General features: G+C 37.3%; 6 protein-coding genes across 8 annotated transcripts; 2 read left to right on the plus strand and 4 right to left on the minus strand.

Moving 5' to 3' along the window:
- Positions 1-11,682: 11,682 nt before the first annotated feature.
- On the minus strand, positions 11,683-12,722 carry LOC126798720 (chlorophyll a-b binding protein of LHCII type 1-like). Its single transcript, XM_050525761.1, has one exon. The coding sequence runs from the start codon at positions 12,665-12,667 to the stop codon at positions 11,864-11,866; it is 804 nt and encodes a 267-aa protein (XP_050381718.1). The 5' UTR covers positions 12,668-12,722; the 3' UTR covers positions 11,683-11,863.
- An 873-nt stretch (positions 12,723-13,595) lies between these two features.
- On the minus strand, positions 13,596-15,764 carry LOC126799689 (uncharacterized). 2 transcript variants are annotated; one of them, XM_050526936.1, is made up of 3 exons: positions 15,675-15,752; positions 15,530-15,601; positions 13,596-14,503 (listed from the first exon to the last, which is right to left on the minus strand). In XM_050526936.1, the coding sequence occupies exon 3, from the start codon at positions 14,482-14,484 to the stop codon at positions 13,957-13,959; it is 528 nt and encodes a 175-aa protein (XP_050382893.1). In that variant the 5' UTR covers positions 14,485-14,503; positions 15,530-15,601; positions 15,675-15,752; the 3' UTR covers positions 13,596-13,956. The 2 variants fall into 2 exon arrangements, with proteins under 2 accessions (XP_050382893.1, XP_050382892.1); XM_050526935.1 differs by lacking the exon at positions 15,530-15,601 and having other exon boundaries at positions 13,597-14,503; positions 15,675-15,764.
- Positions 15,765-16,132: 368 nt separating this feature from the next.
- LOC126800412 (callose synthase 7) lies at positions 16,133-31,441 on the minus strand. Its single transcript, XM_050527780.1, has 42 exons — positions 30,871-31,441; positions 29,347-29,447; positions 28,520-28,632; positions 28,321-28,408; positions 28,117-28,227; positions 27,860-28,021; positions 27,048-27,140; positions 26,822-26,913; positions 26,579-26,702; positions 26,192-26,326; positions 26,020-26,096; positions 25,851-25,938; positions 25,529-25,651; positions 24,891-25,008; positions 24,402-24,733; positions 24,249-24,301; positions 23,947-24,007; positions 23,503-23,584; positions 23,368-23,417; positions 23,183-23,269; positions 22,953-23,063; positions 22,747-22,841; positions 22,581-22,662; positions 22,322-22,485; positions 22,063-22,186; positions 21,845-21,948; positions 21,632-21,734; positions 21,396-21,547; positions 21,049-21,158; positions 20,840-20,959; positions 20,686-20,754; positions 20,393-20,579; positions 20,189-20,303; positions 19,854-19,976; positions 19,628-19,746; positions 19,402-19,485; positions 19,002-19,114; positions 18,700-18,929; positions 17,321-18,118; positions 17,185-17,235; positions 16,809-16,994; positions 16,133-16,595 (listed from the first exon to the last, which is right to left on the minus strand). Exons 1-42 carry the CDS (start codon positions 31,082-31,084, stop codon positions 16,353-16,355), a joined length of 5,787 nt encoding a protein of 1,928 aa, XP_050383737.1. The 5' UTR covers positions 31,085-31,441; the 3' UTR covers positions 16,133-16,352.
- Positions 31,442-32,018: 577 nt separating this feature from the next.
- LOC126797871 (tobamovirus multiplication protein 1) lies at positions 32,019-37,026 on the minus strand. Of its 2 annotated transcripts, none has more exons than XR_007672476.1 (13): positions 36,692-37,026; positions 36,101-36,151; positions 35,875-35,908; positions 34,937-35,023; positions 34,777-34,828; positions 34,340-34,523; positions 34,142-34,237; positions 33,904-33,964; positions 33,493-33,557; positions 33,203-33,277; positions 33,023-33,094; positions 32,774-32,928; positions 32,019-32,654 (listed from the first exon to the last, which is right to left on the minus strand). XR_007672476.1 is itself a non-coding variant. In XM_050524613.1 (13 exons), exons 1-13 carry the CDS (start codon positions 36,812-36,814, stop codon positions 32,631-32,633), a joined length of 1,083 nt encoding a protein of 360 aa, XP_050380570.1. In that variant the 5' UTR covers positions 36,815-37,026; the 3' UTR covers positions 32,026-32,630. The 2 variants fall into 2 exon arrangements, 1 of the variants encoding a protein (XP_050380570.1); XM_050524613.1 differs by having other exon boundaries at positions 32,026-32,654; positions 33,019-33,094.
- Positions 37,027-56,348: 19,322 nt separating this feature from the next.
- Positions 56,349-57,429, plus strand: LOC126797240 (F-box protein At3g07870-like). Its single transcript, XM_050523900.1, has one exon. It carries the CDS (start codon positions 56,349-56,351, stop codon positions 57,342-57,344), a length of 996 nt encoding a protein of 331 aa, XP_050379857.1. The 3' UTR covers positions 57,345-57,429.
- A 1,897-nt stretch (positions 57,430-59,326) lies between these two features.
- LOC126800117 (uncharacterized) lies at positions 59,327-59,927 on the plus strand. Its single transcript, XM_050527407.1, has one exon. It carries the CDS (start codon positions 59,415-59,417, stop codon positions 59,703-59,705), a length of 291 nt encoding a protein of 96 aa, XP_050383364.1. The 5' UTR covers positions 59,327-59,414; the 3' UTR covers positions 59,706-59,927.
- The last annotated feature ends 1,021 nt before the right edge of the window (positions 59,928-60,948 follow it).

The following is a 60,948-nucleotide window of genomic DNA, read 5'->3' on the forward strand; positions in this document are numbered from 1 at the left end:
TTAATTCGTGACGTCAAAATGAAATTTCTCTAACACATTAGATTTCTTGCTCAGCCAAGAACAATGTGTAACTTCAATTGTCAATGTCCGAAACAAAACGAGTTGAAACACAACCACGACGTATGTGAATCTCAGTTTAATAATTGTATCACCACCTTAAGGATATATCACACACCTCATCAATCCTAGGTAAATGATACATAGTCTTGATGGTCACCTTAATCATTCCCCTATAATTCACACTCAACCGCATGAGACTTCTTTTTATTCACGAATAACACCGGCACCACTCAAGCTGAGACACTAGGTTTGATGCACCCTAGGTCTAATATGTCATCTATCTGCTCTTTCAATTCCTTAAACTCGTTCTTTCCCAATCCCATAAGGCGCCTTTGATACAGATGCTATACCAAGCACATCATCAATAAGGAAATCACCAACTCTCGAAGAAGGTAACTCAGCATCTCCTGAAACACCTCACTATACTCGAATAGTAGAACAATGTCTGTGATAGCCACTTCTAGATCCACAAACTCCACATTTTCCAAGACTCTAGCTATCATGGCATTATCCGACTCGAGGCACAGATACGAATCTCTGGTTTCCTGGGTCTATGAAAGAACTCATCATGTCCACACAATCAATCACCGCGTACTGCGGCCTCAACCAATCAATTCCTCAGATCACATCATAGTGTGGTCCGGAATCACTATCAAATAAGCAGAGAACTCTCTACTTCCCATCACAATAGGACAAGCCTTTCATTGTCTCCAATTTCGAGGAACACTCCAAAAGCGAAGTGACACATAAAGAGTTTCCCATAGGCGTAGGAATCAATCCTAACCCCTCCACTGCCAACTATCAATAAATGAATATGGCTATCATCCTCTTTTCTAACTCAGAGTACTCAATCATTACCAAGTAAGTCCCAATACTCTCGATCCAAGCGTCATGAAATGACAGCACTAGCAGCTCACTCATGTCTGTGATCAACCTCAACACACGACTATCGTCTCTAATGATAGCAACAAGATCAACTTGTCTTTCCAGTGGAGCAGCCTCCTAATAAAGGTTCTATACATTGCGGACTCGGCCTGCAGCCCTAATTCGGCCTCGACCTCTCGTCCATCCTCGGCCCTGTCCACGGCCATTTTCCAAATTCATCACCATTCAACACTTAACACTCAGTCATACATGTTAAGTCTCGAATTCAGCAAAATAGATCCAACCAATATCAATTATGAAATTTCAGAAGAAGGTGAATCATCGGAGTATCGTCACAATACTCTCTACAGGACCAAACCATAAGGTATGGCTCCTAACACTCTCGCGTACCCGACAACATATCTATACCGAGGAGCATGTGATGGGAGCCCGCCTGCAGTCGGATCATCGCTCCTGGATGGTATTGATAATCGCCAAATACGCACTTAGGCTCTGATACCAACTGTAACGACCCCAAAATTTCGAGCTTCAAAACTCAAAATCTTAAAATCGTTAAACACAAAAATAATCTCAATGAAATCGAAATCATTTTAATGTCGCAGCGGTTCACATCTGAGTTTAAAATATAACTCAGTCAAGCCGATTATTACAAACCCAAATGATAATTCAACATATAACCAATGGAATTGTATAATCCTCACAACAACCTCACAAATAAAATCACACCAACTCTCACACAAAATCCACGCTGGAACCTCACCACGACTGGATGCGATCGACTTCGAGTCTTCGGAGTCGTCACTCAATCACTACTACTCAGCACCTGCGGAAGTATCCCCTACACCATTGAAATTGGTGCACCGGGATTGCAACACAAACCCGGTAAGCTTTACAGCTCGTATGAGTAAAATATGAAAATAACTCTCGTCTCATAAAAGACACAACTCCACATCAACACAGTATAATGAAAATCATGAGAAAACGAGCAACCCATCTGGTTACTCTAATACTTTCACAAAATGGTAACTAATGAGCGCTGGTACACATCTGTTACCCCTCACTTAGTATACCGCTGATGTTGGGTAACCACCCGCCACCCAACATCCAAAACAAGCTGAGTACCCATGATCAGATAACCACCCGTTACCTCATGCAGTACTATGGCAGACAGACTAGAGCTCTAACTGTATCGTAACTTTCGCCCGGCCAAAGGCTAGGTTCCGACTTGCCTCACATGTACAATAATCTCACATCATATTGTACCACACATCACGTCCGAAGACAAATCACAATATTTCACATTTTCCGAGATAAAATCATGTACAATAATCACTCATCATATTGTACGTTTTAAAACTTTCACAATATATCATAATAAAAATCATAACAGTATATTATATAGCAAACTATATATATTTGTATTTATTTACCATTTATACAATATATACATAGTCCACTATATCATATACATGTCATATTTCATAAACACCTGAAAAATTACGTACGATAATCTCACATCATATCGTACCATTAAAATCACACATGCACAATTTTTCTGTCACCGAAATGACTATTTTTAATGAATTAATAACAGTATGTAATTTAATGAACTATATATATATATATATATGTTTATTACCATTATACTATATATATACGTAGTCCACTAAGTTATATACATGTTGTAATTCATTAAATAAACACACTTGCAAAAATGTTGAATCACCGCGAGGGTAGATTCGTAATTCAGTGAGATTTTACTCACCTTATTGACTTGAGCGTAATCCCACGATTCGCGATGCTAATTCCTTTCCTCGATTTAACGATCACCTTAAAAGAATAAGAAAAGAATTTAGAATCGTTTCGTAAACCTTTAAATGCCAAAACAGTAATATACGGTACTGTTCAGCAATTTTGGTTATACGAAGTTACTGTTCACTGTTCACTATTCACGGTTACTGTACAATAATCCATTAATACGTATTTCTGTACGTATAAATATTATATACGTATTTCTGTACGTATAAATATTAAATACGTATTTCCTGTACGTATAAATATTAAATACGTATTATCTGTACGTATAAATATTAATACGTATTTCTGTACGTATAATATTAATACGTATTTCTGTACGTATAAATATTAATACGTATTTCTGTACGTATAAATATTAAATACGTATTTCTGTACGTATAAATATTATATACGTATTTCTGTACGTATACGTACGATTTAATGTAAATACAAATTCAGTAAATAAAATTTACTAAATTACCCTTTTTACAATTTACTTTTTACATTTACTGAAAGTAAATTATAATTACATTTACCGAAGGTAAAAATTAATTACATTTACCGTAGTAATTAAAATTTACATTTACATTTACCATTACACAGTAAATTACCAAAATACCCTTTCAGTCAACACTATTTACACCGCCTCACACGGCGGCGCGTGTGGCACACGCGCCACCTCCGGCCGGCCGCGCGTGGGGCCCACGCGCCGAGGCTAACCACGGAGCGTGTGACGCCACCGCCGTGCCCAACCTCTCCCCCTCCTCCTCCTCTATCCTCCTACGGCCTCCGCCGACCCCTAGGCTATCCCTAGCCTCCTCACGCGCCGCCTCTAGGCGGCGGTATCTCCTCCTTCTTCTCCTCCGCTCCCCCTCTCCGATCTACTTCAAACTTCCCCAAAACAATCATATTTACCACAACAAGCAATCCCACAATCGATCTAACCACAACCCTTACCTAAATTCACGAATTGAAATCGTTGAAGTTCCTTGGTAGATTCGGACCGCCTGCGTTTGCGTCCGAGAGTCACGCCGAGCTTCGCTGCGTCGCCGTGATGCGTCGTGCTCGTGGGGTGGTCACGTCGTGGTGGTGAGGTCGTAGCTGCCGGCGGTGAGGAGCGACGCTCGGAGGAGATGGAAGAGACTCGGGGAAAAGAAGGGACCGAGAGAGAGAAAACTCGGGAAGAGATGAGAGGGAGAGGGTGGGTGAGAGTGTCTGATCGTGAAGGAGAGGAAGATGGGAGAGAGCTCGGGTTGTGAAGGAGAGGAAGATGGGTTTCGGGGGAGAGAGAGGGATCCGAGGGTGAGAGAGAGGAGAGTGCGGCGGGTTGAGAGAGAGAGAAGTGAATGAGGGTTTCTGAATAGGAAACCCTAATCCTATAATTATCTATTTATACTAGTTTCCAAATCGGAAACTAACTTCCGACGTTAATAACTTTTACCTCCGACGTCCGATTCGAACGCGTCACATATCCACGAACTCGTATCGACGAGCTCTACAACTTCCGTGAAGAAAATTCTCCCAACCGAGCGACGAAATAAAAGTCGATAAATTCGTTCGGAAACGTAACGTTTTCTTATTAAACGTTCTCGGAACGTTTCCGTTCCCGTTTCGTAACGTTTGCAAGTAAACATATTCGGTTTAAATCAAACTTCACAACCTAATAGAATTTAATTCAATCAATTATCGTTTAAAAACGAGGGTTATTACATATATACATGTTATAATTCGTTTAATAAACACACTTGCAAAATGTTGAATCACCACGAGGGTAGATTCGTAATTCAGTGAGATTTTACTCACCTTATCGACTCGGGCGTAATTCCACAATTCCTGATGATAATTCATTTCCTCGGTTTAACGATCACCTTGAAAAGATAAGAAAATAATTTAGATTCGTTTCGTAAACCTTTAAATGCCACAACAGTAATAATCGGTTACTGTTCAGCAAATTTTCGGTTTTACGAAGTTACTGTTCCGGGTTACTGTTCACTGTTACTGTACAAATATACCATTAATACGTATTTCTGTACGTATAAAAATTAAGTACGTATTTTTGTACGTATAAATATTATATACGTATTTCTGTACGTATAAATATTAATACGTATTTCTGTTCGTATATGTACGATTTAAATGTAAATACAAATTCAGTAAATAAAATTTACTAAATTACCCTTTTACAAATTACTTTTTACATTTACTGAAAGTAATTTATATTTACATTTACCGAAGGTAAAATTTAATTACATTTACCGTAGTAAATAAAAATTACATTTACATTTACCGTTACACAGTAAATTACCAAAATACCCTTCTTGTCGAAACTATTCACACCGCCGCAGGTGGCGGCGCGTGGGGCTCACTCGCCGACGCCACCACGGCGCGTGTTGCGCCACCGCCGTGCCCAACCTCTCCCCCTCCTCCTCCTCTACCTTCCTACGGCCTCCGACTGCCCCTAGGCCATCCCTAGCCTCCTCACGCGCCGCCTCTAGGCGGCGGTATCTCCCACCCTCCTTCACTCGATTTCTTCCCCAATCTCTCCAATTCGAATCCCTAATCTCCCAATCCATCCAAAAACACCACAAAACATCACAACCATGAATCAAGTGCTTCCTTACCTAGATCGGAGTCCAAAACCGTCAGGAACTCTTGGATCGGTGAAGAGCTTCGTGCTCCCTCTTCGTCGTGGCTCCTTGGAGGCGGACAGAGGCACGGCGTGCTTGAGGTGGTAGCAGGGGATGGCGGAGAGCACAGCTGCCGTCGGTGAGGAGAGGGAGGGTGCGAGGGAGAGAGAGAGAGAGTGAGTTCGAATCGAGAGGGAGTTGGAGTGAGCTCGGGTCGTGAAGGAGAGGGGGTTTCGGGGAGGGCGAGAGAGAACCGAGAGAGTGAGAGAGAAATGAGGGAGGCGGCGAAGGAGAGAGAAAAGGGTTTCCAATAATGGAAACCCTAATCTGAAAAATGTCTATTTATACTCGTTTCAAAAATCGGAAACTAACTTCCGACGTTAATAACTTTTACCTCCGACGTCCGATTTGAACGTGTCACATACTCACGAACTCATATCAACGAGCTCTACAACTTCCTAGAAGAAAGTTTTTGCAACCGAGCGATGGAAATAAAAGTCGATAAATTCGTTCGGAAACGTAACGTTTTCTTATTAAACGTTCTCGGAACGTTTCCGTTTCAGTTTTCGTAACATTCGCAAACAATCAATTTCCTTTAATTGAATTTCATAACTTTATAGAATTCAATTTAAATCAAATAATGGAATGGAAAATATAGGGTTATTACAAGAAATTAGAACCATGTGGGACTTAAAAGTTACTCTATAGAAAAAATGTTAATTGTGCGAGCAATGTATATGAGTATAATATACCACACAAAAAGTACATAATTATCTTAATGTATTGCAAAATATATTGATGCAAAGCTAAAGGTATATACAACAAAAGTACTATAAACAATAACCTATGGATAACATAGAAAGTCGATATCCTATTATTTCATAGAAATTTGACACCCAATTGAGGTAACTATAAACCATATTTTCTCCCCAGTTTCAATTTAACAATGATTGAACAAGCTTGAATACTTCAAATTGGTATAAAAGACAAATTGGTGAGAGAATGAGATTGGTTAATTAATCGTAAATCAGTATGTAAGCTAATATACACATGTAATTTGTTTTTTCCTAGATTTGGGTGGGACTTGAATCCCACTCTCCTTGGCTGTGGTTCCGCCCCTGGATACAACGCCTACTTATTACATGTTTCACTATATTTGATTTTAATTGATTATAAGTATCTACTCTAATTCTTATGAAAATTAAATTCTTATATGAGTTCTTATATATACATACATATTTTCAGCAAAACATCAAATTGTATAATACTGATTTTTTCTCCTCAATCTATTTACCTGCCAACTATTCCGAATAAGTTTCTTACTAATCATTCAAGGTCATCATTATACTTGATAGACAAATTAGGCATGACCACAATGGTACATGCGTAGCTAGCAAAATTATTATATGTACTCGGTACATAGTTTACTTGACGTATCTCTTTAATGTCCATTTTTATTCTGTTTATTTCTGATTGGTTACTCATATTTAAATAATATTTTTTCTTTTTCACCACGTTATATTTACCACACCATACGTAATAGAATTGGCTGAGTACATCACATGACAGTGTTACATAATATTCCGGGTATACAGAATAATTACTCACGTAGCTGTTAGTATGATACGCCTTCTTTGAGTTCTTTCTTTATTCGTCATGATGAATAGTTGAATACTACAAGTTTTGACTAAGCCAAAAAAAAAAGTCGTAAGAAGATCATTGCAACGGTTATGAAGGGTAGATTTGTCTACAGAATGTTATGGACTAGATCTAAATCTGGAAAACTATTAAAGTGACATTATTGTTTATCGTAAACAATTCTGGCTTTCTTGATCACCCTCATGTTTTAGGACTCGGGGGCCTAAAAAGTATATCATTCCCCAATTGGGAGAAAGAACAGAGTCTTTGATTTGAAGTATAACTTTTGATTAAAGTGCATCTCATATATATACTTTTACACCAAACATTGTTGATCGATCAAAAACTAAAACAAAAGAAACTTTAAGATTTTAATCATTCAATTGGGTTTACTCAATCACAATATCAAAAATGTGATTGGCCATGCCAATAAGGTTCATGTCAAAGACCCCAATGATGATACGAGATACCTGAAGTATTTAACCCAAATGTTTAGTTGTAGCAAAGAAGATATTATCGCCCGATTCTCTGTCTAATTAAAAAAAGAAAACGTTAATTTCGTGCTTTCGTTAGTTATGGTTCATGAATTCTCATGACAGTTTGTGTTGGACGTTTGATATTGAGAGAAGATATATAGATTGAGAAGGGCCTCGTGTCCCTTGTTAATGTACTCCCGAATCTAACCTCTCGTACTTCCTCTGTCGTCACACACTCGCACCTATCTTCCCCAGCTATAAGATCGCTATTAGATCATCTAAAAAAAATGTGGTTGATCGATCAGTAGTACTACTACTGAGGGAGGGAATATTGTCATATATTCTTGGTGACATAGGGAAGGACGTTCGAGACTTCGAGTGCATTATCATATATGCAACGACAAACAACTTCTGCTGCTGTGCTGCATATTCCATCTCGGACTTGTAAATCTGGATAACTCTGCACAGTATGAACAAGCACTAATATATTGAGCTGCTGAAAATGTACGTATAATACTACTCTTCCCGGTCCAGAGTGTGACTTGACTTAAAAGTAATACAGACGAAATATAGTTTATATACCAATTAAGAATGTGAAAATTTTAAGAATCATACCTCACAAATGTCTCACTCTAAATTAAAGGGTAATTTAGTTTCGCTAACTTCAAAACGGTATACGACGTATAGATTTCGACTCAATACTTGTACCTGCCATTAACCACTCTGAATATTATTTCATAATTTTCCGTCTATTTTGCAAGAGTAATTGTGTCCACCATCCTTTTCACCTCTCGTGTCCGTTATTTAGTTTCGCTAACTTCAAAACGGTATACGACGTATAGATTTCGACTCAATACTTGTACCTGCCATTAACCACTCTGAATATTATTTCATAATTTTCCGTCTATTTTGCAAGAGTAATTGTGTCCACCATCCTTTTCACCTCTCGTGTCCGTTTTTCTAACTTCATCCATCGCGACTAAACCCTCAACTATCGCATCACCATTCAAACCCTCGACCTCCCAAACAAAGTCGCCCCACCCGACACCTCCATGTGCCCCTCCCCCTTCACTGACGCCTCCGCCTTCCAACAACCCCTCTCAACACCCTCCCTACTTTATCGTCATCGACGTCTTCCACAGTTGGCATGGGCTTCTGACATCATTGACTCCCTCAGAATCTCAAGAATTTTCTTCAACATGAATAAGTTATTCTCCCGTTGTGTTATGCAGAACGTCAATCGATTTGGGCCGTATGAGAAAGCAGGTTCTGATTTGAAGCTATCCTTGTTCCCGGGTTTCTCATTCGGGTCGAACTGACGAGGTCCCAACTCCCCATTTTGCCAGAAATAATAGTAAATTGGAAAACAGGAGCTTCAGGGTTGTGGTGAACAACTTCTATGAGTTGGAGTCGAGGTGTGTTGATATTACTTGCGCAGTGCACACAATGAATTAGCCAAAAAAGGGGAAATACACTATTACCCTTACAAAATAGAGAGAAAACTCTGCAACAAACGGAGGGTTGACGACAAGTGCAAATATTGGGTAGAGTTATAAACCTCATGTACCGTTTTGAAGTTAACAAAACTAAATTACCCTTAATTTAGAGTGGGGCATTTATGAGGTATGGTTCTTAAAATTTTCACATTAAAAATTATCCTAGAAGAACATATGTTTTGAAGATAACCTTCATCGTCCAATTCGGTGTATTTACTGAGAGTCTGCTATGTGTCAATGTACGTGTGTCATCCTATATTGCATGAATGAAAAAAATGAAGCGTGCTTTCTGATTCTGCAAGAGATCTGATCCATTTTGTTTAACTAATTCTATTGCCACTTGAGAAATGAATAATACAAAAGCACACACATTCAGATATATAATTAAGAAAGATTTGTAACCATGGAGGATCAATCTAGCCAAGCTTAAAATACGTACGATTTGCCATACCGAGTACCGACGTACGTAGTAGAACCTTTCTTTACGAAAATAGGTGATTTTGATGGAGAATTATACTATACGCTGCTGCATGGTATGCAACAGCACTTTCCACCACAAATCCCACACCCACTGTGCATTTTATCAAACCCCTCATTCACCATACAAAAGTGTGTGTATAGCATACATGTCTATACAACAGACAAACCCGATTTTGATCAGATCGATAATCATCATTAGCAAACACTATTAGCAAACACTCCTCCCACTAGGGTTTCCCAAATAGTCTAGTCCGCCCTCGCTGAAGATTTGAGCACCGGCCTTGAACCAAACAGCTTCTCCGAACTAGACTCCATTACGAGAAAGGAGTTCAGGAAGGACACAACCTAGAGCACCGAGCATGGCCCATCTTGAGTGGATAACCTCGAGCTCACGGTTCTTGGCAAATGTCTCGGGATCGGCTGAGAGCCCAGCAGTATCCCAGCCATAGTCACCGGGAAACTCTCCAGGTAGGACGGGGCTTCGCCGGAAAATGGGCCCAAGTATTTGACACGCTCCGGACCACACCACGGGCTGGCGGATGACATAGGTTTGGACTTGGCTGCGGTTTTGCGCATGGTAACTCGGCCCTCACCGAGGTTGGTTGTAGAGGAACCGAGCTTTACAGCTTGCCCAGCTAGAGAAGGGGATGAGAAAGTCATTGTTGAGGAAGCCATTTGATGAGGAAAGTGATTGATGAGATTTCTGTGCTTTGTTTATGGGGGACGGTGAGAGCTGGGAGTTTGTGTTTTGAATAGCCATTGGTGGCTATTTGTACAGGGACTAGGGTTTTTAGTGTACTCAACACACTACGATGTGACACTGTCATGTGCTGTACCAAGTCAATCATATTACTTCGTGGTATAATTAACATGCACGCGGTGAAAATAATAAAATTTTATTTACATATAAGAACAAATCAGATACAATCACAGTAAAAAATAGACTAATAACATTAAGATAATACATCACGTGAGATGTGTGACATGTATTATAATAATTTCTCCTCTATTCTTATTGGGTGACAATGAAGCTTGAAAATTTTCCGTTACTGAATCTCTTCGCTTGCAATTGGCCTTGTATGCTATCCACTATGTTCATCAGTTCTAAAAAAGAAAAAAAATGCATAGACAAAAATGGAAATTTGCTGTTGATTGATATCCTATGCTATGATTTTCCGCCAATGAACCGTGACCGCGTCAGCTATGAGATGAGGGTTGTGGCTGAGCTAGGTCTCTGTGTTTCACCTCCATCACTCCATGTAATGTAGTCCACCAGAAGTTAATTAGCAAATAATAGTAGAATTACGTATGCACATCAAGGAGTAACCAAACCAACAACGTACTCAGGTGATCCCGTAATAGATCGAGTTCATTTTATAATTCGAGTCCATGTTTTTTTTAAGATTTAAATGATCAAGTTAACCATCTATATAATTATAATTCGATACAAACCAATCAAATTAAGAAAACGGATGACGGGATGTACATAGGTTATATATTGATCAATATGTTCTGAAATTGACTGTAAAACAATTTCGTACAAGCTTGATTTGCAACATCAATCAGAAGGGGCTGAGACAGGCCGTTCATACTATTAATTATTTAGATTTTGGTCCGAGCATGCCGTCTTAAAACTGCACTACATAAATGATTTGTTCCCATTCGATCAGTGTGATGCTGTTCATCTTCAGAATGGAAATCGATCCGAAGTGAAGCAAAATGTAGCTTATGAGAGCTCCAAGCGATTTATGCATCATGGCCTGAAATACGAAAACCGAATTAGAAGTCGTAGAAGTATGCATGAATCTAAAGTTCAGTGAAACTGTGAAGGAACATTCGAATTCTCATCATACCATATGTAAGTTGTTTTGGATGACCTATATATAAATTCAAGGCCATCAGCTAGCCAAAAGTACGTAGTACTGCATATAGGTTGTATGCCCAGCTTCCATTCCGTTAACATGTTTGTTATAATATCCTCGTATCAAATCAGCATTAGGCGTTGATAATTAAATTGCATACATAGCTTGTCAATATTTTCTTGATGCATCTAAGTGATCTAGCTTATCATAAGTTGAAGAAACCAAGATGCCAATACGTACGTGATTCTATTACCATCATTTTCTAAAAGCTGATTCATTAAGTTGTGAATACTAAGGGTGACTGAGTTCGTATATAGCCGGGTGAAGATTTCACAAGCATAGAAATTTTAGTACACATCAATGAAATTAAGCACACAGAAGTGTTGATATATCCTTTCCATCGACAAACAAGTTATATCAACACAAACACACTTGAATCTTTCAAAAAAAAAAACACAAACACACTTGAAAAAAAAAACCATTTACAACATTTGCGCGCACACATGACTAAACCGATCACTTCTCTCCCAAACTATCAAACCTCACTTTCCGGGAACAAAGTTTGTGGCGTATGACCAAGCGTTGTTGTTAACAGGGTCTGCCAAGTGGTCAGCTAGGTTCTCAATCGGTCCCTTTCCGGTGACAATAGCTTGTACGAAGAACCCGAACATGGAAAACATGGCTAGTCTTCCGTTCTTGAGCTCCTTCACCTTAAGCTCAGCAAAAGCCTCAGGATCGTCTGCAAGCCCTAAGGGGTCAAAGCTTCCTCCAGGGTACAATGGGTCTACTACCTCACCGAGAGGCCCTCCAGCAATTCTGTAGCCTTCAACTGCACCCATCAAGATTACCTGGGTTGCCCAGATTGCCAAAATGCTCTGAGCGTGGACTAAGCTAGGGTTTCCCAAGTAGTCTAGTCCACCCTCGCTGAAGATTTGAGCTCCGGCCTTGAACCAAACAGCTTCTCCGAACTTGACTCCATTACGAGAAAGGAGTTCAGGGAAGACACAACCTAGAGCACCGAGCATGGCCCATCTTGAGTGGATGACCTCGAGCTCACGGTTCTTGGCAAAGGTCTCGGGATCAGCTGAGAGCCCAGCAGTGTCCCAGCCGTAGTCACCGGGAAACTCTCCTGTGAGGTAAGATGGAGCCTCACCGGAGAATGGACCCAAATACTTGACACGGTCTGGTCCGTACCACGGGCTGCCGGATGACACAGGCTTGGACTTAGCTGCGGATTTGCGCATGGTGATTCTACCCTCACCGAGGAGGTTAGATGTAGAGGAACCAAGCTTCACAGCTTGGCCAGCTAGAGAAGGGGAGGACAGAGCCATGGTTGAAGAAGCCATTTGAGAGAAATGAAACTAGTCTTGTTAGACTTAGACAATGAGATATGAGATGACTGTTTGTGTTCTGATGGAAGAGGCCTTGGTGGGTGTATTTATAGATCTGGTGGTAGGGATTATGCATTATCTATGTGATATCTTCATCTCTTTTCTCATTGGTGAAAATGAAGTTCAAGATTTTCAATATATCTATCTCGTGATTCTTTCCAGTTGGCTTCATATGTTCCACCAGTTTGATTCAGAATATCTGGAAGAAGATATCTCTGTTTTTTTGGATTTCATATACTTTCATCTGTAGCCAGTAGAATTTCCAAGTAATAAAATTAATTCATTTCCAATTGGCTTCACATTTATATGGTGTTCAGAGCATGGTCGACAGATCAGTCAAGCAATTCTTGGTAGGCAATTGTTGAGCAATTAATGTCACCAAAAATTATTGGCTACACGGGGAAATATTTGCAGGTGAAAGTTAATAACAGGAACTCAGTATTTCAAGTTTACAGTTTGTGACACTGAAGTTACCGGAAAGAAAACGTTGAATCGTATTTCATTTTTGAGATAGATGGTGCAGAACATATACAAAATGTAAATGATTGTAGATTCATATTGTGTTCAATTTAAAAAAAATCATACTCTGCTTTTGAGATACAAATCCGAACTAGGAAATTTGATATGCAGGTAAGTAGGACTTTGAAGTTGAAAATGTATGTTCCTTGGCCGAAACAGAACTGAATTCCAAAGCGATGGATTCTCATCTGCCGAGTCCTATGAGTAAAGAGTACGTACTAATACTAAGTTCCTAACCTTGTTTGGCTTCAATAAATATAAACTAAATGACTTAACCTTGAGTTCCAGTACCAGAGCATGCAGTTAGCCAAAGCATCTCAGCATCATCAGTAGCTAAACAATCTGGCATTTTATGTAATTTACCAAGTGACCATTGCAACTCATGGTCATCACATATTTCTTGTAAATCAATTACATGAGATTAACAGGTAACTCAAACAATAAATTGAGTGATACCTTTATGATTTACAAGCAGTTCAAGCAACGCATGGCCATACAGTTAATCAACTACACAATAATCGTGGCAACTCATATAATGTCTCAGTACTACCAGATATGAATGCCCAAATCTACAGATATTCTAGCACAGCTGAGACATTTGTGAGACTGATAAAGTTACAAATCAAGAAAAGGGAACAATTCCAATCGAGGAATATACATACCTGTTAGAGTACATATAGATTATTACTAATGTCAACAATAGTTGACACCCGGGAGGCCAGGACTCAAGAGGAGTCATGTATCCAATCTTTTGGCAATGACGATTTGAATATTCGGAGAAGCAATGTCCTTTCCTTTCTCCCTAACTTCTTTGCACCATATCCACGGAAAGCACCAACCTTAAGTGCCTTTTTCCCATCTTCCACCGCTCTTCTTCTTACGGCCACCAATAAATCTGTCCCTTGGGGATCAGTGCTGTTTTGTTCTTTGTCACTTTCACATTTCTCTTTAATCCCTGTAATTGAACTTCCACTATCATCTGCTAGTTTGTTGGACTGATGTTTGTTGTCTCCATCAGCTATAGCTGCTTCTCCCAAGACGCCCTCAGGACAATCAGAGCTATTGCTTCCCCACCATCTGTTGGACGCAGTTGATAAACCTTCAGATGGGAATCCATTCTTAAATTCTTCCAAGGTTGTACCTTTAGTCAAGCTTAACGTCAGAAGATTTTGCTGCCGTCCAGTCTGAATATTCTTGCTACCTTGCTGCTGCAAATTATTAGAAGCCATGACACCTTGTGGTTTCAACTGCATTACTGGCTGTTGGGAGTCCCTGCATATAAAATTGAAGGTCGAAGAATATGAAAGAGAACGATGGAGAAAATTGGTTTCCGCAGGAACATATAATGTAAACACCAATCTGTTGGTCAATACCACGATGAGTTGGTTCATATATAACTAGGAGAATGCACCAAAAGTAATGTCACAGAGGGGAATATCAAAGATGAGTGACTATAAAAAATTAAGGGTTCAAAACACCACCAGATAACAGCTATTATATTTGTATTCATGATTCTCAGACTCTACTTCATACAGTCAGGCATACATCACCAGGTTTGATGCCTATGTAATTTGTTTTCAATATCCAACAATTTTTTCCTACCCATGTGTGTTGCAATTTCGGTAATCATTAGATACACAGCTTAATCATCTTATCTCTTTGGCTAAGCCGCCCTAACCCAAAAGCAACCGACTTTAAATAAATCTAGGCCTAACTATGAGTCATCAACTAATCTAGAGGATATGCTGTCAGAAGGATCAGCAAGCATATGGAAGCCTGAGTCCAAGGTGTGTCCCAAGTGAGCAAAACCATCAACAGATACATATGATGCACTCATGCAAAAATGCTCCCCTAACCTTCAAACAAGAGTTTTCTGCACCATAGGGTCTGAAATGACATCTCAATTACCCATAAGCTCTTCTTTTTAATTCTTTTCATATGCAGTTTTTGAAAAGATGTCTCTTTTGGCTATACTAAATTGCGAAATATCGTTAGATCTTTATATCTCAATCTTGGGTATCTAATTTAGTTGCTTGTGTTCTTCTGCATAGAAATTGCATTCCTCTATAAACATGCTGCAAATTGCACAAATAATTCCTTCAATTCAATTTCAAAGATTCAAAAGTATGGTGCGTTTGACCTTCAAGTTCCAATCTAGACATCTTTTCTTGACTAGATTTCAGAATCATTGAGCATCACAAACATGAATCACACAAGGGCACTACATTTATATACAAAGAATCAATCTTATAATACATGTTAAAATCTCAATGACTAGAATCATACAAAAGCACAGACCTTTGGGAAATGCATTTCTGGCTTCCGAAAGGCCAATCCCAAAAGCATGAATAATGAATCTCAAGTTCTTTTCTGGAATCAAACGTAAGACATAAAAAAACAAAGCACAGAAGACAGAAGCAGGGAGAGAGAGAGAGTCGCTTACGATTGGGCTGTTGCTGTTGTTGTTGTGGCCAGAGGCTACTGCTTAAGTTTTCATTTTCAGACACCCCAGAAGTGGAGAGCTCAAGAGTCGAAGACAGCGTCTGGTAATTGCGCTGGGTGTTTCCAACTCACCACGTGGCCAAATCCTGTTTCTTTTTTCATGTTTTCTGCGGTCAGGATTCAAAGTGATATTCTCTCATGTATGTGTGTAAATTTTTAGGTTCAAAATTATGAATTGTTGATACTTGATAGGTTGTTAATACCAACTTACTAATATAAATCGAAGAAATTAACATCGGAATGTTTGGAGCTCATGATCCTGAGGTTCATTAAAAGTAACTGATTCATGAGGTATATGTTGAACCATATGGTGTCTATAATGAGGGTGAGTGATTAGTCAAAATGAATATCCAAATTTTTTAATTTAATATCAAAAGCTGAAATCAATAGCAGTTCATGTGTAGCAGCAATCAAGTGAGCCTCTATTCGAATAATGTACATGAGATTATTAAATATCCAATGCTTCCTATATATAAGTCTCTGCTTGATCAGCCTCATGAAAAATAATTCCTATGATGCTCTAGAATTTTCACATGAAAAAATTTCATTTCCAGCATGGGAAATGGACCTGAGATGATGCCGAGAACTTCATAGCAGATGTCATCTGAAGCTCCTTTCCCTACTTAGAAGCCGTTGTCTTATCTTTCCTTCCAGAAAGAATCATTGAAATTTGCAGACCTCGACTGAATGCTTGGTTAAAGAGCAACCGTGTTTGGAACTCTAAGACAAATGGGAACCATGACAAAATGGCAACCGGGGCGAAGACTACTATTCCCATTATATAATCATATGCTCTTCCCAGCTCCTTGATTGATTCCCAGATTCCTACTCGCTTAAGCAGTGGTCTGCATACTTGCCCGATCTTGGAAAGACAGAATGCAAATAGTTTTAGTGACTATAATCCATTAACAGCACTTGTTTACAAACACAAGTAACTACTGTTAATAGAACCAAAGTACTGAATGCTGATCGAGGAGTACTCAATGGATGATATACTTAAGTGTATTAGTATAAGAAATGCGAATTGAGAAGGCACTAAGTGCAGTAAACAAGAGACAGAAAAGATTTTACTTACAAGAAGAATTGCCCACCCTGTGGGCAAGAAGGCAAGGATAGCAGCAAACAGATCTGAGATAGTAAGCCCACAAACTACAAATAGGACTGTCATGACTGACATGAATCCAAGAAAAAGAAGCGCTTTCAGAATTCTGAACATGAGCTGAAAATCAGTGCCAAATCTTCGTCTACCCATTGACACCATCTGAAATAAATGTATCAAATGAATCAGCAAGTTCGAACTAAATCAGGTTCCCTGGAAATATATAGCATACTAACTTGGTGAGAAGTGAGAACCTAGTTTAAACAACTTGTACTTCAAATATACTCAAGCTCACACATAAAATTAGGCATGAGCTTTAAACAAATGTTTAACGTTGTATGCATTTGCATACCTTTAACACGAGAAGCACTGTTACCAAAACCACCCAAGAAAGAGCATAAGGCTACACATTAAAAATGTTGGTCAGTTCTTAGCGTTAGAAGCAACAAGAGACACTGTACATGCATGTATATGAACAAAAGAAATACCAGTATAGTCCTGCTGTAACGAGCTATATCGAGGTGGTAAATAATCCCATATTGGTAAATGAAGAAGCGACATGCAAGCATTATCTCGAGAATTCTTCCACGGATTATAGTGTGCTTCAGGTGTTCCTGCTCTTCATCCCACCAAGATTCCCAACTTTTGTCAGGCGAGATCCCAATACCACCACGATTTCCCATCCACCTTTTCCAATCTGTCCAATCATCTACAGTTTTTTGCCAGTCAAAGCTGGATGGATTGAAGATAAAAGGAGCAAACAACCATGAGGCAACCAGAAACCACATGGAGAATGTGATGAAAAAATATAGATTTGAGCTCCTGTAAGAATTCCCGTAGACTCCATACACAATCAGCAGAATCAACAGCTCCAACCCTTTCACAAAATGACTCCTTGAGTACAGCCTGTAGTTATCAGCAAATTTTGCATGAAAAACAACGAAACCACGGCCAGTAGCTCGATATTTAGATCCTCCATGTAAGATTGTCCTTCCGTAGTAATGTGCTTTTGTTCCTAGTTGGAAAGTGAAGAATACAGAGGCAAGCTGCAGCTGCATGATGATGAAATCACCCAAAGCAGTGCGAAATCCTTTCTCCAGACCAATTTCCATAACCATGGGGAGGACTAGCAACAAGCCCAGTTGAAAGACGGACTGAGTAGCCAGAGCTTCTTCGAAAGCCTTGGTCTGATGTATGGCTGGGCTATCTAGGATCTCACTTTCCAATCCACTCATAACCATATATAGACGTCCATATAAAAACACATAGACAGTCAGCACAGTAACCTGAAACAAAACAGTATCATCTATATCAAACAGAATTACATTGCAACATGCTGCATTTCAAGAACATCTGCCCAGAAAAGTAAAGCCAAAGCCAACCAAAACAATCCTCATCTATATCAAACAGAATTACATTGCAACATGCTGCATTTCAAGAACATCTGCCCAGAAAAGTAAAGCCAAAGCCAACCAAAACAAATCCTCAGATCAACACTAGTTCCCTATTCAACACAACGATTCAATCAATTTGATTGTATAGTAGGGACAATCTCTTTATCAATGGCACCACTAAAGATAAATTTTTTAACAAAATAAATAGCGGCAATCACTTAGAGCAACAAGCAGGTGACCTGAAGCTGTTACTAACACATGAACTGCATGGCATGCATTATGGTAGTACAGTCATTTGAGTTTCAATCTCTTCACATGAATCAACATCAACAAACCAAGTACTTCAGAGAAGGATGATTTCGCAAAGTGGTAGATGAAGAACTAATCTATTATCTATAACTCATTCATATATATAAGGTATACACTATGAAGGAACTAAATCAAATAATGGAAGGGGGTTTGTGATAACATACCATACTACTAAAGTAGAACCCAACTGTTGTGAAGTAAAATGACAGCATTCTATAGAAATCAAACCGACGCCCAAGCCTATAAACATCGCGGCTGAGTGTCTGCTCTCCATTTCCATTTGCAACTTTAGCCTCAAAAAGTGATATTTGATTCATTCCAACATCACGCCCCTTTCCTACTTGGATATACTCATGATGTGTTATAAAACCCCCACGCAAAACAGAATTGTAACCTGAGGACATGTAAAAAATTAGTCAACATGCAATACTTAACAGAGGGATATCCTGGTCAATGATAAATGTACCTGAAAATATATCCTCGCTTAAGTTGATTACTTTTGATGCTTTGCTTATCCCACCCCGTGTTATGTGGAAGAGTCTGTCAAAAATATCAGGATGGCCATAATGAAACCGTACCCTGTCAAGGTAGAATGTCATTAGATGGATTCCTACTTGAACAGTAAATAGGTAATAGTATAAACAGGAGAAAATGACCAAGAAAGAAGATGATACTAGTAACACTAAATTTGAACTGAACTGTAGCTGTTGAATGTAAACTATAAGGCATACCTCAGGGGATTTGCCAAAATTCGTTGGCCATAGGTAATAGTATAAACAGGAGAAAATGACCAAGAAAGAAGATGATACTAGTAACACTAAATTTGAACTGAACTGTAGCTGTTGAATGTAAAATATAAGGCATACCTCAGGGGATTTGCCAAAATTCGTTGGCCTATAGTGACAAAACTAGTCTCTTGATTGGACATGAACCAAGCGAGTGATGAAACACTGTAAAACAGAGGTTGGCCATAAGATAGACAAGATTGCAACAGTGTAAATCTGCAGAAAATATTTCATACAATCCCAATCCTAGCAGTCATAAAGGCCAAAAATAATAACATATGGTGAAGAGATTTAGGAAAAGGCAGACCTTCCGGTAAATATATGTTCCCTTAGACCCAATATTGTAGGAAAGCGCATCCCCCGTCGAGGCTTTCGAAATTCCTCCAATACATTTCTCATTTTGAAAGCTTCCTCAAAATAATTATCCTGTAGAAGTATATTAAAAAAGACAATAAGCACTCATTTCCATTTTGGCAGTAAGAAAGCACAGTTAATCGCTTTCTAATTTTACATATAGGTCCAGTGATTGCCACCTGATTCATGTCAATGGTTTGCAGGGCCTCTCCACGAGTAAAGATGATGGCATGGTTTTGATTTTCGGGTTTTCCTTCACCAATTACTGTTGGAGGACCTGGAAGCTTGATGCGGTATATTTCCTAGCCAAGAAATAAAATACCTCAAATGAGTTATTGACTATTAGCCACATTCGCTGCTTATATCAGTTATATGAGACATTTAGCGCAATAAAGGTAGGTATAGGCTCTTCATTATTCCATTATAACTATGGATTCCTTGAGACTTGCTATTCTAGATGATACTGAGTTAATTTGATAAGTGCACAGAACTAATATGCTATTTCCTTCCTTACCTCATCCCATTTGTCACCTCCCTTAACCAGAACAGAAAAATAAATTTTTTGTGGTTTTCCATTATTCACCGGCCCCTCTCTTGTATCTATATAAGCAACCCGTAGAGAATGATACCTACAAGATAGTTTCATATGTAAAGATGATATCAATTATGATCATTGGAAAGGAAACTACATAATGTTCATAGTATGGTGATAACTTACGTTAGCATCATCTTGAGAATATTTATATAACAACTTTTGTCTCGACTTTCAGTCGAATTCTTCTGTTCACCATAGATCTGACAAGAAACTACATATGTGAACTTCAAATCTGCCAGAGCTTGTGCCCGACCAAGGAAATCTATTTCATCTTTTTCACTTAAAATCTGGGGATAGCCTCCACAAACACCTGCAAATATCGGTTTTCCACATTATTAAGTTGTACAGATTTTTGGAGCTAAAATAAGGAATGTCAATCTGGAGTTGAAACACAATTTTGTCAAAGGACCACTAACCATCATCGCCTGCTGTTTCCAGGACACATTGAAGGTCTAGAGCCTTCCTATAGTACATCATTCCCCTCACTATCAAAAATATATATAGAGGATGTTAAAAGTTCAGAACTGGACATGATACTTGTATAAGAGACAAGTTAAAGATCATGCCGACCTGTTCTAGAAAGTGTCTGCCCCCTGTATGATACCCACTGACGAATTAACTCAGACTTGTCCTTTTCAGAGTACTCATTCTTATGTTCATTTATGCGGTCCAGGAAATTTGTCCATTCATCTAGTTGGCAGTCATAGTTGGTTGAAAGGTATCAGTTCATAAAATTCAAAGAGATGAAAAGATAATCTAGAAATGAGACTGAAATGCACCAGGATATATCTTCTGCAGGTAGAACAAAATTGAGATTCCATCCTCATTTTCCTTATTAAGTTCATCATCAGAATACAGAACATCTTCTTTGTAATAAGGAGTCAGAACACTGAATCATATATCAGGAAAACGTGAGATGTTACACAGGAAACTACTGAAATTAATAGAGAACAACAAAACACATGGTTGACTAAATGACACAATATTCATTGTAAATTGAGCTCCTAAAAACTGAAAGACATAAATATCTTGACTAGAATTATAACAAGTCAGTAGAAAAAATTGGTTGTTAAGATTTTATTGTTTGCTAATTACATTGACAAACCGTGCGTTTATGATAACTGACCTAAAGGAGAGCATGTCACGAACTTTGGGAGCATTTGGCATGTTCATGAATAAGGAGTTTGCAAAGAACGTAATGCGCCTGCGAGCATCCAAGTTTTGGGGTACATTGATGGCAGATTCCTTGACGGTCAAAAGCAAATGAAGCCTAACAACCTATGTATATGTTGAACACAATAAGACCAAAACATTTTGGATATTCAGTTATTGTCTTTAATGCAAATATATCGCCAAGATTACCTTCTCTCTCCAAGTTGAATTTTGTGCAAGGAATATTTTGATTTTTTGAAACCTTTGGTCCTTCTTGCCATCACCCTCTACGGAGTGAGCTGCTTGAATGATCCTAGAAAGGCAGAAACAAAATTGTTAACATATGGAAGACAAATGCATTGATGGTGGTCCAATATAACAATATTCGCTGCCTCCAGTATGCATTTAGTTCTCAGTCCTTACTCATCACCATGGAGCATTACATCCTGTGTTATAATCTCCATGATATCTTGAAGGACATTTATTATCTGACGTAAGGAATTTTCGGCATTCTCATCTTCAGCTAGCTGTCAACATTCCAATATAATAAATAACTCAACAGGACACTGTCTAAACACATATCTGTTCACTGCTGAAAACAGCAGTGAAGAATTAAGCAAGCGTTAAAGGAAGAATGTTACCAAGAGTTTGAGAAACTTCTCCAACTTCTCACTAAGAAGTGGCAGCCCGCTCATTCGGAAAGTAGACAAAAACCTCTGTTCATGTATGCTAATGTCTACTTCAGAACATATCTGATCTACAATCCTGTTATATAAGACAAAAGGAAAACATTCATGAACCTTCTTGAAAAGTCTGCTATGGTTAATTTCTTGTTGAGACAAAAATATTTATATGTGCACATGGTGATCTATATATTTCCAGTTGGTTCTCTTGACTTACATCTTATCGGCATTGTCTTCAAGAAGGTTATATATAATATCCCTGAGTGTCTCATAGCATTCAATCACTGCCGAGTACATATAATCATCAATCTTAATCTTCTCGAATAAATCATCATCTGACTTCCCAGGAAAATCCTTCGCCATGTCTAAAGCTATCGGAATCTTCACATGTGAAAAATTTAAAAATTTAAAAATAGGAGTCAAATATTGGCTTTACATTGAGTTACAATAAACATGCCAGGCCATAAAAAGTTAACCTTGCTAGCAAGCAAGAAAGGAGGCCACTGGACAACAGAAACATCATTTGAAGAATACGGAACAAGCAGCAGATCTCTATCCCTGAATGGTTTAAAATCGAATTTACTAAGAAAGATAAAAAGATGTTACAAAAAGTAAAATTACACAGCACAAACAAATGTTAACCTATTGCTGATCAGGTCTTCCATTCGCATAGAATTTATAAATTCATTCCAGACCTGAGAGAAGTTAGCAATGTTCTTTCGAACAAGTTCTTCGTCCTGCCATGTAAGTGCTTATGGTTAGCCTTAAGATACAAAAGCTGGAAGGTTATAATTCGTGTTAGATATAAAAAAGATCAGTGTGAAAACGCTGGTGAAAGATGGATCCACCAAGTGTTTCTTCTTCTTGGTATCCCTGTTTTCTGATGATGGCATAAGCCGATCACTGAAAGCTGTAGGCACATTATTGAATCTGGACCGCAACATTCCAAGTGTTCGTATCTGCAAGACAACAAAAGAATAACACTCAAATCTAAGCTCAGATCGATCTTAAATATCAGATCTTAAATATCTGTAAACGAATATATGTACAGCTGAGCAAGATTAAATATGCTACTCACCTCCCCCAAATGGCTGAAGGCTCCACGAATTCCACCGAACAGTGTAGAAAATATTGCATACCATATTTGTGCATCCATAAAATATACCTATGTATAGAAAAATTATTGCAGCTGTAAATTGAAAAACAGTGTTCAAGAATAGAGGAATATTTTCACTCCAACAAATTCTTCATCGATTGACTTACCAGCACAATTGGAGTCCATATCGCAATGACAACACCAATATTATGAGTTGCTAAATTAGTTCCAAATGTGAGATTTTAGTTAGATGTGCAGATAAAATTAAAGTACAGACGGTAATACATAGTTCAGTAAATTACCATTTGGAAAGAACTCATGCCATTGATAATTAGTGATAGGCATATCCATTATCAACTTTGTTGGCGCAACAAGCGGTAATATCTGTTGCCAAACTTAAAATTAATGTCAGGCAAAACAAATGAGAATATAATGAAAACTCAGTTCAACATATCCTTGAAAAAAAAAAAACTAACTTCTGTTACAGTAAATGAAACTTGGTTCTACAGATTTAGCAGAACACACCTCCAAGAAAATGAGTGTTTATCCCCAAGGTTTAAATATACATGAATTTGGTACTTGAGATCAATACTTTGACAGGGTAAAGAACTGTATCAACACTTGAATGAAACTAAAAAAGCTCTAGCTGGAACAAATGTAGGAGATAACAGGAGTGAAGTCTATATAAATGATCACGTATGGTTCTTTTATCTTGTGACTTATTTAAGGAAATTAAGAAAAATAACCTCCACATAGTAGCTGAACGCTAGCTTACTGATTAGCAGCATGATCCAGAACAACGTATATCTGATTAGACAAAAGAATAAATCTGTCACATGAGAAAAATATGTAATATGACAAAAAAGTACCAGAAATTAAATAAAAAATATTGTTTAATGATTGGGTGACTTAAGATGAATGTAATAATACATTATGTATGACTGCGGAGACAAAAGAAAAACAGGAAAATCTGTATGGGACTGACAGAGAATGTAGCCTCTTTAAAGATCAAGAATAAATAAGGAAACAATATTTTTTTTTCCCTTACTTCAGCAGTGAGAAGACATCCTCATGCATTCCTCTTCCGACATACAGTTTGGGCTGCAATATGGCCACCAAAAAATCATATGAAGCTAGCTAAAATATTATGAAATTACAAGAGACCATGAACTTTGGTTAGACCAAAAATAGAAAGTCTTGCCTGAGCCCACCACATAAGAAGAGTGACAATGCGCCAGTTGGAACGCTCTATGTGTCTCCGTAAAGGTGGAAGAAAAAATAGCATAACAGCCAATATATTAGGAACCATATAGATTGCAACAGCATAACTATAAAATGATTGACTACGCCAATCCCGAGTCCAGCTACTGAAGAATTTCAGTAACCCTGTAGGATTCTGCGTAGAACTTGAATAACCAATAGGCAGAACCACAGCCCAGACAACAGCTACTGCAAACTTCAGAAGGTATCGTAGTATTTGGGTGAATTTCAAGCTCTTCCATGCATTCAAACTGAGAACTATGTCCAAGGTAGCTGCAGAACATATAGAAAAGAAAACAAAGTCAAAAGTACCAAAAAAGAAGTGAGAACAGAGTTGTGATATATGTCGTATACGGTATATATGGATGCCAAGATTTCCCACGAGAAATTATTTCCCAAACAAACTAAAAAATTTGAGATAATCCAATACCTTGTAATAAATTGAGGAAAGCATACGTCATGAAGATGCTTAAAACACTTCTAAAGACATCCGCATCAAATATTGAAGTGACAGATCCAGAAGGACTCCATGCAATAATAATCATAGCCTGAAAAATCATAATATAATGAAATAAATACCGTAAAAAAAACTATCCAATGTTTTTGCAAAGTTAAAGAGCTTTAAGGGATTAACCAAAAAAAAAAGAGAGAGCTTTAAGGGCATTAATTAAACCCAACGAAGACTTGCTCTGACATTGAAAAAGATAATCCTGGCAAGTCACAAATTATTTGTCCTCCCTCATTTCACAAAGCTGATCAAAATTAATTTGGGCATTATGAACTAACAGTCATAGTTGGGACCATTTCAAGTGCAAGGGTCATTGGAAAGTTAATGCAAGGGGAAATGCTTTGCTCCAATTAGAGATTGTATTTCATAATAGGAAAACGGGTTACAACTTGGGAGCGGAAGTTAATCTCAAGTGAAGATCTTTAAATAAATAAGAAAAATAGGATTCTTAACGTTGTTTACAGAATTTTATGACATGGAGATCAATGTGCATGTTACTTATTCAGATATGAGAAATATAGACTTGTAGGCAATTCACTCAAATAACAAATTAAGACTACCTGTAAAGCCAATATGAAGAATATCCACATTCGATCGAAGCTTCTGTAGAGGTGCAGAAAGGTCCGGACTTCCACAAAATTTGTTTTAGGCTTCCTCCCACCACCAGTAGGTTGATTGGTCCTCTGCCAAATATAAGAAGATCAAACAACTTAATAAAATGATAGTAATAACAGTAATAGTAGTAAGAAAAAAGGAAAAAGAAAATGGTACTGAATAGACAAGGTTGTATGTGATAGGGAAGTTGTATCTAGATACGTGGAACATTTTTGTTGACCCTCTCCTGCCCAGGTAAGTATAAAGAGAAACAAATCGGAATAATACCTCATTTGCTGGTTGTGTGCCATCCGAATGCCTAAAGAAATCTGCTTTAGGATCCATTGGCCACCCTAGCTTAAAACATTTGTCCGACCTGGAAAGAGCAACCAGACCTTTCAGCTATTTTTATATCTGAATGGAATTCAGCACATAACTTTCCATCCAAGATACTGACCAGAAGTATTCGTTCAGATCATCATAATTTCTCCAACTTGAGTGACTTGCCTTGCCCATTTTGTTTCTCTTTGCTTCCTTTATAACCAAAGGAATATTTAAATGTCCAAATACAGAACTGCCATAGAAATGGCTTGTTTCAAGTAGTGTGGAACCTAAAAAACTATATTTACCTTGTACACAACCTGGTAGATAGGAGTAATAACATCATTTAAAAAAGATTCTTCATCACGTGCTGCTGTTTGGTATGTCTCTCCACTAACATGATGAACATTGCTATTTAAAATTCCGTAAACCTCGTTTGCCATCTTAAACAAATAGGAAAAGAAATTATCATAATAGTATAAATTTCAGGGCATGAATTCAAACAATGAGGAAGAATTGTGGGTAAAAGAACAAGCATGGTACTAACAGCACTACAGCAGCTTTATGACAACAATAAGAGAGAAATTCCCTAGTTACAGTACAAACATGTACGAAACAAATACATGATTTTGACATGAAATAATCCACACATTAATAATGGTTGGTTGTCCAATACAAAATGAAAACATACGTACATTATGGAAGATGTAACATAAGCATTCAGGCATGAATCGGACATTTGAAGCTTCACCCCATATGAGAAGATAGAGAGCAATGTATATGAGTTCCAATTGTTGTCTTTGAGAACCTTCAGGGAACCTGAAAATCGGGGGGAAGAAGAGGGAGGAACAGAAAAAGTTTCATAGCTGATATTATACCAAGGACAATATTAATTGGAATTTTAAGGCATCAACATGAAATGTAACCAGATCACTCACCGAAGATTTGTTTTACAATGCAGATAGTTATACCATGAACGATAATTCTTAAAAAATTTCTCCATCAAAAGCTGTACAGTGGCACTATTCAACTGCAAGAACATCTCTGTTAATCTTTCGTAATCACATGACAGTACATATTGTAACTACAGTGATGCAAACATAGGGCAAATGACATTCAAAGCAATGAAATTTAGATATAGCATCTCAAAAACACATTAATTACCTCAGTGTAGTTCTCAAGACTTCTACGGCGCCTCACATCAATGTTTGCAAGCAATAATAGTAAATGTTCCCTCTGATTTGCCACATTTCCTTTCTTCATGTACCAAAATAATAAGATATAGTAAGAAAAACCAACACCTTGTTAGAGATTTACATAGTTAAAAGTATATCGAGAAGTATCTTTGATGAATCAAAAAATCCTTTAGGCATAATCCGTTTCTTAAATAGCAAGCTGATACCAATTTGTACAAAATCTAGTTTTACAATATAAATTGCGCAACACACATACACATTGCAAACACCAAGCTGCCAGTCATGCCATTAACAAGTAAATAAAAAATACAGTATAAGATCAAGGTTGGCCGAGTCAATTGGATCAACACATTAAAGACAAAATCTGAAAGAAAGTTAATACTTTTGTAACAATTTAAAAGAATTTCAAGAAACAAGTGGGCATCATGGCAAAAGATTATTGACTTAGGAGTGAAAGCCTTTTCTTCAATAATCCAAGTATGTATATTGCACTAGAATTTCCTTTCAGAGCATTACACTACGTTTTTGATAGGTATCTATCAAATTCCAGATAAATGAGTCATTAGCCATTGACAGTCGATGGATTGTCCATAATAGATTATGAAGTTCTGGTGTAACCTGCCTAGTGCTAGCAAGTATCCTGAATTTAGACATTGTTTTTGCATAATAAATGTACTGCTCAGAACCTAAATGTACTGATACAAGTCTCAGATGTGGGATACATAAAGTCATAAAACAGCAAAGAAAAAAGATATATAAGGCGCTTAGAGCACTGATTACCTGAAACCCAAAAATAGCAGCAAGCCAATCGAGTATATCATTCACAGGTTTAATCCTCTCTGTTGGCATTGATGACTTGTCATCAGGATTCGTGGGTTGAAAATGCATTTTTGGCATTGGAAGATTATTCACATTCTGTAGAGCAAGGAGCGCTACTCTGATCTAATATTTTGTAGGACATGTCAGTGGATAAGGCAGTAAACAAGAGAAAAATAGTATTTTATGAAAATAACCCCATAAAATGCAAGATGTACAACCTCAGGAAGTTCCATAATTGCTGGTTTAACCCCGACATTATATAACGGAAGAATGTTATAGTTCACATACTGCTCCCTTTTCCTCTTGACATCTTGAGCAATTTTCTGGGTCTGTAACAAGAAAATCAATGGAACAGCCATGTTTTCAGCACCTTCTATACCAACAAGACCATTAACTTGAGCCCAAGAGCATAGAACTCAAACCTTTTTGTCTATCTGAGCGATAGGTACAACTGTCTTGAGCACATCATACAGTACAGTTGCAATCTGACAAATCCTGGCCATCTCTTCCCTTCAAGCATCCAAAAAGATTATTATTATTATTATTTTAAAGATGTGGTGAATGATATTATTATCAAAACTGCAAAAAAGAGGCAGTAGGGCCATATATTCAAAGACTTACGGTTTCTTTGTATATTCTCCATCCCTGATATTTTTCTCATAGAATTGGTGGTAGTACATCATGATTTCTTTTGGATCAGAGTTAGCAAGCTGATGTTTTGTTTCTTTCTCTTCCTGCAGCAGAGAACAATTTTAAAAAATACAAACACATTCAGTTTACTCGAAGAAGCTGACATGTGTATAACATATAATCATGACATCAAATTATCATGACCAAAGCATATGTACAAGTCTAGAAATTATCTTTTTTACTTACAACCATAACTTGGCCGATGTTTTCAACCAAAAGTTCAATGTTTCTCCTCTTTCTTAAAAATGATTGAACATAGTGATAGGCATAGTTAGATAATTGCCAATACTCTAATAGAAGAGCCCTGATTCCAGGTGTTCCTGGGTTCTTCACAACTTACTTGTTAGCTATTATTTGCACAGTGCAGTCCTGGAAACTAGAGCATATATTTCTGTATGTCAATATCTCCAAATGCAGAATGTAGAAATCATAGGAGAAAAACAGGAGTGCAACTTTAATATAGATGCTAGACCATTCCCTAGGTTTTCAAGTTCAGTATCCTTTTAAGACCAAGAATGTTGAAGTATTTTTCATTCGCTTTAAGTTTTCAACGACAAACATCAGCAGATCCAAGTATTCTCCAGAGGGAACACCAGTGAAATGTTTATAACGGATAAAATGCAATAAAAAATCTTGTTTGATTTTCTTAATGATATCAAGATATAGGGAACTAATAATATGTATTGAGGCCGCAATCAGACCACTCTTTACAGAAAAGAATATGAACATGATAAACCATTAACGACTTTAAGGTGTACCTTTTCAAGTCTGTGCAAAATTTGAGTTTTAAACTGACGAACTCCACGTCCACTTGATGTTGGGTCCATGGTATGCGCCTTTTCAAATCCGTGGAAGCGGCCTGTTTGAACAGAATATAATTTTATATAAACAATAATTCTTTATGCCATAACCCAACAAGGAAGTACTCATTACTTCCATATTCACAACGTATAACGTACGTGCATATCTATTGTATGATCTTAAGAGCAAGTAATGCAGAATAGTTAAAGGTTAGAGTACTAAGACCCTATCCTAATTGACAAAAGTAACTAATAGTACTCTTCTTAAATTGTAATACAAGGCTTGTTGTGATTGCTCATCATATCTTTTATTTTCGAATATAAATAGTAAAATTTGTCACCAATGGAATATTGTCTACCATATTAAAAGCACAATACAAATTCATAGCTAATAGTTTTTACCTAAGCAAGAATAGTGAAGCAACCATTAAGATTCTATGATTTTATCCTCGTTGGGAAAAAAATTAAGAAGTAAATATATTGTTGAAAAGGAGTATAAGGCTCATTAAGATTCTTGGTCATATTTCCTCTCCTAGTTAGTCTTTACAGTCCAGAAGCAGCAGTAACAACTCACTCACTACCCCCAATAACCTCCCTTGTGATTCAGTGATTGATAGTTGCATCTTGAACTCCAATGGCAACTTTACAATGATATCACAGTAGACGACCAGCAGACTTAAAGGGAGACCATTTGGAATCAGCCACTGAGCATTATGAATAGTGACAAGTAGACAGCATCAATTCAGTAACAACCACTGGAAAGTGAAAGTACGTTAACAAAGATTTGACAGGTTTTGGACAAGAAACAGATGGTGGGTACGTATTTTAGAACTTGCTGTAAACTATTTTACATCCTAATTTTCCGCTACAATATGAGATTTGTTTAGCATGAGGATGATCAGGAATTACTTTGTAAGAACACAGCTTTTAGCTTCTCTTTTGTCAAGCATTCAAAAGCCGCGCCTTCCTGCTTTTCAGGAGAGCCTTGCACATTGCAGAACTTAAAAATTAACAAGACCCCAGTCCTGCCAACAAGTACCAGGCTACCAGCTACATGGATTCCCAATTCCAGTCTATCCTCATATCTAACTCAATTGCAAGCCTGCTAGTGTCCCTAAGTTGTATAGCGTCCATCAATCAGCCACTTCTCTTCCCATTTCTAAAGAGCAGGGACTGATTGAGGCAAAAGAAACACCATGTCCACCAAAACTGATTTCCTTCAAAGGAAATCGATTTCACTTCCATGAGTTCCATCTACCTACCATTTCCCTACTCCTATTCCTTAGTCAAAACTACCATACTAATCAAAAACACACCATCTAAAACAATGAATAAAATCCATCATAATAAATCGTTTATGCTTTTATCATTTCCATACAAAACTCGTTCAAAATTGACTACCATCAACTCCAAAATCAATTGATATAAAACTAACCAGCCAAAAATTGACAGAACAAAAGAGGGCAAGAAAAAATGACATACAGAGATAGGCAACCCTCGGATTATCCTTCTCAATCTCATTGGCAACCCGGAAAATGGGAGCAATAGAAGCAAGACACGAGGGCACATCTTTACTGTCCAAAGTGTCGTCGCCCTCCGTCGGGAAGTCCACAACTCTAGTAGCCATTCTCGTCATCCCTCTCGACAGCGACCTCTTCGGCCCCGAATCGGGCTTGGTCCCGCTGGAGCTAGCCATTTCCGAAGAGCTCCGCCAATACTGATCACTGGTTCCGGCGTTAGGGCTGGTTTGGTGTAAGTAAGAGGTGTCATTTTTTAAGGGTTTTATGTAGACAAGGAAAGGAAGGGAAGTAGGATACTTTGGGAGAAGAGTGGGGCAAAGTGGGTTTGCTCTCAAAGCAAGAAAGGAATTGGGGTGGTGGCGGCGGAGGTGATTGGTTCTTGTTTTGTTTGGTTTTGTGGGGGTGGGGAGCTTTTGTGTGCGAGTGCTTTTGCTTTGGAGTCTGAGAGGGTAAACAAATCTGCCATCTCCATCGCTTTTTCTCTATGACTGTCTACCTGGGTGCGCTTTCTTTTTCTTCTTCTTCTTCTTTTTGGTTTGAAAATGGAGGAGTTTGCTTCGTCCTGTAAGTTTTAACAGGGCGGGAACTGTGCATGGGAGAAGGAGAGCGGCGGGCCCCCACTCACACTCATTGGGAAGTGTACGAACTTCATTTTTCATTTGCTCCAAAGTTTTTACCCAATTTATGAAACAGCACCCCGAGTCTTTTGGAATTACAGATCGGTACACACTCTTGGTCGTTAAGGTTTCCCAAAGGTAACGTGGTGGTGGTCATAGTATCCGATGTGTTTGAAGATATATTAAAAGTTATTATTAGATGATATGTTAGAGATTGAGCGACTGAGTATGACTCTTTTGTCTTTGAAAAGTCACGGCTCGTCTCACAAATGAAAGCATGGAACGCAATCACTGCGATTGGTCACACTAATGGCCAAATATTGTGCCTAACATAAATTACAAAGAATAAGATTCTACTTAATTTGGCTTCGTCTCCGAAAGAAACAGAAGGTTTGTAGTTTACACCTTGAAGGCTTAAACATGTGGATACCTTATTCAAGAAATAAATAAATAAAACATTGAAATGTTCCTAGCAGAATCAAACTTCATATCCCCAAATGGGATTCACAACTGAAAAAGCATTAGATTGCGATATGAACTAAAGTAGATACTACTCAGCATACCCAATAAAAAAAGGGTTTCGAGTTTAGAGATTAAAGAACGCCTCACGGGTAACGGCCAACGGATATGGTAACAACGGGTAACAGCAACAAAATCCACAACAAGAAGGTTTGCCTTCTTCTATTATCACCCTCGGATTTGTATTAGTATATTACACTTTCATCACGTATACATTGTTGAAAACACCCACATGAGAAACATCTACATGTAAATTGGGTGCCTATAATACGATTCAGTGATTCACATAATGATCATCTTTTGCCGTGGACAATCACAGGATGATTAATCAACACGAGGAGCAGAAGAGTGTTGCTCAATCCTGTGATATCTCTGTACATGAACAAACGCAAAAGTCAGTAGGATCCATATATCTGTGGAGCATACGTCAGTAGAAATGGTGACGACAGGTAAGCCTCTAGATTCATATGAACGTCGTCTGCAGTGCGTAAGTCTAGTATCATTTGCATTTCTGATTCAGGCCTTCAGCATTCTCAAAATCTCTTATTCAGAGACGAGATTACATTGAGAGCTCTACAATTTTTCCTTATATGGGACTCGTTCGCAACGCCTGCATTGCGCAATGGAGCATGAAAGTTTAATGAAAAAGCTTCAAGGCTTTGTAGAAATAGAGAGAAGTGTGCAAAATCAAGATTTTAGCAGCACAATGGAATTGAATAACAATAAGACCTGATTTGAACTTGTTACTCTAGCCCAGTGCTGTGGCTCCACTCCAGCATAGCTGATAAAAGTAATAGTTCTTGATTGTTCCTGTTGGCGATTAGTGATTGGGGGTGGCAATTCTCTCATGAACCATAACACAAAAGCCGCGGGTACCCAAGAGCCTGAAGTTAGAAGAGAAGATAATACTTTAAGACAAGATAAAAGGAAAACAAACAAAAAATCTGCAAGGAACTCAGAGGAAGATATAGTACCTACAAAATAATACAGCAACAGCAACAATAGCTCTTTCCCACCATATGCTTTTTTCAGACTCCAAGGATCATATAGCTGAAAGAGTTAAAAGTGAGCCCGTGAGGTGAACATAAAGTAAATCATAAACTACAAAAGAATTGGCACAAATCAGTATTACGATCATAATTCCAATGAACAATTTACAGGTTTATCTGTAATAAGAGCTACTAATGCGCTTGACGTAAAGCATACAACAGAGGCAACAGCTAAACCGCCAACCTGCATGTTTACATACAACAAAACTTTTATTAAAATAAATGTTTAAAAACTTTTCTAGTTCAGTTGAATAATTACATACAGCAGTGGAAGCAAATACAACATCACATGTCCATTTAGGAACTTATATTAGAAGACGGGCACAATGCATTTTGAAAAATTTGAAGGTATCTATCAAAAAAAAATTTGAAGTAAATATTTCATATACTACTCAATACCTTCCACATTTCAGATGAAGCTTTCTCAGACCGTACTTTCCTTAACTTACGAAGTAGCAGAATGCCTGAATGAAAACAAGAGTAGTTAAAATTCTGATAGCACAGTTAATATATATAAAGTCATGATGTCAGTTGACAGTACATCAAATACCTTACTCTACAAAATCTACTACACCAAACATAAAAAGGAGTTTCAGTAGAAAAGGTGATCTCAAAATCCTTGAGCTTAGCATTTACTAACAGTTTCATTCTTACCACTTAAAAAAGAACAGAAATAAATAATGAGATGAAAATAAACGCCACAAAAACTCAAAGTCACAATGATCATAGAACAAAATTAGAAATTTATGACAACCATAAAAAAAAATTGTGAGGGGAAAAAATGCACAACGGAAAGTAGTCAGTGCTCACCATAGCAGCCTAATCCACCTCCTATAAAAAGGACTGCAAAGGCGAGAAAGTCTTCATATACCTGCATTAATATTACAGTTGTAATGGGCAGGTCAACAGAAGCTTTTTAGTGGCGAACTAATTCAATCAAAATGTTGCAGAGTTAAATTGGCCATCTAGTTATTAGCACTTCATGAAATATAAAAGCCCTAAAGATTACATACTAAATGTCTCAAACAGCCAAGAGTATACTCCATACCTGAGCCACTGCTGAAGAATCAATGGGATTCTTCCCCGCACCAATCAAAATTACCACAGAAAATGACATCATCAAAATAAGGACAAACCCAACAACCTAGCATGAAAGATGGTTCATCAGATGAGATAACAAAAAATTGCCTTTTAACTTACAATTGACATATAAAAGGAAATGGGAAATACAATGAAATTTTCCTACCGCAATCGCAAATTTCTGGTGACTGCCAACATGAATGCTTGGGAACGAGCAACAAATTCTACGACCATCAGCGTTTGATATGCGGTCTTTATTCTTTGAATTTTCCAACAGGGGATGCTGCATGCTACTTTCATCATCATCATCATCATCCTCTTCATCATTTGTCTGATGGCAAAGGTCCACCCTACAGTCATTGTCCATAACAGCATATGTATACCTTATAAATTACACTGTAACTATATAGATTTCTACTGCACAAGTAAGACTAAAGGAAAAGAACAAATATCTAATGTTATTTGCTACTTAATATTATTACAAATAATTTATCCAAATAAAAGATTTTGTGTCTCATTTGAATCCAGCCAAAACAAAATATCCATATTGCAATATTCTAACATGAAAAGGGCGAAAGAACCTCCTTCAGATTGGAAACTTACCAAAAGGATAGGACTAGAAGAAATGCTGCAAGCAATAGAATTTTAGGGTAGGCTGCAGCAAAATTTCACCTATTATCAATGAGTCACTAAGAGAAATCTTTATAAACAAACAAGTGAGCTGCTTCACAATTATCATGATTCATGACCAAGTTAAATATACCCATTAGAATGAACCCGCAGACATTAGACCAGCAAAACCACTGCTTACAAGTGGCAATCATTGCAGATATAAAATATAGGAAGTAACCTGCCAAAAAGAAATTAGATTGTTTAACTCGACAACGAGCATAATGTGACCACTGACCACTGACCACTGACCACTGACCACACAATCTTTTCTGTTAAAGCTACTCAATCTTCTCCACCAATTGCTCAATCTCCTTCATTGACTACCTACTGATATGACTGTATCTATGTGAATCGATTATGCTATCTGATTGATTGCTAGAATCATCAGTTACATATTTGATTCATAGCTGTCAACAATTGTAATCAATACTAGGATGTAGTGATTGTAGTCTGAAGTCTATATAATTGTAAATCTTGTATCATTCAAAAAATCAATAGAAATCATTTTCTACATTTTCTGGGCTCTTAATTTCACAAAACAAACACATTATATCAAAAGGAACATAATATACTTAGGACGAATGAGAAGTAAACCAATTTTCCGTTAACATCAACCCAAACTAAAGTAAACTCCATAGCCCTTCCTCCCCACACAAAGTTAAGAGAATATCTCTGAAATGTGACGGTAAAAAGACTCAAAGAAAAGAAAAACTTCACTCTATAACACAGTAAACCCGCTGAAAAATCTCTTAATACTTTCTGAACAAGTTATTACACTTAAATTGGGGCTTTAAAAACACCAGAATTATGATGACAAGTTAGAATTCAAGTTCTCTGGAAAATTTTAAAGAGTGTCTATGGAATGGTACAGATGAAAAACAGAAAACTTGTTGAATGGAAACTATTTCCAAAGTCCTAAGTGTATAAAGAGAACTTAATTTAACCCCAGATCTGGGCAAAACAAAGCTTAACCCATATCTGAGAAGAACAATAAAAAATAGAACAGCGAATCATGACGTTTAGCCTTACCTAAGTTAGAACAGCCAATCATGAGGTGAAGTACCTGCGCACAGTACCACCTCCGTTAAATAGCCCTCATAAATAGTGGAAGAGCATAAAGTACCAAAACACAAAATACTTTTACATTTCACATTGAGCACATAAGTTGAGAACTTGCTTTCTGCCTTTAATTGGTAAGAGAATACATTCTTCAACCAAACAAACAAACTTCAAAAATCACATTTTATGTTCTTACTTTTTGGCGTGTCCATCCAATTTGTTGGTTGCGCATGTGAATCCTGACCAGCTGAAAAATAAAATGAAATGCTACTACGATCCGCAAAAGCAGAAACTAATTTAACAAGAAAAGTAACTCGAGAATATTCACTCAGCAAACAAACATCAGTAACATAAGTTAAAAGGGACAGTGCTATCTATCTGTAAACAATAACTTCACCAACAAAATCTTCTCGCAGATATCTGTACTGACTCAACTTTGAGGAACTGTAAACATCAAACCCATCAGAACTAATAAGTAATAACCCTCTAGATTCCATAACTTAGACACCAGCTTTGGCATTATATCTTCTAGTCTGACTAAAAGCTCCCAATTTGGAAGAATTACGACATATCCTTGAAAATTTCCAATCTTTCCTCTACTCTACTCGTGTTACCCTTCTACTCCAAATCAAAGCTCCGGTCATACATTTGCATTATTTTCTAAACTCAGCGCATCAACAACCAACAATTAAAGCTAAGAAAGACCAACCCAGAAGGCAGAATGCTTAACATAGCTGGAAAATACAAACGAAACAGAGAACAAGGAAAAGGGTAATCATAAACAAACCTGAGAAAAAGCAATTGCAGCAAGAACGCCATTGAAGACGGCCAGAGCAATGTAAAGGATAAGCAGCTGTAAGTCCAGACGAAAGCAATCACCTTTTTCTAGTGTAGATTCCAACAGAATCATCTTTTTTCCAAAAGCAGCGGAGAGAGACAGAGTGGCTGTATCTCTAATCTTATACACACAGAGATTGGGAAAATCAGTTTTGGATGTTTGTATGTAGAAAGAGAGGCAGAGAGGGATCGGTAAAAGAGTACGGTCTGACAAGAACGACAAAACAATATGAGCTTTGAGTTTGATCTCCTCGATCACCAGGACTCCTTCCTCTTTTTGCCTCGCTGATTGTCTAACCGACTCACCTGTTGTATATTATCCATCATTGATGACAACACAACATTGATGACACTTATATTATCCATCTCTGATCTCATAATTCACATAATTGCGATCATTAGTAAGAAAATGATGAAAATGAAATCTATATAACTTTCGGAATAATATGACAATATTTTTCTTTATATTCAAAAATGACTAATTACAAGAAGAGTCTCTTGAGCAACTCATTCTAAAGATGTCGAAAATAAAGAAAGCAACCATTTTGGGAGTGGATAAATGATCCTAGTGATTTGAGTTTGAACTGCGTCCAAGATCTGTAAGAGCTTTGGCGATGAAATTAGCTTCTCGGAAAACAAGGCATAATGAGATATCATCGAAACTCGCAGCAACAACTTTGATGCCTTCAAATTTATTATAAAAAAAAATCTAATGTCTTTAATGATGGACAAGAGCTTCCAAAGAACCTTACAAATAACTTTAACACGGTTGTGATTGAGGAAAAATCACCTACAACAACCACCTCTGAAACCGTTAATCTCAAAATCAATAACACTAAAAATACGATCATACTGGTAATGGGGTGTTGAGAATAGAATTATATCTTAGTGTGGGTTCGATTTTTTTCCTGATTTCACTAACTTCACCAGCTTGATTTGATCTGAGTGATATTGCTCTCCAATAGTGTGAAACTAATTTTAGTACAAGTCAGACAAATTTAGGCTTATATTAGCTCCAATACGATCATATTACTATAGTGCATGGTAAAAGTGAGACTGATCGATTTTAGCACTAAAAATCTCTCTTTTCGATTATTATAGAATGATTGACTATGAATTGAATGAACGATATCACATGTTAGTTATAGATTTATGACATGTTTACTTACTTAGAATGGAGTTGTATTCCGCTTGAATCAATTCCATTCCGGCGTTTACTTGCCAAGAGGAATGGAATTCGTGGTGGGACCCACCTCCAAAATTCATTCCAATTCCGGAAAAGTCATGGAATTGTAATACCAAGGAGGGAGGTGTGAATGAGAGGGAATGGACATTTCTTCCAAAAATATCCTTACCCCTCTACTTATATTAGTTGTGTTTGGTTTGACATGTAAACAATACATAGTACCTTAATAAACCTCTACTTAATTAGTCATAGGTACAAAATGACCTACTTAAATACATATTTTGATCAAGTGTTGTAAAGGAAACACTAAAGAGAGAGTTTTTTCCTATTTGTAAAATGGTATTTTGGTAATTAACTTAAATTTAATTCCGATTCCTTATTACAAGTAAACAACAACAATCGTAACTAGTTTCTTTCCTATTCCTCCATATTATTCCATTCCGTCTCCCATTCCTTTTTATTCCTATATCATATTAATTTCATTCCGGGTAAGTAAACGTGTCATTAGGGTAATCAGGAGATGTCATCCCGTCTTCAGCACAATCGATTTCGCGGACCAAATGTCATGCAGATGACGTTATCCATGATCAATTAATTAAGTAGCTAACTCGAATATAAACTTGTTGGTTCAGTTCATGTGGGTGCTTATGTATAATTATAGATATCACACGCATACAGGGGACACAATCTTTCTAAATCTTCCAAGGATTATGACATCTGAATGGACGCGGCGTCTAGAATCTTGAAAGCTGAAGTGCATAAGCATATGTCAAACCAACACTAATGACTGTCACGAAATGTATACAAGGATTATGACCTAACGATTTCACTGTACCGAATTAAAGACCAATATCAGCCACAAGAAATGTAAGCTAGCTAGCTAGGTGCCTAGGTATGTTTGTTTGCATGATCCTTGTTGGACCACGCAGAAAATATCTGTACGTCTGTGTGTGTGTGTGTGTTTATATATTGTCACATTGTCAATTGTTTATCTTAACGTTGCTTCCTTATGTGAAGTGAAATCTTAAGCGAGTAAAATCGCATGCTATAAATCCTAAGGTACGTACCATGAATATGAACTCGTTAGATTCACTCCTTAGAGTTTGATCGATCTCCCAACTCAATGGTATGCGAACGTTTGTCATTAAAAGTTTCGAAATGAGAATGTAGTTGTTGGCAATAGTAATATGACCGATACTGGATCATCTGAGGCTATGGCCTAGTATCGATCCCACTCGACGTACAGACAGAGAGACAGACGGAGGCGATATTGTAATGATGGAAGAAGGCCAGAAAATACAATATTAGAAGGATATCAGTCCCACATCGAATATAATCTAAAAGGTCAATCTCCATTCGGCTATATAAAGACCACAACCGCCTTAGATAGAAGGTAATGTTACTCTAACTATTCACTATATATACCATACGACTGAGCTCATCTACTGATCGATTTGGGCATTGCAGTGGAATCGTCTGGTACCACCGGGCCTAACCATTATACATCATTCGTTGTATTTTATTGTTTGATGCTTATATTTGTTTCGATTTTGTTGTTTTGATTTTTATTTTCTTACTTTGTGATAGATGATCACAAGATTGGAAATTAGACTTAATTGTTATTTAATGGTTAATTTATGTGTAGAAATTGTACGAACATGTAATAGATGAGGATTTTGAAACTTAGGTATAAAATGAGCATGTTCCCTACTTGTTTGAATTCATGTAACCTATGTGAGTTTCAAGCCATATATTTGCCTTTTTTTTTAGAGTTTAATCTATCGTTTCTTGGCTAAATAAAATCTCATTATGCTCTATTTTTGATCAATTCATATGACATAGAATTGCAATGAACTAGAGAATGCTAGAACTTACTTTGTGAAACTTTCAAAGCTTTATGTCATAATATACTCTGATTTTGAAAATGATTGTTGGATCTTTTTAGGATTCCACCACTTTATGCCAAACAGCCATATCCTTATTATGAGCCATACTTGGGACACCTTAGTATTAACCTTTTTGAGCTTACGTTAAACTTTTTTTTTTCATTACCAACATGTTAATATCATTCCTTAGTATAGTTATATCTCTACCCTTGTCTTTGAGGTTTGGCAAAGCCGATTTCTTGGTGTTACTATGGAGTGATGATTCGATTCAAGTGTGGAGTTATGCTAAATATGTATGTGTGCCGATAAAAAGGGTGAAAAGAATAAAAAAATTATATATATGTCATGAGAAGAAAAAGAGAAAAATACATGAACACGGCTTGAAAGGAAAAATATATATAAAGAAGTTACGGCATAGCTATGTTTGATGTGAATTTAGAGTTGTGATGTATTTGTTGAAGGCTCAATAATGTTGTACTTTAGCCTTTATTCGTTTTCACAATGTTTAGAGTGAATAATGAGTCCAACATGATAAAAATGGTCATTGTTTTATGGAGTATGGCGACATAAGGTAGATGATTTTTGCTCTACTAAGTCTTGAGGATGACCTTTGTGATTCTTTTTACCTAAAAAATGATATCCTTATCAAGCCTAAGCCTACCTTTTATAAAGTTCCGCATGATTCCTAAAATGAGTAGCTCTTAATTTGTGGAGTTTTGTTTCATGAGTAAGCATATGGTTTTGGTTCATTTATGCATATGATTGGTATCTTTCATGAGGTTTTCGAATTCACTATGTGTTCATAACTCTTATGTGTAAAAAGCTTTTAAGCATATGCCATGTTCTTGAGAGAAAATATTCGGAGTGCATATCCCTTGTGAATTGAATTTTGAACTTGTTTTGAACATGTTGAGCTTAATATCTGTAACGACCCTAAAAATTCGAGCAGAAAACTCAAAATTTCAAAGTCGAGAAAACACCAAAACAATCTCAACGAATCGAAATCGTTTTAAATGCACAGCGGATCATTACTGAGTTCACAATACAACTCAGACAACCAATTATTACAAACCAAATTTATAATTCAACATTACATAAAATGGAAATGTAATAATCCTCACAATCTCTCACAAAACTCACAAATAAATCCTCACAAGTTCTCACACACAAATCCGCACTAGAAACCTCACCACAAGCAGGTTAATGAACAATTTCGAGTCTCCGGAGTCGTCTCTCAATCTCCACTAATCAACACCTGCGGAATTATCCCCTACACCATCGAATTGGTGCACCGGGATTGTAAACACAAACCCGGTAAGCTTATAGCTCGTATGAGTAAGACGAAAATATAACTTGCATATCAATATATACGAAAGTCCACAAATCAACAAATATAAATGCACTCATGAGTCAATGGACGTCACATCTGGTTGTCCCAAAAATATATGAAATGAAAGTACTCATGAGAAATTGGGCAACCCTTCTGGTTACCCAAATACATTTATAATACGGGTACTAATGAACGATGGTACACATCTGTTACCCCTCACGTAGTACACCGCCGATATTGGGCAACCACCTGCTACCCAACATCAAAACAATATGAGTACTCATGAGCCGATAACCACCTGTTACCTCACATGCAGCACTCCGGCAGACAGACTAGAGCTCTAACTGTATCGTAACTTTCGCTCGGCCAAATGCTAGTTTCCGACTTGCCAAACACGTACAATAATCACACCTCATATTGTACAAAAATCAAGTCCGAAGACAAATCAACATTTTAACAATCTCCACGTTAAAATCACGTACAATAATCACACCTCATATTGTACAAATCAAAATCACATGCTCGATATATAAATCTCGTCATCAAAATGACATCATCACGATAAAATCATAACAGTATATTATATAGCAAACTATATATATATATGTACATATTTTCCATTTATACAATATATATATAATCTGTTATATCATATACATGTCATATTTCATAAACAAGTCCGAAGACAAAACATTTAACAAACACCATGTTAAAACCACGTACAATAATCACACCTCATATTGTACAAATTAAATCACTTGCTCAATATATAATTCTCGTCATCGAAATGACCAATTCATATTGAATTCATAACAGTATATAATATAGCGAACTATATATATATATATATGTACTTATTACCATTTATACAATATATATGTAATCCATTATATCGTATACGTGTCATAATTCAATATTAAAAACTCTTGCAAAATCTTTAATCTCCGCAAGGGTAGATTCGTAAATATGTGAGATTGTACTCACCTTATCGACTCGAGCGTAATTCCACAATTTCCGAAGATAATTCATTTCCTTGATTTATTGATCACCTTGAAAAAGATAAGAAAATAATTTAGAAACGTTTCGTAAACCTTTAAATGCCGAAACAGTAATAATAAGTTACTGTTCAGCAATTTATGGTTTTACGAATTTACTGATCACAAGATTACTGTTTACGTATTTACTATTCACGTATTTCTGTACAAATACACATCAATTACGTATCTCTGTACGCGTACATACTGTTTACGTATTTCCGTACGTACAAATAATATTGAAATGTAAATACTGTCTCAGTAAATATTAATTACTGATTTACCCTTTATAAATTACTTTTTACATTTACTGAAAGTAATTTATATTTACATTTATCGTACGTAAAATAAATTTACATTTACCGTACGTAAATCACTTTTACATTTACCGCATGTGAAAATAAATTACAAAATTATCCTTCGGAAACACTGTTCACGTGCCGCCGAACGTGGTGGCGCGTGGGGTGCACGCGCCACTCACTGTGGCAACGCGTGGGGCACACGCGCCGAGCCTAGGGCCGGCGCGTAGCATGCCACCGCCGCGCCAAAACCATTCATTTCCTTCCCTCTCCACGGCCTCATGCCGCCTCTAGACCCCTCCACGCGCCGCCTATGGCGGCGGTACCTCTCCACCATCTCCAACCTCCAATCTCCACCGAAACACCACAAATCAACACAAGAATTCAACAACATCATCACAACAACCAACCTAGGCTATCCTCACCTCGATTCGAGCTCGAAAACCACCAGAAACAAGCTTTGAAGCGGCAGAGGGAAACGCAGCAACTTTGCGACGTTCGAGCAGCTTCCCGGCGGCGAGGCACGGCACAGCGAGCTTCAGACTGGTTGAGGTGGCCCGTGCGGTGGTCTTGAGGCTGGCGGTGCGTGACACGGCCGGTGGGTGAGGGAGATCGCCGGATGAGGATGAGATCGGGGAGGGAGAGGAGAAAATGAGAGAGGGAGGCGCACGGGTGAAGAGAGAGAGAGAGAATGAAGTGGTTTCCAATTTTGGAAACCCTAAACTGATTAAATTCATTTATATACTCGTTTCCAAAATCAGAAACTAACTTCTGACGTTAATAACTTCTACGTACGACTTCCGATTCGGACGTGTCACATGTCCACGCACTCATATCGACGAGCTCTACAACTTTCGTGAAGGAAGTTTTTGCAACCGAGCGACAGAATAAAAGTCGATATTTTAGTTCGGAAACGTAACGTTTTTCTAATTAAACGTTCCAAGAACGTTTCCGTTTCCGTTTTGTAAAGTCGTAAACAATCAAATTTATTTTACTTGAATTTCACAACTTTATAGAATTCATATCAAATCAAATATTGTTTGAAAAATAGGGTTATTACAATATCATCTCTGTTTCTGCATGTCTTACTTGTTATGCGAGATCTCATGTTTATTAACCATTTAATTCATTCTATCTATTTTCGATTAAGTGTTATTCTTGATGCTATGAGTTTGAAGATCTCTGAGACAAAATGTTGAAGGCATTATAGTTGAGTCATTAGTTTAGTTGTATTGATTTTTGTTTTATATTTTTGTTTCCCTTTTCTAGTGTTTGCTAAGGGACTAGCAAAGTTTAAGTATGGGGTTGTTGATATGAGCAAAAAGTGTGATGTTCTTAATGCGTTTGTACCCTATTCTTACTCTTTGTTACCTCTTATTTAGTATGTTTTAGTTTCTTTTGTATGAATAAGTGTATAGGTAGAGCTTACATCGATTATGAGTGAATTAATGATGAAATCGTGCTAAGTGTTAAGAATCATTGTTGAGATATCATTCCTTGTTCGAGTAGGATTCATCATTTCCTATTTCTTTGTTTCTAACATACTTATTCTTATTAGGAAATACAAATCCATGTTGGAGAAGGAAAGAAATCCTAGTTCCACAAGGAGAAAGAAGAAGATATGCACTTAAAAGCTAAATCCATGCAAGACTCAAAATGCTGTTAAGATTCGTAGTCCAACTTCGACGGGGTCCCCTGGATAGCTCCGATCAAATTAGAAGACGTACCATATATGGATAGAAAGATGTGTGAGTCTAGTTTCTGTAAGATTTAGAATCAAATCAATATCTTATTCCTACAGGGAAATATGACCGAATCATTACTTGGAGGTCCAGTGAGCTCGACAGAATTATCTCAGCCATTGATTTGCTTTTGATCCAAGGGCTGTGAGGGAAAATTTGGACCTTATTTCTCCTATGTATAAAGACATGAATATATATCAGAATGACCATAAATTCCAAAAAATGGTCAAAAAAGGCATGTAACAAGTGAGGAGGCTATGCGGTATTCTCCATAAAGAGTAGTGAAAGTTAATTACAATAAAAACTCAGTTGTACGTCTACTACTCACACAAAACGGACTTCATGTCTTCATCAATCATCACAACATCAATATTGTTAATCCAGTCGACCATTCAGTGTTGTCTGTAAATTAACGCAAGGCATTAACTAGATAGGTCCACGTACTATGAAATTTCTCCTGGCTCCGGCTTTTAAAGAAAAGCCGAATACTTCTCAACGCATATACTCACCATTTGCCAAATGTTCGTTGAATTTGGAAGTCCAAACCACGTATTTTGGTTATATCAAGCGAGAAACATGATCATTTACGTAAATTACACAAGTCAAATCTAATTATATCACTCAATCACTAATCTTTTCTTCTTTTAAGCGAATTGAATTCGATCGATATACCATGCATTTGCCTTTTGTCTGCATCACTGCATGCATGATTAATTAATTGGAAAGACGCTGGCTATAATTTGTATTATATATTAATATTTAGTTTTCCAGATAGAGTATGATCGAATATGCCAATGTTTGGTATATGATTTAGAGACTTGTTTTTAAGTTTTAATGTACACGTTTACCATTATGCTATTCATTGTTTTAATTTGTTTGTGGGGTATTTAGATATACACCCATTTAAGTAGACATGTTTTAAATTAAACCCGCTTCTTCATTTTACACCCAACCCTATTTTTAGGTTAAATATTAATTTAAAAAATTTATTTTGGACATGGATAACAGAACTTAATTTTACAAAATATTTACTAAACATGACATGAACCCAAAATAAAAACCACAATCGTGATCCCATGCTAATTTACCCATCCTAACCAAAAAAAGGTTGAGATTATTACATGATTAAAGCTCAATTTATTGCTACCTTCATTATAGGTAATTTATTTTTACTAAAATTTCATAAATATTTGTTTGACTCTATCATACTTGTTATAATATACATGATTAATAAGAGTCGCTTGATGATATACTTAACCTCTAAGAGTTGGGTAAAATAAGAAAATACCTATAAGAGAGACAAGATTATCTAGGAAAAATATGAGTACCTTACGATGAGAAAATTTTAGTATAAAAAAATGTACCTACAAGGAATACAATATTTTCTTGTTTAATTATACCTATAAGGAAGACAATATTATCTAGGAATAAAAAAATATACTTATAAGAAAAAAAATATAATCTAGAAAAAAGATGAACAAAACTTTACGATGAGGAACTTTTAGCATAAGAAAATATACCTATAAGGAAGACAACATTGTCTTGTTTAAATATACATAGAAAAGAAGACAACATTATCTAGAATATAATAGAATGTGTGTTCATGTCAACAACATAAAGTAAAGATTATATAAGGAAACAAAAATTGATTAGTTGTAACTACTTATCTATGAGATGTTTTCCTTTTTCAACCAGAATGGCAAAACAGTTAAGCCAGCCAAAACGAAAAAAAATGAATTTATAAAAATAAAACCTATAAAGAATGTTGAAATAATTAATTGGGTGTAGATTCAAAAAAAAAAGGAGTGAGTTTATATGAAAATTGGGCTTCTAGGATGGGTCTATGACTAATTATCTCTTTGTTGGGGTCTATGACTAACTATGACTCATCAATACATGATATATTTTGGCATTGAAATGCCACGTAATTAGCTATCACTACATTGAGAGTTGAAAGGTAGAAAGAAGCCTGCATGGTCAATACTTATATCTCTTATAGAGGAGTGCTATGGCGCCATAATATGGCGCTGCAATTTTACATGACATGTCACGTCACATTTCTATATCAACAATTAAATTATATAAAAATGTCATTTTAAATAAAAATACAATTATATCCTTGTTAATCCAATGTTTTAAATTATTATATAAATATTTTTTATTTTTTTATTTTTTTATCATTTTTTATTTTTCATCACAATAATGCTTCTAAAATATAATTTTAAAAATTAAAATTTATGAAAATATGTTTGAAATATGTGTGTGCACGCGCGAATATATATATATATATATATATATATATATATATATATATATATACAGAGTGAAGCTTCACTCTGAAATTACAGAGTGAAGTTCCAATTTTGGCACACTTTTCGGTCAAATTTTTTCACCATAAGCGATTCAATATTTAGGTATGTTATTCAAGATCATCTATACAAAATTTCATCTAATTCGGGCATCGTTAATGTATTGAAATTAGATTAAATTAATGAATGAATTAAAACTGTTCAACGTGAACCGTTCGTGTAAATCTTAATTTTGAAAAATCAAACCATTGTCAAATTGGATGAAACTTTGTAGAGATGATCTTGAATAGCATACCTAAATATTGAATCGCTTATGATGAAAAAATTTGATCGAAAAGTGTGCCAAAATTGGAGCTTCACTCTGTAATTCCAAAGTGAAGCTTCACTCTGGATAGAGACTGTATATATATATATATATATATGTGTGTGTGTGTGTGTGTGTGTGTGCACAAAATATATATTTTTTTAAATTTCAGACGATGTAGGTAACTACAACATTTATATTTAGATGAAACTTTTGGTAAGATTCTTTTGGTTTTTTTTTCTGAAAGGGAATATTATTTTGTTAGGGTATAATTGATTTAAGGGGATATGTAAGGTAACAAATGTTATTTTTCCTAGAGTATACATATCTTAATTAATACTATATATAATACAATTATGTCGATGATAATCTTTCTAATGACAAATATGTCAAGATTAATTAATTAATACAATTATCATATAGGCACCACACACACGTGTGTGTGTGTATATATATATATATATATCGCCCGCGCACACACACACACACATATATATATATATCTAGCATATTTTGTATATATCATATTTTTTAATTACATTTTAAAAAAAAAATATAAAAAAGAACTACAATTTTTTTAATAATAATCTAGAGTCGTTGGATTAACAAGGATAAGATTGTATTTTCATTCAAAAATAATATTTTGTGATTATTGTAATTACTGACATGACAAAATGACATGACATTTTACGTGGGATTACGGCGCCGAATCTGGCGTTATATTATGACGCTAAAATATTTTTCATCTCTTATACATGCATGTACCGTCAAAGATTTTCATGCATATCATGTACATGACTAATAATTCTTTTTTGTTGTTTATCTGCTGGGTGGACATTGCTCGATCATCCTTGTACACAAAAACAGTGTACATGATCGATGTCGCAGAAAAGTTGAAAGCTTCTATTATAGCTAGTTTTCGAACGAGAAATTGCATGAGATCTTTCCGCCAAAGATATTCGATGTCATCTTTTCAAGCATATCTATATACGCATCCGCTGGCATCAGGCATCAGCTAGCTGAAAAGTTCAAAGCTTTTCTTTATATTGATCTGGAAATTGTATGAGAATGATGATATCTTGTACTATTCGTATTGTTTAAAATGTTAATATTCCAACATCTAATTAGGAAGCTGGAGTAGCTAGCCGATCTGCAAAAAGGGACGTCGTGGAAAGAGACGTACGTACGTGATCGATAACGATAACGAAGACTTGGTTAGCAAGCATCATCGATCCACATCCAGTGATTCCCAAGAATTTTATATGTTTCTATAATCATGTGTCCAACAAGAAACCATTGTTGAATTATTACTTATTAGGGAGTAGAGACGACGTTATCATGAATTCTCTTATCCTTTCATATCGTCGTTTGTATTTCCTCGATCATTCCAAAGTTAGAAATTGAATTCTCTTTACATAAAAAAAATTAAAAAGTATGTTGTTATGTCGGGATTTCCGGCGGGGGAACTCTGGCAAACCGATGAAACTCTCTGTCACCTGAAAACTACAAATACACGGCGTTACGAGGAGAAGACCGGGCTGGCCGGCCTTCAACGCTCTAATGCCTAAGTTAGCTACAAAGATAGACATGTAGAGTTAGGTAGGAGAAATGGTGTGAGTGGAGGTGTAGAGGGTTAAGAGAGCTTACCTTGATGTGGAGAGGAGGGGCGTATTTATAGAGATAAATAAGGGTGTAACCAGTGAACTTACCAAACTACCCTCGTGGCTAATAATACATACAATGGGCTTTTGGGCCAATCAAACCCTAAAATGGCGAACAATCACGATGTTTAACCCATTAAAGGGTGTAGCGTTACAAGTCCCCAAATTCCCAGTCAAGAGACTTTTCTTGGGTGGGGATTTTATCAAATAAAACATTAAGAGTGTGAGTTCGAACGAGTGCCGGAGTACCAGTGGCAACACTACTAGTCCCCAGTCCCCAAGTTCCCATGCAAGAAAGGGGCGGACCGGGCGTAAGGAAACATGCAAAATGATGTAAGTCTAATCAGTGGGACATGCGATGGCGATGCATGATGAGCATGCAAGTGGTGCATGACAAGTATTCACGTGGTGCAAGATGAGTATGCACACGGTGCAAGATGAGTATGCATGTGATGCACGATGAATATGCACAATGAGCATGCACGTGGTGCACGATATATAAGTCCCCCAGTCTCGGTATAGGACGGGCCGAGTGGTAAGATACCGGGTCTCGGAGAGACCGAATGAGGAGATATGGTTCCAGGAGAACCGACAATCGAGAGGCGAATGTTATAATTTGGAGGAGCGTGTGGCGACGTGTGATTCGGGGGATCATATGGCGATGGTCGTGACATGCATGATGCGGGGGATCACATGGCGATGGCCGTGATCCGAGGGATTAGATGACGATGTTGGAGATATACGGTTGCCTCTGGGTGCTACCGTGCTAAAGTGCCTATGTACCCATGTATGAGATCAAACCACAGGTAGTTCCTTTAGAGTTAAGTCGGGCCGGTTCAACCGGGGGAAGGCGAGTAGGTGTGTAACACATGTGATCGTGTGGCGGGTGAAACACACAAAGTCCCCCAGTTTTTGGGTCATGGCAAAGAGGAGGCATCAGTCCCTCGGTGTCCAAAGTTGTAGGAACAGGGTCGGGGACTGTTTAAGTGCACGCATGGATCGGGCCGAGGCAAGATGCGGCCGAGGTGGTCGAGAAGGGCCGATGTGGCTGGGACGAGTGCGACCGGTACAGCCGGGGCAAGGCACGACCGGGGCCGGGACGAGTGCGACCGGGGTAAGGCACAACTGGGGCGAGTGCGACCGGTGAGGCTGGGGCCGTGCCGGGGAGTGTACCTATTTTTTAAGGAAACACGACAACAATTTTGTTAAAGCAAGGTATAAGATATCAATTAATTATCTATTTACATGAAGAAGAATAGTTGGGATAAAGAGTCCCCAAAGTCCTCATTCAAGAAATGTTCCCCGCCATAACGATCGAAACCCCCTGTAGCGAGTAGCCAACCCACCCCAGAGGTCGGGACAGTTTAATGCAGGGGACAAGAGTGGGGCCCTTGAGGAATCGAGGCGACGTTGACATCAGTAGTCAGGGTGATTACTTGGGTGGGGAGTTTTCATATCTCCATCTTTGGTGTAATATCCGAGTTCAAATTCCTCGGGACCCGGGCTGGCCAATTCGTGGCCATAGAGAGTGATATAGGACCTTATGACTATTTTTGGGCTACTGACTTTATAATAGTAAAGATCCCTTTCAAAAAATAGTAAAGATCTATCTATAACACGTGGGTTAACTAGCACACTCGGAGCGTCCATGGATCTGGAGTGACCTAGGTATACCGGGGTCGGGTGCTGACCGCCAAGTCAGGTAATGACCGTATGGGGCACCCATGGATCTGGTCGAGAACCTCCGCATCAGATGCATGTGTTAACCAGGTGCGCGAACATCGTCGACCTGGAGAGTGACCTGGATCTCAATGTTAGACAAGGGTTAACTAACAAAGGCAGTTAGATATGTGGGTTAACTAACATCGGAGCATCCCTGGACCTGGAGAGTGACATAAGATCCCTGAGATAGGCTCGTGGGTTAACTAGCACGCTCGGAGCATCCATGGATCTAGAGATTTTCCCTGGTCAGTGATTTAATTCAATCCGGAGTATCATGGCGAGTCCCCAAAGTCCCCATACAATGGATATTTGTCACGCTCCCAAATCCGAGACCACTATTATATGGAAATATGATTCTCAAATTAGAGGTGTGACCTTAAAATCAATAAAATTTCCTTAATAAAACTGATAGAAATATATGTCTAAATAATACCTTTATTAGGAAACATAATCATAGTTATTTTACAATACAACGAATTTAGAAATACTGAAATTTTAGCGAAGATACATGAGTCTCGCATTTATTGTCTTGAAATAATATTTGAAGAAAAACCATCATTTTATTTAGTAGATTCATCTCATTCCCCAAACATCTACTCATTACCTGAAAATAAGATTGTGTAGCATCATGAGTAACACAGACCTAGTAAGTACATAATACATTCTTATAATAATTTGGCTAATGAGAAATTCAAATATGAACAACCAAGTAAAATGTACCAAGAACCATATGTATTTGGTCACACGAATTTTTACTTATGCATATAAATATACATATCAGCATCAATATATTCAATCAATTGTGTGAATTTTCAAGAAAACTGGTAATTAATCGAAAGTCACATGTTAGGGTTCACGTTTACCCAAAATACAGATAAGCCTCAGCATACCGAGACCAACACCAAAGTATGTATACTCAAGGTCAATTTTCCTAAGTATAATAGTGCACTATCTGTAGGGACAAATGCCCAATGCTAACTCACAAAGCACAAATCAATTTTACCAATAATTCACTTAAGCACGAGGTAGTACTAATCACTCTGCTTCATACCTCCAACTCAATAACATCAATAAAATATCACAAAGTTTAGTAATTAAGACAATATTTATATACTAAAAAAAATATAATCTTACACCAAGATATAAATACTTATCAATAACGCAATGTATGCATCAAATAAACATGTTAATAAACTTGAAAATAAATGTGAAAATAAAGTAAATATACTTTAAATTAAAAGCAATTAGATAATATTAGTTAGTAGTTAAAGGATTAGTAGTCATTTTTCCCATAATAAGGAAAGTCTTTGTCCAAAGTAGCAATTGTCATTCAAATAATAGTGTCAAAGTCCGTCAACTTTCCGTATCGATAACTCAATCAATAAACGTCCAAATTAGGCAAGTGAGAAGTCTATGTTCAAGGATTTTTTGTAACGAATCCAATAGGATAAGTCATACAGTCCAGTTCAAAATCATTGAGTCCAAAAAGTTCAAACACAATAGTAGTGCAGAAACCGATCATCAAGTTATCATCTTAGATGTCTACATATTCTACTTGTAACAATTTTTTTTATCATTTCTTCTGAAGCTTTCCAGATTAAAATTAGAGTTCTTATATTTTAATTTGATAAAACGTTTGTAGAAAATGGTTAAGAAATGAGTTTTTAAAGTTGTGAGTGCTACAAAAGATTTTCAGTGAGTTTATTAACTCTAACTTTGGTTAGCCATAACTTCTTCATTTATAAATATTTTTGAGTGATTCAAAACCCTAAATTGAAGCATTTTTCATGAGTAATTTAATGCTATTTACCTTGGACAAACTCAGATATTATAAAATAAGAAAATATAACTCTTACTAAAACATGGTATTTTCCATTTTATCCTTAGCTATGTACTTTGATAAATCTTAAAAGACAAAAGATTATAAGGATGTAAAATGTACTTACCTTGAAGTTTCAGGGGGTGAAAGGAAGGTTTTGATGTGGATCCAAAGTTGGATTATTTTAGTAAAGAATGAACTTGTTTAATAGAGAAAGAGTGAATGCTAAATTTTAGCTTGAGAAACATTACATGGTTGAGTTTTTTATCAACTAAGGGAACTTTAGACTTACATGATTTCTGATTTTGAAGTGTGAAGAAAACTTGAGGTAGCTCACAACTATAAATCGGTCAAGAAGGAACACAAAAGTTCAATTCTCACATACCATTCTCAATAATTAATATTGAGTGATGGCCTACCTAATTAGTGTGGTTGTTGGCAAAGAAACAAAATAGTGCTGCCGAGGCCAGTGCGGCCGGGGCAGAGCCGTGAGTTTTGGGACTCGTGGAGAGAGCGATCATCAAAAGAGATTGAGTCAAGCAAGCATATGTAAAAATATAAACAATAGGCGATTCATGGGCATAAAGTGTACGCACGTAGATAAACATCGGGTGTAGCCATTTAGGTGTTAGCCCGAAGGTGTTACCGTGTGGCGTGACATATGTGAATATGTGCCAGTGTAGCACGCATGCTCAATAATAATGTAGCGTATACGGCGTAATGGAGAACGTAATGGAAAACGTATACGGCGATAATGTAATGATGAGTCAAGTGTAAGGGGAAGCGTACCGGAGACCCTCGAAGATCCCGATAATATATAAAGAATGGAGCGTTGACAAAGCTCGTTGCTCATATAGGAAAGCGTCCCAGTGGTAGTTGTACCTCACCGGGAAAATATATAAATGTCCGGGCACATAGAGCTCATTGCTCATATAAGAAAGCGTCCCGGTGTCAGGTGTACCTCACCGGGAAAATATATAAGTGTAGCCCAAGAAATAGTAGTTAACCAATAATGAGAGCAGTGGTGCCATAGTGATAAAGTCAGAAACCCAGAGAATAAAATAGTGGTGCCACAGTGGTGAAGTATGAATCAATATAAGGCTAGAATGTACCGGAAGCCGTTAGAGATATCATAAGTATAATAGAAAGAATAGAGTTAATGTATGAGACTCCATGTCGGTCATTGAGCCTCGACGAGGCTCTTGATGCTCATGAGAAAGCTTCCCGGCTGTAGTGGTGTCTCACCAAGGACGTAATTGACATGCGCAACTACCCGTATAATAGATGTAGTGGCGTGGTACTAACCGGAGAGTACTATCGGAAACCAATATGCATAGGCGTTGACTGTTGACTTTTTGATCCGGCAGAGACAATGGTCTTGTTGACTGGAACTTTACATCGCACTGTTTGATCATTTGACCCAGATCACCGCTCTCTTTTTTTTCGATTGACCTTGGTAATTTTGACACACTACCCCCGTGTGCTCACACACACATGTGTTACCTTAATTAACTTTCAAAATCAAACTTTCATTATTGAAACATATTGTTGTAGATTTAGCTGACCCACGCCTGACCTCTCCTTTGATTTACTAGTTTTTTTTTGGGGGGGGGGGGAGCTCCGGCTGAATTCTAGGCCGAGAGTGGGAAACTTGGGGCGAGGAGGCGCTGGGCGGGGTGCGGCTGGGCCGGGATCATTGGGCAGACGCAGTGTTTCGACCGGAGTGGGAGATGCCGCGCAGGGCACGTAGAGCAGGGACATAACTCCGGACTAGATTGAGAGTAGAGATGGGCGGTGCTTGCAGCATTCGGGAAGCACATCGTCGTGTGTTTGCAGTGGGCCCGAGAACCAGATCGAGCCAGGTGTTACAGACCAGGTTGAACTTGTTGTTCCAGGTGAGGAGCTTCGGGCGGGGTTGTACATTTAGGAGATTTATGGTCGGGCGGAGTCGTAGGGGTGGCCAACCGAGCGACTGGGTTGCTAGGCCGGCTGAAAAGCTGGGAGAACTTTTGAGGGGCGGAGAACATCGTTGAGCCGGGCCGAGAAGTGCTGATTCGTGTGTAGAATTTTCTGGCCAGGAGATAGACAGCACCGAGCGGTAAGTGTGTCCCAGCCGGGAAGGGAGCCACCAGGTCACATTTGCTTTCGTTCTCTTTTTCTTCCCAATTTGAAGAACACAGGCGCCGACACGGTGTCCTTACATTATTGGTGATTTGGGTGCCATTACCGTGTTGTTTCTATGTCTCTAGAATGTTGTAGATGCTATACGATTGTTGTTGCTGGGAATTGACGAACCCGTAAGTTGAAAGATGATCTCAGTTTCTCAATCTTTAAGTCAGCAAATCCAGAGGTAGGAGGAAGAGGTCATGGTTGATTCGTCAGAAGCTGGTGAGTCTCCTGGTGGAAGAGGTGAAGCATAGCGATGCTTGTTGAGCAGTGGTGAAGGAGGAGAGAGAAGCACATATATGCTTTCTCTCTCAAAACTATATGTCAAAGCGCAAAACCCAGAAACCAAATATGCAGAGGGTGAAACCCAGAAAAACTGTGGAGTGGCTCACGGAGAGCGATGGGTGTGGGGCTGACGAGGATCCTCCTTCTAGCGCTAAATGTTACTTCGAGATTTCAGGCGGGGGAACTCCGACGAACCGATGAAACTCTTTGTCACCTGAAAACCACAAGCACACGACATTACGGGAGAAGACCGGGCTAGCCGGCCTTTAACGCTCGGATGCCTAAGTTAGCTACAAAGATAAACATGTAGAGTTAGGTAGGAGAAATGGTGTGAGTGGAGGTGTAGAGGCTTAAGAGAGCTTACCTTGATGTGGAGAGAAGAAATGTATTTATAAAAATAAAATAGGCAAAATTGCCAAAATACACCCTAAATTTGGCAAAAATTGTCAATTTGTACCCTGAACTTGTATTTGAGTCAATTTACCTCCTAAATTTGGTAAAAATTACCGATTTGCACCCCATCCGTTAAATTTAACTGTTTATATCCAATTTTGCGTCACATGTCATGTACATGAGGGGTAATGTTGTCTTTTTCTATTTATATTTTTCTTAAAAATAAATAAAAATATTCTTTAAAATGAGGATTATTTTTTAATCAAATTATTTATTTACATCTTTTTTCTACATACTTAACCATACTTCGAATTATATATTCAACATACCCACCCATTGAAATATAGTGTGTTGTGTATATGTATATATATATATATATATATATATTTATATGTACACATTGTTGGAGGAGGAACGAAACGAGAATAATAACGACGTAATGGAACAAAACGTAACCGTTTAATTATTGATAATGGGGCCTATATATAGGCATTATATAACCACAATCTTGTAGGATTCAGAGTCTTAAGCTATTACCAGAAATGCGAATCTATCTCTAACAAGAAACCTAATAATGTTAAGACACACACAATGGTAGAATAGTAATTCTCCCAGAACACACATTTTTTTTAATTTTCAATGTATTTATTTATATTTTTCTAATATCTTTTAACATATCATATCATGTAAAATAATAAATATTTAAATCAATAACATGTTTCAAAACAAACATTGTAACAAGTGTTCAACTTAAGTAATTTTATTAATTTATTTCATTATTAAATATAAATAAATATATAATGACAATATTGTCCCTCAAATGCATGACATGTGATTTAAAATTGGATGGAAAACATTAAATTTAACGGATATGATGCAAATCGACAATTTTTACTAAGTTTAGGAGGTAAATTGACTCAAATGCAAGTTAGGGTGCAAATTGACAATTATGACCAAGTTTTAGGTGCAAATCGGTATTTTTGCCAAATAAATATGGTGTAACTAGTGAACTTACCAAATTACTCTCGTGGGCTAATAATACTTGCAATGAGTTTTTAGGCCAATCAGACCCTAAAATGGTGAGCAATCACGATGTTTAGCTCAGGGCACAACGTTAACGTATGTATACTCGAGTGAAACAAATTTAAAGGCTTGATCGACGGAGTTTCTTGAGCTGTTGTTCTACCTTGTGTAGTGGTTGCTTCGATTTTAAAATCTCGGCTGTTGACGTTTTCTTCTTGTAACGAATATTGTTGACACTCACACACCTATATATGTATATATCGATCCCAATCATTCTTCACATTAAACACCCTCTCCTTCACCCCCGAGAAAATTGACGACTGCTTCACCTATGCAGAACTGCCCCGACAGCCGATCGAGACCATCAAAGCACCAAAAAGATGAGAAATCCTACATTCTCCGATTGCCAGACCACATAATACGGGAGATCTTCTTCAGACAGCCAGTAATGTCGCTCATCCAATGCTGGCGTGTCTGCAAGATCTGGCGTTATTTACTCTCGGATCCTCTCTTCAGCAAAACTCTAATTTCACGAACTCCCTGTTGTCTATTAGTCAATGGCTTCAAAGGCCATTTCTTGGTAGACCTCAACCAAAAGACCTCCGGTGAGTACAACGTCGGTGTTGTGAGGCTTACTGGCTGCTCCAAAGCAGTAACAGTCGGTTCATGCAACGGCTTCGTCTGCCGGTACAATGCAATACTTCTCGAAACTACTGGCGAATTTTCTGTTTATAATCCCATGACCGGTGAGCAACTTTGGGTTGTTCCTTCAGAGGCTGAATATAATAGTTTTGGGTTTGGGTACAGTCCCATCAATAGTGCATACAAAATAGTTTTGTTCCAGTTATCAGTTGGGGAGGTTACTAAACCGTTTGTCACGACGGTCATGACAGTTGGCTCAGGAATTTGGAGATGTGTTAAGCATGCCCTGGTCTTCAGAAGTTGTAGGGTTATTCAATCAGAATGGATATATCTGAATGGATTTCTTCATTCTATTTGTAAAGGCCATGACGGTACTCATTCGATAATTGCTTTCGATGTCGAAAGTGAGCGTTTCCAACGTCTACTATTACCTCAAGAGTTTCCTATTGATCCCAAGGCGCGCCTGATATCTGCAGTCGGAGTATCGGAAGGGAGGCTCTACGTAACAATTGCCTCCCATAATAAAATGGTTGTTTGGATTATGAAGGATTATGGCATTAAGGAGTCATGGACCAGAGATTTTGAAATTAGAGACGACTCTCATCATCAACTAAAGTTTTGTAAATTATTGAACTATACACAAGGGCGAGCTTTGCTCTTATGTGAGCAACAATTGTATACTTATACTTCAGCGATTGACTGTCTCGTGCGGGTTCAGGTTGATAGGGTACCAGCAATTGATAAAGCATGGATCCATATTCCGAGCTTTATTTCCTTTCCATATGTAAGGAGTCAGAGCTAGCTTCGATTTTAAGTGCGTATGTATATATGTGCCTCAAGGTCATGTAACTCATATTCATGAATTACTACCCCCATCAATCGGATGATCAATTAATCAGAGTTTGTATCTGCAGATTAGTTTTGTTTTCTTGTACGTACGTGCATGTAGATTTTTGGAGTGGCTAGATATTGATCATCCTTAACTAGAACCTGTGTTATCAGTTTATCTTCACCATTCCATTTTTGTTAATAAAGTTGCTTAATTAAAAGATTTTGGGTTAGGATTATGGTAAAAGTGATAGTCATCACCCATCAGCTTATGGCAAGTGTCATTGACCAGTTTAAGCATATATACATGGCAATGCGTTGGTGTTTGGAACTCTAGATGAACAACTCTTTTATACTTATATTCTCCGGTAACATACCGCCTCGTGAACGTGGAGATTCTGATTAGCTGGTTGCTCGAGTTCCGGCCACCAATTCTATCAAAAGGCATGCTTCCACGTTCTTAGCTTTGTCTCTCTTATGACAATACAATGTATGTGAAAATCCAATTCGGTAATGTATATGTAGGGGTAGGAAATAGATTAGCAATCGTAACATCAGTAAAATATGCAATTGCAAACTCTATTGATAGTCAACAAAAATAAAAAAACACTAATGTAATATGTTCCGGCCTTAAACTAAAAATGATTGGTGTCTTGGTGATGAATGACGCGCTGCCAAGTAAAATCTACATGACAATTTTAATTAACAGAGCAAAAACTTCAAAACATATATGTTACTTAAGGTTTCGGGAGAAGCATATATACGCATAGCTGGCATCAGTTAGCTGAAAAGTTCAAAGATTTCTTTATATTAAACTGGAAATTGCATGAGATCTTGTTATTCTTTGAAATATTCCAACATCCAATTAAGAAAATGAAGTAGCTAGCCGTTATACAAATCAACCTTGACCGACTGGAGACACCATGATTGTTTGAGAACAGCTCGAAGGGCACAAACAAAGCTAGCTATTATTCCAAAACCGTTTGAGAACAGTTGTCGAATCGGTCCTATTCGAACTCTTTTTTAATGAGAGCCGTTGCGAAAAGGGACGTGATCGATAACGATGACGATGACTTGGTTAGCAAGATGCCAAGTTATTATTGCTCTCATTCAGTGCTGCCCAAGCATTTGTTTCTATAATTCATGTGTGTCCAACAAGAAACCACTGTTAAGGACAATATCGTAACTATATCTCTTATGAAAAAATGATAGGGTTTTACAAAGTCATCTATTCCTGATTCCAAAGTCAGACATTGATTCTCTTGCATAAACAATAACAAAAAGAAAATAACATGTATATTCATTATTCAATTAAGTTATATATATGTTGCTCGTAATTAACTTATGCTACATAATACTCGAAGCCGAAACGTGTCCATTATATTTTCATATGTTAAATGTTTCATAATTTTTGTCTATAGCATATTAAGTCTTTATCTTTTATCTCTAACCATTAGAGCTAGGCTGTCGTCACTTATTTTTACCTCTAACCATTAGAGCTAGGCTGTCAAGTAGTTACACATTGATAGAGATTAAAGAAGGCATCTAATGCTTTGGTGAGTAGCAAGCTCTTTTTATATCAAGGACAGCATGGTCTACTTCTTCATTGGTCATACTGATTAAGAAACTGAACTATTAATTAAATAGTGCATAACTGAGCTACAATATTTGCATAGCTATTTCCTACTGAATTTCAAGACTTTGTAGCTGTAAATTGATCAAAATGCCCCTTTAAGCTATAATATTGTTCCCCTAATCTTTGCCAAATTCCAGAGATACCCTCTTCTTTAGCTAGCTACTTTGGCCAGCAGGTCCAACACCAGCTCAGCTCAGTTGCAACACCTTTATGAAGAAACCAAAGACAATGCAAGAACCACCAACCTCTTTAAAATTCCCCCATTTGTATATATACCACCACCATCGATCTTAGTTTCACCTTGTTAACCTCATCGAATACACACACATATATTCCTCGATCACCCTAAAAACAAGAACAATACAGATCGAGCTACAAGGTAGCTAGGAATATTGATCGACGTCGATCATGGAAAACAGAGAAGCAGTGAGGGAATTACGAGAGGTGTTCGACAGACTGGACAAGAGCAGCTCAAGCAGCTCCAAGTCGTCGACGTCAATGAAGTCGTGGTCGTTAAAGAAGGTGATCAGCAAGGAGCTGTGGCCGAGGAAATTCTCATCGGTGTTCCGGTGGAAGCGAGTCGACTTGCGGCTGACCATCATAGACGACATCATCTTCAAGATACTCTCCGTCGTGGAGGCCGTCGTTCTTGTTTCTACTCTATGCTTCTTCTTCCTCTGCTGCGGTTGCCACATCTGATGCCAGCTATTTAATTTCATTCTTTTCATTCTTTTAGTTCCTTAATTAATTACTTCTTCTTACTTAGTTGATTACTTGTTCTGCTGCATATGATATTTAGGCCGTTCTGGTATTATCCTTGTGTTTTTTTTTATGATGTACGTACGTTTTTGCTTTTGTTGCCATAATTGGGCATATGAAGCTTGTAATGTTACAATTAAAGACTCCACGCTCTATTCTCAAAATAAGATGAGCTCGATCTGCAATTGCTTATGATGTGATTATGCTATTCTTTCAGTTTCTCATTTTATATAATATTCCAAATGAACTTGTTCTGCTGCAGATGATATTCAATTTAATAGGCGGCCTAAATTGGGTTTTCTTTTTGTTTAAATCAAAGAACTTGTTCTGCTGCAAATGAACTAGAGAGAAATTAATGTAATGTAACAGTTGTTAAGTAAAGACTCCTTTATTCTCAAAATAAGATGAGCTGCATTGTACCGTGTGTAGTTTGTACGTTTATGATGTGATCGATTAAGCGGTTCTTTCAGTCTCTCAATTAAAAGTTTCAAGTTCATTATAATTTGGAGAAGGTTAATATCATGCATGACAATTCATCATCATCAAGTTTATTTTTGTTAAACTCAAATTAAGAAATTAGACTCTGAAGTCTCTGACTCAACTACGTACCAATTAACCACTTATGTACGTTAATTACCAGATATCTATCGATCAGTATCAAACTGGATACGTATAGCTGTTGTTGGTTAAGCTAATGAGATACATGCGTACAAGTTTCTTACTCAATTTGTACATCCATCAGACTTGCAACTTCTTCCTAAAATGAGTTTTTTTTTTCTTAGCAGATTTTTCCGTCCAATCAAAACCAACTAGACACAGTGAGAGAGCCTGCAAACTAATAACCATGACTAATTGACCAAAAAATAATAATAACCATGACTAAGACCAAACTTCCTCTTGATGACGACCTCCAAATGAGTTCGATGACTTCGTTCGTGTATTCGTGTGAGGCGATGCTCGTGAAAAAAGGAATAAGTTAACACTAATGAGCTCCTTCATAAATTAGAAGCTGAGCCAGCCAATTTTTGAAGAAATTTTATAGTGCTACCATACACGTGCCAATACTTAGTAGTAAACTATTTCAATCACAATTTGATATTTGATTAGAAAAATTATAATTAAGTTATTTTGTTAAAAACTATTTATTTTTATTTTTAAAACCATGCACCCTAATACCTTATTC

Source organism: Argentina anserina, chromosome 6 (genome assembly GCF_933775445.1).
Source record: "Argentina anserina chromosome 6, drPotAnse1.1, whole genome shotgun sequence".
Taxonomy (NCBI): Eukaryota; Viridiplantae; Streptophyta; class Magnoliopsida; order Rosales; family Rosaceae; genus Argentina; species Argentina anserina.

Bases quoted from the DNA above. Each gene is read 5' to 3' on its own strand.
- LOC126798720 (XM_050525761.1), bottom strand. From the start codon at position 12,667: ATGGCTTCTTCAACCATGGCTCTGTCCTCCCCTTCTCTAGCTGGCCAA.
- LOC126799689 (XM_050526936.1), bottom strand. From the start codon at position 14,484: ATGCAGTTGAAACCACAAGGTGTCATGGCTTCTAATAATTTGCAGCAG.
- LOC126800412 (XM_050527780.1), bottom strand. From the start codon at position 31,084: ATGGCTAGCTCCAGCGGGACCAAGCCCGATTCGGGGCCGAAGAGGTCG. The intron at 22,663-22,746 runs GTTAACATTTGT...TAAACCATTCAG, and splicing joins GAAGACCTGATCAGCAATAG to GGATAGAGATCTGCTGCTTG. The intron at 19,115-19,401 runs GTATGCCTTATA...CTACCTTGACAG, and splicing joins ATTTTGGCAAATCCCCTGAG to GGTACGGTTTCATTATGGCC.
- LOC126797871 (XM_050524613.1), bottom strand. From the start codon at position 36,814: ATGATTCTGTTGGAATCTACACTAGAAAAAGGTGATTGCTTTCGTCTG. The intron at 33,278-33,492 runs GTATTGAGTAGT...GTAAACATGCAG, and splicing joins CTTCATCTGAAATGTGGAAG to GTTGGCGGTTTAGCTGTTGC. The intron at 33,095-33,202 runs GTAAATTGTTCA...TAACTCTTTCAG, and splicing joins CTCTTATTACAGATAAACCT to CTATATGATCCTTGGAGTCT.
- LOC126797240 (XM_050523900.1), top strand. From the start codon at position 56,349: ATGTCGCTCATCCAATGCTGGCGTGTCTGCAAGATCTGGCGTTATTTA.
- LOC126800117 (XM_050527407.1), top strand. From the start codon at position 59,415: ATGGAAAACAGAGAAGCAGTGAGGGAATTACGAGAGGTGTTCGACAGA.